This window comes from Mus musculus, chromosome X, assembly GCF_000001635.26.
Source record: "Mus musculus strain C57BL/6J chromosome X, GRCm38.p6 C57BL/6J".
Classification (NCBI taxonomy): Eukaryota; Metazoa; Chordata; class Mammalia; order Rodentia; family Muridae; genus Mus; species Mus musculus.
The window spans coordinates 149,446,787-149,518,875 of NC_000086.7; the positions used below are offsets into that span (position 1 = coordinate 149,446,787).

The 72,089-nt window shown below is 40.3% G+C and overlaps 1 protein-coding gene and 1 pseudogene across 1 annotated transcript; one reads left to right on the top strand and one right to left on the bottom strand.

Moving 5' to 3' along the window:
- Positions 1–830: 830 nt before the first annotated feature.
- Positions 831–40,998, top strand: Gm15085 (predicted gene 15085). Its single transcript, NM_001122734.1, has 7 exons — positions 831–922; positions 17,925–18,050; positions 18,770–18,849; positions 22,521–23,479; positions 32,668–32,749; positions 33,556–33,605; positions 40,360–40,998. Exons 1-7 carry the CDS (start codon positions 907–909, stop codon positions 40,394–40,396), a joined length of 1,350 nt encoding a protein of 449 aa, NP_001116206.1. The 5' UTR covers positions 831–906; the 3' UTR covers positions 40,397–40,998.
- Positions 59,218–60,965, bottom strand: Gm2346 (predicted gene 2346; annotated as a pseudogene).

The following is a 72,089-nucleotide window of genomic DNA, read 5'->3' on the forward strand; positions in this document are numbered from 1 at the left end:
AGGATTGTTTTAACTACGGGGCATACCTGGGTTTGGTTTTCTTTATCCTCAGCCCCAGGCAGCCTCTAGGTTGGCAAATAATGAGCAATTTCTGAGTTCGTTGTATGACTTACAGGTCTTGAAATTTCATCTTTCTTTCAGTCATGTTTTTTTCTCACCTCTGACACCACTTAAGTTTAACAATTCTTTCGGATTTGGTCTTAAGTACCCTTTCCAATTATAAAACCATAATCTGCATTCTATGCTCCTTTAGGGGCTCCTGAGTTGTATCCTATTTTTTTCTCACCTCTGACACCATATAGTTAAGAACATTTCCTCAAACAACAGGAATTGATTCCCAGCACATTGCTCACAGCCATCGATTCCAGGAGAATCGAGCCCTCTTCTGGACTGATAAGGCATCTGGCACACACTTGAGTCACAGGCAACTCAGAGGAAAATAACCAAAAAGATGTACTGAAAAATCAAAATGAAAAGAAATGAAACACATTGAGATTAGTGTGAACAGAATTATTTAGAGCCCGTTAATAATGATCAGGATTTCCCTAGTATACAACAGAGAATAGATTTAAGTAGCTGGTAGGAAAGCTTGTGGCATGATGAAGTTCTTCGAAGTTATCCAGGCCAGCTGTGGAACTCTGTGAAAATGCCCCTCAGGAGCAGAGTAGCAGGCATGTGAAGATAGCTGCTTTCCCCGCCCCTCACTTGGGATTGGAGGCGTGGTGTGTCCTGGCATAGGCTGAACTCTGGCCACTGAGCCTCTGCAACAGTGCAGGAAGGACAGTGATTGGAGGACGCCTTTAGGGAAGTGTTGAGAGCCTCAGGCTGGTCCGTGAAAGACACACCTCAGCAAGTGGATCTCTGTGCTTTGAGGTGGCTGGGACTCCCACAGGAGGTGGCAAAGTGATGGCGAACCATGAAGGTAACCAGTTCTCTCTAGTTTGAGAGTAGCAGCGCGACCCCTATCCCTGCTCAGGGTTCCCACTGGTCAGAAAAGGATGTTGACTGGGAGACCTCTGCATAATCCCGGTGGCTCAAAATGGCGCCTGGAGGTGTGGAGAATTCCCTAGAGGGCTCGGGCTCTGTCTCTCCTGACTTCCTCATTCGAGGAGGGGCTTTTAGACGTTTTGGCACAGTGCCCTCTACCCCATCAACCCCTCTATTCTAGAAGGGAAACTTTACACATCGTGGCGATTGATGCTTATTGGATGGGGCGACAGTAAAACGGCCCTTATTTTCAAGTGAGGACAGGGGGCTTGCAGAATTCCCACCTCCAGGATCACATACCTAGAGCCTAGGGATCGCCTTCTAGGAATCTGGGAATTAGAATGCCAGAAGAGTATAACAGAGGATTTCATTTAGGGGGATGTGGCTGGGATGGTGTGGGATGGGCTTCATTCATGGATGTAAGGCTAGCTTTCAAGGGATCCTCAAATTAAAACGCCAGAAAAAGTAGAGCATGAACATTTGTTGGATGGGTGTCCTTGATTGTTTGTATAAATCACTATTGTCCCATGCCTGGATATAGACTTCAATTATCCCACAAGCCACAGCTTAATAATGCAGCCCCTCCCTGCCCAGTCCTTTCCTTCTTTTACTCCCTGAACATTCTCACTAAGCAGCACTTTGTTATCATTAACAAGGGCTTCAAATTAACCGTGAAAATGTGTGTGTGTGTTTGTGTGTGTTTGTGTCTGTCTGTCTGTCTGTGTCAGTGTCTGTGTGTCTGAGGGTCTTTGTGTTCTGTGTGTGTGTGGGGGGACAGTCTCTGGGTGTGTTTCTGTCTGTGTGAGTCTGTCTATGAGAGTATGTATGCGAATATGGCATAAAATGTTTAAAAAGTTACATAGGCTGCAGGTTACAGGAATGTCTGCACACTGTTGAGAAGAGAGTAAGTGACTGGAAGCACAGAATTAAGAATACAGTCACATCCAGAGTTAGAAACAGGAAGACACAGAAGGAGTAAAAGAAGTGGGGAGAAGTTGCAGGGCATGGTAGCCCATGACTTCAGTCTTAGCAGTGGTGAGGCAGAGGCAAGTGCATATTTCTGGATGTGAGCCCAGACTGATCTGTCATACAGACAGACCCATTCTCCTAAAACAAAACAAGATTAAAAAAGAAATTATATAGCAGATTCAGAATAGAGAAATAAGAACCAGAACATTCATGAGAAAAGGTCTGACTAGGGTCTGACAAACAGCAGGTAATCTTGTCTCCAAAGCCATGTGCCTAATGTAAAATTTAAATTTTTTACTTACCAAGGTATTGTTTTTTAACAAGGTCTCACTGCAGGATATCTTCCATTGGGTCTTGAAGCATGGGATAACTTAAATTCAAGGCTGGTACAGTCTGTCTGAATCAGATGCTTCCCTGGGTATCAAATTCAGTGCTTTGGTGCAATCTAGTCAAGCACTCTATGAAAAAGTAACTTTCCCGTCTTCTGAACAAGTTAAGACCTAGAGTGGTTTTTATATATGTCGGCAGATTCTGGATACACAGCACAGGCTGGCCTTCTTTGTCTTACATTGCTGGGGTCTGCTGCCAGTGCAAGATTTTAGTGTCAGCCACCACACCTGGCTTGTTGTTCACTCTGCTTTTGGTTTGTCCTTCCAAAAAACCGATTGTATTCATTTCCTGAGCTACAGATAAAATCAGTTACGAAGTACCTTTGACTGGCTTCATGGAGAAACAGGAGCAAACGGTTTGAGGTCTAAAATGATCCCAGAGCAAGAGGTTAAGGAATAATTACATGCTCACTGCACACCTAACATAATATTTCCTTTCTTCTCTGCCAGAATCGCTTGTGTGTGTATGTAGGTAAAGGCGTTGTTACATATTTGTGTGCTTTTGTTGGTATGTGAACAGGTGCACATATTTGTGTATTTGTGCTATTAGGTGTGTCTACTTCCATGTGGAGGTTGTTACCTCTGACTCTTGTTCATCAGGAATACTCCTCCTGTCTTCTGACCAGACTCTCATAGGTATCTGGGGCTTAGGAGTCAGGCCAGGGTAGTTGTCCACTACAACATCCTAGGGATTCTCTGAGCTCGGCCTTTACACACTAGGGATTACTGTTATAAATCATGGTGCTCCACATATTATTTATGTATATTGTTTCTTTTGGTATGGAGTCAGGTGTCATGTGGCATGTTATGGTGCAAATATGTGTGGATTAGAGCATATGGTGCAGGAGTTTGTTCATTCTTTTCACAATGCCATTCCTAGGGATCCAACATATTTTGCCCAGAAAAAGAGCAACTACAGTGACTCACTGAGGCATTTCACTGGCCCTTGAGTGTGTGGTTCTTCAGGGAATCTGGGCATCTAATTCAGGTCCTAAGGAATCCATGGAAAGAGTTTACCAACTGCTATATGTCTCCAGTTTATTTAACAGACAAAAAAAAAAGACAAGATCTTTTAACAGAAAAAAAAGAAAGACAGAAAAATTATTCCCATTCCGATTTTCTAATCCAGCCATCAAGATATTAAGCTGCGTTCACAGAAAATCAAGGAACCAGTTGTGGGTGGGTGCGTGGGGGAAAAATTCTTACTTTCAAATAACATATGCATTTATCATCGGTACATTTAGAGTTTGGAAGCAAAGAAAACTTATCCTATTACGATTTTCTGACCTTTCAGTTGATATTATGCTGCATTTGTTTATGTGTTTGTGTATTCATAACTTCGTTTATTTACCTCTTGATTTTTTTTCTGTGAAACTTCATAGTGTAGGGGCAACCTGTCTTGAAACAATATTGTGGTCAATGGTCTGTCCTAAAATCCAGTGTTCACTGAACTGGCATTCCAATACAATCTTTCTGCTTCTGAAGTTTAAGACATGAAATTGTAGATATAATCTGTCAGGTAATGCTTCTTCAGGGATGTGATAATTTCATTTGTTTGGTTTGGTTTTTAAGAAAGTGTTTCCTTTAAAGCCTGCTGGCTGGAAACAACCATTGTCACTGAGGGTGACAGTAAATTCCCCATTCTTCTGCTTTTAACCGTGCTGGGATTTTGCATACACACAGTCCTACCTGGAGTATTCTTCAAAATAGACAAACTGTTTTTTTTAAAACTTCAATACCAGGCTCATGTAATACAATGTAACATTAAATGACTGCTGGCTAGACTGAGTTCTGGGACATAGTGCATGCTTGCAAGCATGAGAATCTGAGTTTGATGTCAAGAATAATGGACTAGAAACATAATAATATCTTAGAATGTTTGTAGGTAATCAAATGTAATGAGGCTAGGTCAGGAAGATAAGAGTTATTTACATGGACACTTCAGCTACAGCACAATTTCAGGACCAGAGAGGAATATATCAGAAATTTAGATAAAACATGTACTACAAATGTATAATTTCCTTCCAATTTGAATGGGAAGTACATTTAAGTTTAAAAATCCTTCAAGATTTGGTCTTAATTACCCTTTCCAATTAAAAAATCATAGTCTGCATTCTATACTCCTTTAGGAACCCTTGAGTCATATCCTGATAGAACCTAGTGGGGAAACCCTCACTCAATTCCCCATTCAGCATGCATCCAAAAAATCACGAAGGACCATCTTGATGTAATTAGACAAGGTAGTTTAATTACAGAGTTCTAGACCAACATGAATCCCCACACAGGAGATAAAGGATGTTGTCCACTAGGCTCAAAAGCTCGGGGTTTTCATGGGGTAAGGGGCTTAGGGGTATGGAATTCAAAATAGCGGCACATTATTGGCTTATTCAAACATCAGCAGAAAAATTACATGTACGTGCAGGGTGTCAGAGTTCTGTGACTTGTTGACTCAGTTTAGATAGCCCTGTTATGTCCTCACATTCCTCTATATTTAAGGTTGAGCTGTTCCCAAGAATGTTTTAACTAAGGGGAATATCCGGGTTGGTTTTTCTTTTTTTTCTCACCACCAGGCAGCCTCTAGACTCACAAACTACTAGCAATTTCTGAGTTCTTTGCATGACTTACAGGTCTTAAAATTTCATCTTTCTTTCTATCATATTTTTTCCTCACCTCTGACACCATATAGTTAAGAATATTGGGTGGGCTGTTTCTTCAAACAACACGGATTGATTCCCAGCACATTGCTCACAACCATGGATTCCAGGAGAACTGAGCCCTCTTATGGACTGCACAGGCATCATGCTCACACTTGAGTCACAGGCAACATGGAGGCAAAATAACCAAAAGGATGAACTGAGAAATCAAAATGAAAAGAAATAAAACCAGTTAAGAGCAGTGTGAACAAAACTATTTAGAACCCGCTAGTAATGATCTGGATTTCCCTAGTATACAACAGAGAATACATTTAAGGAGCTGGTAGAAAAGCTTGTGGCATGATGAAGTTCTTCCAGGTTTTCCATCACAGCAGTTGAACTTTGTGAAAATGCCCCTCGGGAGCAGAGTAGCACGCATGTGAAGATAGCTGCTTTCCCTGCCCCTCACTTGGGATTGGAGGCATGTTGTGGCCTGGCATAGGCTGAACACTGGCCCCTGAGCCTCTGTAACTGTGCAGGAAGGACAGTGATTGGAGAACATATTTACAGAAGTGTTGAGAGCCTTGGGTTGGTTCAGGGAAGACACACCTCAGGATGTGGATCTCTGTGCTATGAGGTGGCTGGGACTCCCACAGGATGTGTCAACCTGATGGAGAACAGTGAAGGTAACCAGTTCTCTCTAGTTTGAGAGTAGCAGTGTGACCCCTCTCCCTGCTTAGGGTTCCCACTGGTCAGAAAAGGATGTTGACTGGGAGACCTCTGCATAACCCCGGTGCCTCAAAATGGCATTTGGAGGTGTGGAGATTTCCTGAGAGTGCTAGGGCACTGTGTTCCTGTCTTCCTCATTCGAGGAGGGGCTTTTAGCCGTTCTGGCACAGTGCCCCTCTACCCCATCAATGTATCTATTCTAGAAGGGAAACTTTAATATCCTAGCTATTGATGGTTATTGGATGGGGCAACAGTAAAATGGGCCTTATTTTTGAGTAAGCACAAGGGCCTTGGTGAGTTCCCACCTACAGTATCACATAACTAAAGCCTAGTGTTAGTCTTCTAGGAAACTGGGAATTAGAATGCCAGAAGGGTATAGCACATGATTTTTTAGGGGGCATGGCTGTGAGCATGTGTGATGGGCTTCATTCATGGATGTAAGGCTAGCTTTCCAGGGATCCTCAAATTAAATGGAGCATGAACATTTGTTGGATGGGTTTCCTTGATTGTTTGTATAAATCACTATTGTCCCATGCCTGGATAGAGACTTCAATTATCCCACAAACCACAGATTAATCCTGCAGCCCCTCCCTGCCCAGTCCTTTCCTTCTTTCACTCCCTGAACATTCCCTGGCTATCCACTAAGCAGCAATTTGTTGGCATTAACAAGGGCTTCAAAGTAACAGAAAAATGTGTGTGTGTGTGTGTGTGTGTGTATGGGATGTGTGTGTCTGTGTGATTGCCTGTGTCTGTGTGTCTGAGGGTCTGTGTATTCTGTGTGTGTGTGTGTCTGTGAGTGTGTGCGACTGTCTCTGGGTGTGTTTGTGTCTATGTGAGTCTGTCTGTGAGAGTATGAATGTGAATATGGCATAAAATATTTAACAAGTTACATAGGGTGCAGGTTACAGGAGTGTCTGCACATTGGTGAGAAGAGAGTAATTGACTAGAAGCACAGAATTAAAAAAACAGTTAGACCCAGAGCTGGAAACAGGAAGACACAGAAGGAGTGAAAGAAAAGAGAGGTTGCAGGGCATGGTAGCACATGACTTGATTCTTAGCAGTGGTGAGGCAGAGGCAAGGGCATATTTGTGGATGTGAGCCCAGACTGAGCTTTCATACAGAAAGACACTTTCTCCTAAAACAAAACCAAAGATTAAAAAAAATGATATAGAGGATTCAGATTAGAGAAAACAGAACCAGGGCAGGCATGGGAAAGAAGGTCTGAAAAACTAGGGTCTGAAAAATATCAGGTAGTCTTGTCTCCAAAGCCATGTGCCTAAAGTAAAATTTTAATTTTTTTTATTTAACATGTTATATATTTTTAACATGGTTATCTTCCATTGAGTCATGAAGCAAGCAATAAACTGGATTCAAGACTGGTACAGTCTGTCTGGATCAGATGTTGCCCTGGGTATCAAATTCAGTGTTTGGTGCAATCTAGTCAAGCACTCTATGATAAAGTAATCCTCAGGACTTCTGAACAAGTTAAGACCTTGGGTGATTTTTATGTATATAGGTAGATTTTGGATACACAACACTGGCTGGCCCTCTCTGTCTTACATTGCTGTGGTCTTCCGCTAGAGCAAGATTTTAGTGTCAGCCACCACACAGGTTCGTTGTTCACTTTGCTTTAAGTTTGTCTTTCCATAAAGTGGATTGTATTATATTCTAGAGCTACAGAGAAAATCAGTTACTACGTACCTTTGACAGGCCTCTTGGAGAAACAGGAGCAAACATTTTGAGGTCTAAAATGATTCCTGAGCAAGAGGTTGAGGAATAATTACATGCTCACTGTGCAAATAATCTATTTTTTCTTTTCTTCTCTGCCAGAATCTCTTGTGTGCGTGTATGATGGTGAAGGTGTGGCTACATCTCTGTGTGCTTCTGTTAGTATGTGAACACGTACACATTTTTATGTACTGTATGTAACAGTAGTGCTGTTAGGTGTGTCTAATTCCATGTGGAGGCTAACTGGTACCTCTGACACTTGTTCATCAGGAATCCTCCTCATGTCTGCTGAGATCAGTCTCTCAGAGGGACCTGGGGCTTAACATTCAGGCCAAGGTAGTTGTCCACTATAACATCCTAGGGATTCTCTGAGTTCTGCCTTCACACAGGAGGGATTACTGTTTTAAATCATGGTGCTCTACATATTATTTCCATATATTGTTTCTTTTGGTATGGAGTCAGATGTCATGTGGCATGCTATGGTGCATATATGTGTGGATTAGAGCATAAGGTGCAGGAGTTGGTTCATTATTTTCACCATGCCATTCCCAGGGATCCAGCTTAGGTTGTTCCAAAGACAGCAACTACAGTGACTCACTGAGCCATTTCACTGGCCCTTGAGTGTGTGGTTTCTGCAGGGAATCTGGGCATCTAATTCATGTCTTAAGGCCTCCATGGAAAGAGTTTAACACCTGTTATATGTCTCCAGTTGTTTTAACAGAGAAAAAAAAGCAGGAAAATAATTCCCATTTTGATTTCTAATCCAGCCAGCAAGTCATCAAGCTGGGTACACAGAAAATCAAGGGACCAGCTGTTGGGGGGAAAAGCATTCTTACTTTCAGGTTATATATTTCAAGGAATTTTGCATAGGCTGAACACTGGCCACTGAGCCTCTGCCAGAGTGCAGGAAGCACAGTGATTGGAGGACGCCTTTAGGAAACTGTTGAGTCAGGGGAAGACAAACCTCAGCATGTGGATCTCTGGTCTTTGAGGTGGCTGGGACTCCCACAGGAGGTGGCAACCTGATGGAGAACCATGAAGGTAACCAGTTCTCTCTAGTTTGAGAGTAGCAGCGCGACCCCTCTCCTTGCTCAGGGTTCCCACTGGTCAGAAAAGGATGTTGACTGGGAGACCTCTGCATAACAGGGGCTGCTCAAAATGGCGCCTGCAGGTGTGGAGATTTCCCAAGAGGGCTCAGGCTCTGTCTCTCCTGACTTCCTCATTCGAGGAGGGGCTTTTAGACTTTCTTGCATAGTGCCCCTCTACCCCATCAAACCCTCTATTCTGGAAGGGAAACTATAAACAACCTGGTGATTGATGGTTTTTGGATAGGGTGACAGTAAATTGGCCCTTATTTTCGAGTGAGGACAGGGGACTTGCAGAGTTCCCACCTCCAGGATCACATACCTAGAGCCTAGGGATCGCCTTCTAGGAATCTGGGAATTAGAATGCCAGAAGGGCATAGCACATGATTTTTTTTTAGGAGGGCAAGTCTGGGAGAGTGTGGGATGGGCTTCATTCATGGATGTACGGCTAGCTTTCAAGGGATCCTCAAATTAAAACGCCAGAAAAAGTAGAGCATGAACATTTGTTGGATGGGTGTCCTTGACTGTTTGTATAAATCACTATTGTCCCATGCCTGGATATAGACTTCAATTATCCCACAAGCCACAGCTTAATACTGCAGCCCCTCCCTGCCCAGTCCTTTCCTTCTTTTACTCCCTGAACATTCTCACTAAGAGGCACTTTGTTATCATTAACAAGGGCTTCAAAGTAACAGAAAAATGTGTGTGTGTGTGTGTGTGTGTGTGTGTGTGTGTGTGTGTGTGTGTGTATGGGGTGTGTGTGTCTGTGTGAGTTTCTGTGTCTGTTTGCCTGAGTCTGTGTGTGTCTGTGAGTGTGTGCAACTGTGTTTCTGGGTGTTTTTGTGACTGTGAGAGTCTGTCTGTGAGAGTATATTTTTGAATATGGCATAAACTGTTTAACAAGCAACTTCGGCTGCAGGAACAAGTGGATCAGCACACTGTTGAGAAAGGAGTAACTGACTGGAAGCACAGAATAGAGAATATACTTATACCCAGAGTTGGAAACAGGAAGACACAGAAAGAGTGAAAGAAATGGGGAGAGGTTGCAGGGCCTGATAACCCATGACTTAAGTCTCATCACGTGTGAGGTAGAGACAATTAAATATTTATGTATTTGAGCCCAGACTGAGGTGTCACTCAGATAGATCCTGTCTCTGAAAACAAACAAACAAACAAACAAACAAAAAACCCAAAGTTTAAAAATATATGGTATAGAGGATTCAGATTACAGAAAACAGCACCAGACCAGAGATAGGAAAAGAAAGTCTGATAAGGGGTGACCAAAAGCAGATAATCTTGTCTCCAAAGCCATGTGCATAAAAGTAAAAATTTAAATATCTATATTTGAAGTGAGAGAAAGAGTGAGCATTAATTTCGTTGGTTTCCTTGATTGTTCTTAGAAATCATTATTAGAAGTTGTTTGAGGAGGAAGCGAATAAAGGCTCACTTTCTGGCCTGCAATATTAGTGTATTAATTTCCTTAACTAATGGCAGAGCTTTCAGTCTGATGTTCTTTGTGGTGTACCAAGCCAATATGAGAGTCTAAAGTTGGGCCTTGGGGATGGTATGGATAGATGAAGAGGTAGTAACTGAGTTGGGTGGTTTTTTGATTTTTCTGTTTTTTTGTTTTTTGGGTTTTTTTTTTTTTGTTGTTGTTGTTGTTGTTTAGAAAGGATCTTTCCTTTCAGACTGCCTATTGAGCACCCTTCAACCCCAGTTTCCCCCTTTTATTATGGTACTGGGTTCTGGGGCCAAGAGATCTAAAACATGACTAACTACAGGTCCCTGGTATCCAAGTCCATACTCTGCTTTCCAGAACACACATGCAAGTACATGGCCATATAGATAAGCACATACAAATAATTACAAAATAAATATATAAAAGGTCCAAGATGTCATTTTTATACTTGTCATTAATATTAATATCCCAAACTACATTATAAATCTTACTTAAGGTAAAAGGTGTTAAATATACCAGAATTGGATTTAAAAGCAAACACATGCCTAAAATTGTGGCTCTCTGTTCGCCATGTCTATCTTTTAGACAGTAAGACAAAAAAAAAAAAAAAAGGCCTAGTTCAGAGTTCTGTGATATTCTCTTGCACTTCCAAGACAGCCTAACAGATGTCCTCAACTATAGTCACACAAAGATGTATGGAGTGTACACTATTAATTTAACACTTGGCACTCTAATATGTGAGCAATGCTGTCTTCTTAAATTTACAATTATCTAGTTAAGAAAGACACTAAGGAAATCTGTAGAATCCCCATTTTAAAGGCTTCTGGAAGTAAGTATAGCTTGAATCTCAGAGAGTGAGAGGAACCTGTTACTTAACTTGTCTCCACCCATCACAGGTGATGACACCCAGGGTCTCCCATGCACTGGATCAAGACTCATGAATTTTCCCCCATCTCCTCTGTCACATTCTTTAGAGTGTCCACTGTATGAAGTACTTTCTCAGTTGTGATTCAGTGTGTAGAAAACTTGTCTTGTTTTAATATTTTGTAATTATTGAATAATGCTCTCACAAAATTAATGCTTTCAGATAAAAATATTAATACAATTTACAAGCCAACGAGGGTCCAAAGTCTAAAATTTCTTTGCTTGAGTTTTTAATAAATGTTGTATGGGATCATTCCTGTATAAAAATGGAGAGCACACACCTGGAGATGTAGTTAACCTTGTACTTTACATGCCTAACACAGATAAACCCCTGCATTCAATATAATGGCACATGCTTATAATCCCCTTCCAGTAATGGAACTTAGTGGGTGTAGGTCTGAATGTTGTATTCACAAGACCCTCAGTTTCAAACTCCAGGTCCACAGAGAGATTGTTTTCAGGCTCTTCATAAAAGACTGGACGTGGAGGCTCACCCTGTAGCCAGAAGACTGGGGCAGGTGAAACAGGTTTATATAATTTTGAGTAAAGTCTGAGCTGCAAAGTGATACCTGGTCTCAATGATGTACAAAACATACACTTTTAAAAACAGGGTTCTTTGGTTTTGCTTTTGCTTTTCTTTTTAAATGACCATAGTATGGCTTGTAAAACAACATCTTGCCAATCCAAATCTGTGCTCCTTTGGATGCTGTGGCTACGGTGATTTGGGCACAGCAGTTGTAGGATCCATGACACTAGGTACATATGTAGCAGAGGGTGGGCTTATCTGATATCAATGGGAAGGGAGGCCATTGGTCCTGTGGAGGTTTGGTGCCCCAGTGTAGGGGGAAGCTAGATCTGTGAGGTGGGAGTGGGTGAGTATGTGGAGGAGCACCCTCATCAAGTCAAAGGAGAGTGGGGAGAGGGGGGAGGTGGAGTTTGTGGAGGGGTAACAGGGAAGGGGGATGCATGAAAGGGACAATAAAAATGAAATAAAATGAAACAAAATAAAATAAAAACAGGAGAACTGTCAAAGGCCTGTATTTGTAAACTGTGTTTGTTAAGAAGTAGGGTCCAGCTTAGTTGGCAGAGTGCTTGACCAGCATGCACAAAGTACTGAGTTTGATCCTCAGCACAACCAACCACCATGAAAAGCAGCTTGCATCCAAGACAGCTTGGATGCTGGGAAGTGCTTGCTGATGTTAACTTGATATGGCTGTCTCCAGAAAGACTGTTCCTGAACCTGACTGATACAGAGGTAGATGCTCACAGCCAGCCATTGGACAAGTTTGGGGTTTTCTGATGGAGGAATTGGAGAAGTGATTCAAGGAGCTGAGGGGTTTTCAGCCCCATAGAGGGAATAACAGTGTGAACAGACCAGACTCCCCCCCCCACCCGCCCCTGAAGCTCCCCGGAAGTAGACCACCAAGCAAAGAATACACATGGAGGAACCCATGTTGCTGGTCACATATGAGGCAGAGAAGGATGAGAGGTCTTTGGGCCTGAGGCTGTTCATTGCCCTTGTGTAAGGAAATGCCAGATCAGGAAGAAAGGAGTGGTCAGGTGGGTGGGTGAGCACCCTCATAGATGCAGGGAGAGTGGAGATGGGATAGAGCATTTCAGAAGGGGAGACAGACCCAGAAAGGGGAAAATATTTGAAATGTAAATAAAGAAAATATCCAATAAAAAATGGGATACAGCTCTAAACAAGGAGTTTACAACTGAGGAATCTCAAATGGCTCTGAGAAACACCTAAAGAAAATCTCAACATTCTTAGATATCAGGGAAATGCAAATCAAAAAGACCATGACATTACACCTCACACCAGTCAGAATTGCTAAGATCAAAAACTCAGCTGACCTGCATGTGCAGCAGAGGATGGGCTAGTAGGATGTCCATCAATGGGAGGATAGGCCATTTGTCCTTTGAAGGCTCTATGCCCCAGTTTGGGGGAATGACAGGACCAGAAATTGGGAGTGGGTGGGTTGCTGAGTAGGGGGATGGTGTTTTTTGGAGGGGAAACCAGGAGAAGAGAAAACTTTTGAAATGTAAATGAAGAAAATATCCAATAATAAAAACTCTCAGCTAACAGCAGATGTGGGTGAGGATGTGGAGATAGAAGAACACTCCTTCATTGCTGGTGGGATTGCAAGCTAGTACAACCCATATGGAAATCAGTCTGGCGGGACCTCAGAAAATAGGACATAGTAATGAAGATCCAGCTATACCACTCCTGGCCATATACACAGAAGGTGCTGCCACATGTCATACGGACACATGCTCCACTATGTTCATTGCAGCTATATTTATAGTAGCCAGAAGCTGGAAACTGCCCAGATTTCCCTCAACAAAGAAATGAATACAGAAGATCTGTACCCCATTTTTTAATAAGGTTATTTGGTTCTCTAGAGTCTAACTTCTTGAATTCTTTGTATATTTTGGTTATTAGCACTCTATAGAATGTAGGGTTGGTGAAGATCTTTGGCCAATCTGTTGGTTCCCGTTTTCTCCTTTTAACAGTGTCCTTTGCCTTTCAGAAGCTTTTCAATTTTATAAAGTCACATTTTCAATTGTTGATCTTAGAGCCTGAGCCATCAGTGTTCTGTTCAGGAAATTTTCCCCTGTGCAGATGTGTTAGAGGCTCTTTCCTAACTTTTCTTCTATCAGTGTATCTGGTTTCATGTGAAGGTCCTTGATCTACTTGGACTTGATCTCTGATCCTGTATCTTCTCCTATTTTTAGTTAGACAGGATCTGTCTGCATAGCACCGGCTGCCCCTTGTTTTCCTTTTCTCGTTTCTGCCCTCTAATGTCAGAATTTGTTACTGTAAGCCACCAAACCAGGAAGTTGGTGCTTTGTGTTACCTTTATCTCCTATGAAATGAGTTGTGTGCTGTTCCTGGGTCACAAATAATATACCGTAATTTTCACAGGCCACATGGATACATTTGAGAAAAAAAGTTTTCTGTTAAAAAAAAACTATTTCAATTTCATACCAATTTCATTTACTGTAGTAATCAAATACAAACTGCATAATGTGAGAAATTTTCTTTTGCACTTTTCCTAACAAATTGGTGTATGTGTGTGTGTAGACAAGTTCATTTGCAGGTGTATATATACATGTGTGTAAGCATGTTTGTGTGTACACGGTAGCTGTTACATGTGTAGGAATTCTTGTACAAGATTGAAAATACCCTAGAGGTCAAATTTGAGTCTTATTCCCCAGGAGCCATCTTCCTGTGTGTTTTGTTTTTTGTTTTTGTTGTTGTTGTTGTTGTTGTTTTGAAAGAAGTCTCTCCCTGAGACTTGGAATTTATTGATTAGGCTAGATTGACTGTCCAGTAAGTCCCAGGGCTTCTCCTGTCTTTTTTCCTTCTAAAAGTTCATAATTTATATACCCTTTGGTTCAAACATTTTCAAGTTTTCTGTTAATTTGCTTTGTGTGTGTTCAGGGCTTGTGTGTCATGTTACAGTGTACCTGTGGTAGTCAGAGTTTGACTTAGAGTAGCTGCTCCTCTCCTTTCAACACGGAGGTCACAGGGTCAGGCATGGCAAGAACTGGATTTACACACTAAACCATCTCACAGGTCCTCAGAAAAGGGAAGCTTGTGAGGTTCCAGTTCAGGTCCTAAAACTTGCATGGCAAGTGTTTACCAACTGTGACATATGGATCCTGCCATCAAACAGAAGCTATAAGAAACAAAACAGAAGTATTTCTGTCCCCTTCTATTTTATTGTCTAGCTAGCAGGATCTAAAAAAATAAATAAACCATTTTATAAAAATTAAAGGGATGTCACTGTTAAAATACTTGATATATTTTCAAGAATCAATTTTAAATATTTCTTTTTAGTCATCAGACATTTCTAATATGGGAACGTAGATACCATTTTTAATAATCATTTTCCTTTCATTTCAATTGAAATATTGCTGAATTTATTTATTTTTCTTTCACATTTTTGAGATAATTTGATGTGTAGAAGCCCACCTGCCTTACCCTTCTAAGTGCTGAGATTGTGCTTATCACTGGTAATGCCAGGATCATCCATCAGTTTAGATTGTACATTTGTTTCCTTCAGATTAATATTTTCCATATATTTGAACAGTTTTCGATATTATAATTACACTATTTCTCCCTTCCCTTCCTACAAAACCTACCATATTACTCCTCTTTGCTGTTTCCAAGTATATTGTACTCTTTATTCATTAAATAGTTGTCACTAAACTCTTTCTTTCCCTACCCCATCACAGGTATGTATATGTGTTAATGTGTATTCCTAAAATATAAATGAAACATGAAAAGTCTATTTAATATATCTTCTATGTTTATGTTTTTAGGGCTGACCATTTGCTTTGTGGTAAACAATTGGTGTGCTCTTCCCTGGGGAGGAGACTTTGTCTTCCTCTCAGTGTTCTTCAGTTGCCTAAAGTTCTTTAGGTAGTGTTAAGCTCTCTTGAGTGTTCAATGTCCACATTAGCATGTCCATTGGCGACACTCTTGTTCAGGTCTCCTATAAGTCAGGTTGGTGAGACTATGAATTTCACTTCTGGCATTCCGGGGAGATACATTATGAGAGCAAACTCATTATACCTCTGGCTCTAAAAACCATTCATCCTTCTCTTGCCTGAAGTTGCATAATATTCAAGTAGGCACTTTGTTTTATTGGTGTATTAATGCATTAGACTGGGATCAAGAAATTCTTGGATTACTTCTAGTTTTCTGTAATTGTTTCAATCTGGTACAAAGAGAAGTTTTTGTCCTCTCTTTGCAACAGACTCTATTTCTCTGGGGGTATATAAAAAACGTTGAAAAAGAAATTATTTGTCTGGTTAAGTAATGTAGTATTTGTACATTCTTCTTCACAATCCATGGCTTCATTAGACCTGGGTACTTGGCTAGTTTAACGTACCAACCGTGATTTCCCACCTGTTGAATGAGTCTTTAAGTCCAGTTAAAGAGCAGTTGATTACTGCAAGGATTGGTGCTAAAACTATACTGCCAGTGCTATTATGCAATGCTGATTGGTCTGGAATTTAGGTATCATAAGTGGGTAGGAGTGTTGGTTGCTTCCATCCATTGGAAACCTGTATGTCCTTATGGTATCATGAGTGCAAGTTCTCAGGGAGGAGGCTTTCAGGTCAGTTCCAACTCAGAGGTCTCTGGGCCAGCATCTGATGTGCATGTTCACTTCTCCAATATGGACTTTCCTTACACTCCCAATCGCAATCAAGGGCAATAGAAACAGCTTGAAATATTTTGGGAGTTTCTTGAACAACCCTGACAAAGACCTCAAAAAAGGGGTTCTCTCAGTGGGAGTTAGTGAATTTGCTTGCTTGTCTTTGGCTCTTACAAGTAGCATTTTCAACTAGATGAAAATGTGTCATTTAAATTATATATATATATATATATATATATATATATATATATATATATGTATATATATATATACACACATATATATGTATGTCTGTGTATATATATATTTATATATGTATGTCTATATATATGTATATATGTATGTCTGTGTGTATATATATATATATATATATATATATATATATATATCAGAGAATTATATTGTCATAAGTGTTTCTTTACATAGTTTCAAGTTATTCCTCGTGCTTCTTCTAAACATCTCTAATGTTATTGTACCCCTTCTATATTTACCTCACTCATTTTCAGTAATTAGAGATCTGTTTTGAATTTCCCTGATCAGATCATTTCTATGATACTAACAGCCTCCTCTCTTTAGCTTCTCCATGCTCCTACTATTGGAGGGATGACTTTTGCCTTCCTAAGTCTCTGTAGTTACTCTAGGATATATATTCATATCTGCATATTTATAGTTAGGAACCTCAGAAGAGACAGAAAGTGAGAATATGAAACATTAATCTTTCTGAGTCTGTTACTTTACTCACAATGATCTCTTTTACCTTCATCTATTTGCCTGCAAAGTTTCCATGATATCATTTTTCTTTACAACTGAATAATATTGCATAATGTACATATAACACATATTTATTATCTGTATGTTTATTGATGGTATATAGAAAAGCTACTGAATTGCCCTAGTTGATTCAGTAACATGTAGAATTGCTGATTATTGCTAAATATGTTTGATGTTTCTCAAAGGTTTCTGTGTTGTAGGGATGCCTTTCACAGGATCATTGTCAATTGACCAAATAAAATATCAGCTCTTATTCAAATTTAAGATTAGTGTGGAAACTGATAAATACTTTGAAATAGCTTGTTGACTCTCATGGAGATGGAGAAATTGTAGTACTAGAACAACCAGTACCTCAAGTCAAACAAGCTCCTGGCATGTTGAGGAGAGCTGGGAAATTTCTCCTGGCAACTGTTAGCTGCTTAGATGGGGATAGTCTGTATTCTTTAACGTTGTGATGCTAGCATGTTACCCACACTCAAGTGGATAGCTGCATATCCAAGAGTATATAGGCAACATAGATTGGACTTAATGAGTTTTAAAAATAGGTGGATTCACAGTTGAATGGGTAAGGAAGAAGAGTTAGATCTGGGATGAGTAGGGTGATTATGATCAAAATAGATTGTATGAAATTCTCCAAGAATTAATTTTTAAAAAACATTTAACTTTTTTTTCAAGAGTATTTTTTCTTTCAGAGGATCAGAGTTCAATTCCTACATATAAGCTGGTTGCTTCATGCCTGCCTGCAACTCTAACTCTAGCTCCAGCTCCAGGAGAAGAGACGTAACATTTCTTTCTAACACACCTGCTAATGTGTGTGTGTGTGTGTGTGTGTGTGTGTGTGTGTGTGTGTGTGTGTGTGTGTGGTGTAAAGAGAAACAATAAAACCTCTTAATCTTGCTATCGTTGTGCAAGTTTGTTACAAATTATTCTTTCTTTTACTATAGTGTTAGGATTTTTAAAGGATTAACAGTTCTATATATTCCATAATATGATGAAATATAATGTCAATTTCTGGCTAAGAAGACGTTATTGTCATTTGACTTCTCATTTCTTTAATTTTTCTGTAATATCTTGTACAGACGAAATTAGACAGCTGAGATATCTAGAAGCTGCTAATTCTGAAGAAGAATACAATGAGGAGAATGACATACAGTCAGAAAGCTCCAGAGGGCAAGCATTTTTCCCTGGACATCCGCGAGGGAGAGGTAAAGTACACTGAACAGCACAGGTGGTAAAAACGAGCAGGCAGATTTTTGAACTTGCACTGTTCTAATGTTATATTATGTTACATGCTTCATATTTTTCAGACATGGACTTGTACAAGGTTGGTAAGAGTTTAATTCCAGTTCAGATGAAAAAAAATATGTTTCATTTATAAGAGCTGCTTTTCTAATGGAGAGCAGGGGTAGAAATTAACAATGGAGGTAATTGTTTTAAATTTGCCAGGTTGATCCACTACTGGGAGGCAATACAGGAGTGTTAAGTGCATGATCAATAGCCTAATCACCATAACAAAGACATTTTGTTAGAAAACAATGTCACTGAGTGAATGGAATAAGGTTGAATGGGAAGAATGTCTTCTTTAAACCTAACAGTATTGTTTGGAGTAGGGAACATATTGTAACAGAATTTTTATGTTGTCGTAGTCTTTATATTATTTCTAGATAGGTTTCCAGTTTGGTACCATATACAACCAAATGTTGAATTCCACATAAACTGAAGACTGCCACTTTGAAATGCTGAGTATAGATAGAATGGACAATCACTCTTGTATAGCATTCAGTGAGACAAGCAGACAACGTTAGAGTGTTGAAATACTAAGTCATTTTTCAAAACAAGGCCTATCTTTTAAAAACTGTTTCTAAAAGATACTGAATTCACTGCTGAAAATATGGAAAATAAATTTTCTCAAAATAATACACAGGACACAGACGTGACAGTAGGGGAAGAAATGGCCATTTTTTCAGACAAAGATTTTCAGCAAATCATCCTCTACTTCATCTGGTAAGTGAACACTAAGGGTTAACAGAAATCAAGAGTCTGAGATGTAACATAGTTCTTTTAGAGATGAGTGTGTTTGTTTCTTTGAAGACAAGGTCTTACAAGTTCAATAGTACAAGGTAGTATATTACTTACTATGTAGCCTAGGTTGGTAAAGAATTTCTGATGTTCATCCTGTCTCAATCTTCCAGTGATGAAACTAAGAGAAGGTGTTATATGTTAGGTATCATAATTACTTTTCTTTGTAAAAAAACACTATGATCAAGGCAGTGTACAAAAGGAAGAGGGTCAGAAACCTTGATCATCATGGGGTGGGCAGTGTATTGCAGCAGGAGGAAGGCCCCTTCAACTATTTCAGGAAACATTTTATTTTTTATTTTAATCATTGGGAATTTTGAATTTATAAGGTACAAAAATAGATAGTTTGTGATTGTCATTAATTGTAAATATTATTCTCATTTTGTCCTCTTATAAATTTTTATCTTAAGCTATAGTATAAAAATAGTTTACTACCCTCAAAAACTAATGGTATGAACCAGAAATCTGGAGTAGAGAGATACCCTAGTATTTAAAAGTGCTTGCTAGTGTTCCAGATGACCCAAGTTCAGCTCTCAACACCCACATCAGTGGTCCTATAACTTAAATGCAGTTTCAAGGGCTTTAACCCCTCCTCTGGTTTCTGTAAGCACCACACACATGGGGCATAATCTCACATAAAACACACACATAAACACACACACACACACACACACACACACACACACACACACACACACACACACAAACCTATACACATTAAAAAATCACGTGAAGATAGAAATTAAGTGAAATGGGATATGAAACACATTCTGGAACTTTCCAGAGGAAAAATTTATACTTCCCTGTACTTCTAAACTGGCATAGGTAACTGGGTCATGGGACAAGAATTTTGATATGTATCAGTAGTTCAGCTTAACAGTAAGAACTAGTTATTCTTAAACTGTTATATAAGCATCTGGTGTTAAACAGTGGTTGAACGGGAAAATTGTCTGCAGGGTAAGAGCACTTGCAAAGGAGAATGGGGACATGGAACCCACACAAAAAGCAGAACTTGGTCTTGGTCAAGGGTACACCTGTAATCCCAGTGTTGTTGGAATGGATATAGGATCTGACTAGCTGTGACTTAGCTCCAAGTACTGTAAGAGGCCCTATCTCAAGGTAGTAATTTGGAAAGTAAGAGCAGGACACCTGATGACAACTTCACTCAAGCTCCTTGAAGCTCAAAATTATGTGTACTCACACTTTCTCTCTCTCTCTCTCTCTCTCTCTCTCTCTCTCTCTCTCTCTCTCTCTCTCTCTCTCTCTCTCTGTCACACACACACACACACTCACACACACTCACACACACAGTGGCAATTCAGGGAACATTATTTTGTGAAGGAATAGGTTACATTTTTTAGCATAGTCTCCATTCTGTGTTGCAGAGATGAAATACTTCCTTCTGTTTTGAAGAATTGAATTTGACCGAAAGAGGTCTAGATCTTGCAGGATGATATTTGTGATACTACTTCTGGTTTGGTTTTATTTCGTTTAGGTTTAGGTTTTTCTTTGTTTGTTTTGTTTGTTTATTTTCATGGAATGCACCCAGTAGTTTGCACATGCTAAACAAGTATTCAACCAAAGGGCAATATCCTAGATTCCTTAAAGGGTTTTTGATTTTTGTCTTTGTTTGTTTGAAATGATATTTCATGAAAGCCAGGTTGCCTATATAGGGATGACATTAACTCAAGATTCTCTCCTTTCTATCTTCTGGAATTATAGACACTTCACCTAGTTTTATGGAATGTATAGGCTTAAGTCAAGGGAGATATGTATGATAGACAAGGACTCTACCAATTTAACTAGATCCCCTGTCCAAAGTTTGGGGTACAAGTGATAAATATAGAAAGAATGAAAAAATATGTTCCCTTTTGCTGTCGTCCAAGATACTCCCAACTGAAAATATTTTAAAGTATATTGAAATTGAAATCATCTATCCATTGCAAATAGTTTTGAACCATTCAAGAATTTCATACCAGAAATCACTGAGAAAAGTAAAGAAAACCAAAGTGGGGATAGTGGACCATTCATGCAAACCAATTTCTGATAGCATTGAGACAAGTACTGGGAATATAGGCAAGAGATATTACACCCTGACTATATAAAAATATTTTGAGAGATTCTTGTCACAAAAGCCTAGCCAATTAAGTTGGATCTCTGGGATGCTTGTAGAAGTGGATGGAGAAAGTAGGTTCATGCAAGGTTGCCTTCTGACTTCTGCATGCACACCACAGCATACACACCCACACATATCATGGACAAAATACACAATAGTTTTCACTATTAAAAGAAAATTAGTATTTCTTTCCTTAAGTTTACAAATCATGTAGTACCTAATTTCATGTAAATGATTTCTTATGAGAACCACAGCCCTGCTCATGCTGAGTATGTACTGGACAACTGAGCTACAATCCCAATACAGAAAATATTCCTTACACAAATGATTATTTTACAATAGTATGCAAGTTTGCATTTAAATAGTCCTTGTTGTAGCACCTTCTTCCTAATGTCAGTTACTTTGACCATTCAGAAGTGTTGTAGCAGGACATGGAAATACCAAATATAGGGGTCTTTTGCTTTCTAAGCAAAATATACTGGTGTAAAGCTACCTTTTTTAGTACTGTCTGTATAATATTGCTCACTTACTCTTAAGGATTATCATAGACACTGTCAAAGTTTTTACTGTCTCCTTTCGAGTGACTCACTATTATACCTCTTTGGTTAAAGAGATAAAAAGAATGAAAATAAAGCTAAGCTATTACCAGATCCATTTATTTGAATTGTACCAAGCCAACTCTTTGCTACCTTTATAGCATTTGTATTCCACTCACTTAGTTATTCTCCCTAGAATTAAATATTTGTTTACATTCAAATATAAATTTTTAATGACCACTGGGTAGAGAAATACTCAGTAGAATAATTTGGAATATTTTTCTTTGATCTTAAAGAGTTGTATTACAGAACATTCTTAAATGTAGATGTAACTCAGTTGGTAGGGTACTTAGCTAGCATGCATAAAACCCTGAGTTCAAACCTCATTGCCATATAGTACCATTTGTAGTGGCAAGTGTCTTTAATCCTAGTGTTGAAGAGGTTGATGGAGGAGTTTAGAAGTTCAAGATCACAGTTGTATATGTAGTAAGTTACTGGCTATCATGAAATTCTGCAAGTTCCCCCCAAAATATCTCTTTACTCTCAAGTACGATGTCAAATGGTTTAGTTGGTAAAATACACAAGACAGCTAATTTTCATTATTTTTATGATACATACAAGTAATTTTCCTTGTGAAAGTGACATGGTATATAGGATAGCTCCGTAAACTATTAAATAAAAGTATTGTCATTCATTCTAGGATAAAATCACTGATAGAAATAGTCTTGAGAAGCTGATGTGGTGGCACAAGCCTATAAATCCAAACTTCGTGAAAATCACGTGTTTCAGGCTAACCTAAACAATATAATTAGGACCTCTAAAAAAGCAAAGTAGGGGAGGAATAGAGGAAGGAAGAAAGAAAGGAGGGGCTTTAAAAATACACTTATGGCTTAATCTAATCATAGACTGTCTCATTTATATTATATAACTGGGATCTTTTGCAGACAAGACAAGTCAACCTAGAAAGTCTAACAAGGAGGAATGGAAACCAATCAGAAGAGAGACAGCTACAACAAGAAAGAATCCAATTGTTCTTCAGGAGTTTACATGGCCTCTCCCAATCTCATGACCACCACATTGGCAGATCTCATGGCCACGATTCCAGAAGATCATGTAATCGATTCAGGAGAGCTCCTGTTCAGTCAGAGAGATCTCATGTCTACTCAGGTAGAACTAATAACTATACAGATAGACCACACCATGACCTCTCAGATAGACCACACAATCAACTCTCAGTGAGACCACATCCTGACCTCTCAGGTAGACCACTTCATGACTACTCAGGTAGACCACATCAAAACCATGCAGTTAGGCTTCAACATGGCCACTCAGATAGATATCATCTTACCCATACAGAGAGAGTTCTTCCTAACAACTCAGGGATAGCTCATCCTGGCCACACAGAGAGAGATAATCAAGTCCAAAGAGGGAGAGCTCATGATAACCAATCAGGATTAGCTCATCACAACCATGATGGCAGATCTCATCATGACCACTCAGGGAGAGCTTATCACGGCCATGCAAGGAGAGCTCATAACAACCAGTCATGGAGATCTGATAACAACCAGTCATGGAGAGATCTTAACCAGTCATGGAGAGGTCAGAACAACCAGTCACAGAGAGGTCATGACAACCAGTCACGGAGAGGTCATGACAACCAGTCACGTAGAGGTCATGACAACCAGTCACAGAGAGGTCATGACAACCAGTCACAGAGAGGTCATAATGATCAGTCATGGAGAGCTCATAACATCCGGTCACGGAGAGATCGTTATCACACCTCATTGAGATCTAGTAGCATCCAGTCATGGATGCTTCATGAAAGAGAAAGATACCATGGTCCAAGAGGAAGAAATGGACCAAGGGATGCATCACCACCAGGATCTGAGCCAGAAATTGACAGGTAGAAACAAAATCAGTACTTTATCAATGTTAGTACAATGTTTGGAATGATATAGAAAAGTATAAGAATTTCTGTGTCTTAATAACTAAATTAGTATTTTCCCAATTCAGACACTGCTGCACACAGTAGGAGAAACTTGTCTGGTAACAAACTATAGAAATGATCCCTGAAAGGATAGTCTTTCAGACACTGGTACAATTCAGGAGTGTATGGGAACAATTTTGTGGCTCATGATATCAACTCACATGCATATGCGATGGCCTAAGATTGTTTCCCAGTTTCTGGCCTTTCTTACTAGGCCTATGCACGACTCAGAGTAGCTACTCCTTTTGCATCTTTCAAGCTAGTAAGCAAGAAAATATACCAACAAATTGTACGAAATTGATATGATAGGATATAACTAATGGTAATCAACCTGTTTCTTTCCTTTATTTCCTTCCTTAGGAGCCTTAAAGGCTTCATCAGACAAATTATCTCTCCTTCTTTGTGTGTTTTCATGTATGTGTGTGTATGTATCTGTGTGAGAGAGAGTGCATGTTTGTATGTGTGTGAGGTTGTATGTTGTTGTGCAAATTGTGATAGAGCCTGTACACATTAGTCAAGTGATTTATGTCTAAGCCCAACAAGTATATCTTACAGCAGTTTCTCCAAATCCACTCTCCAAAGTGTATGCTGTCTTTAGCTGTAGAAACTTGCCTTCAAATTATGTGAAGCAAACAGGGCAACAGCAGTAGCCAATATTATTTTGGGAGTCTCTTCTATTGCTGTGTCTAACACTTGAAGAGCAGGTTTCCTGTACCTAGCACAGGGTTTATGTTATGTAGTCTATAATCCTTGTGCTGAGAGCTGGCACTTAGAATTGTAAAACTTCATTTAAACTACATACATACATATGTTTAAATATGCACATATATGACATAAGTATTTTATTAATATTTTTAATTTCTTACTGGATATTTTCTTTATTTACATTTTAAATGTCCCCATTCTCAGTCACCCCCAGAACCCCCATCCTATCCACCCTCCCCTGCTTCTATGATAGTATTCCCCCACCCATCCACCCACTCCCACTTACCTGCCCTCCAATTACCCTACACTGGGGCATCGAGACTTCACAGGACCAAAGGACTACCACTGATGTCCAACAAGGCCATCCTTGGCTACATATGCAGCTAGAGCCATGCTTCCCACCATGTGTACTCTTTGTTTGGTGGTTTAGTCCCCGGGAACTCTGGAGGATCTGGTTGGTTCATATTGTTGTTCCTCCTATGGGGCTGCAACCCCATTCAACTCCTTCAGTACTTTATCTATCTCCTCCATTGGGGAACCTATGCTCAGTTCCATGGTAGGCTGTGAGCATCCCCCTCTGTATTTGTCAGGCATTGGCAGAGCCTCTCAGGAGACAGCTATATCTGGATCCTGTCAGCAAGCACTTCTTGGCATCCTGAAATAGTGTCTAGATTTGGTAACTGTATTTGGGATGGATCCCCAGGTGGGGCAGTCACTGGATAGCCTTTCCATCAGCTCCACACTTTGTGTATGTAACTCCTCCGATGGGTATTTTGTTCCACCTTCTAAGGAGCGAAGTATCCACACTTTTGTCTTCCTGCTTCTTGAGGTTCATGTAGTCTGTGAATTACATCTTGGGTAATAAGAACATGAATTATATCTTGGGTATTATCAGTAAGTGTATACCATATATGTTCTTTTAGTGGTTGTGTTATTAACTCACTCAGGATTATTTTTTTTTTCTAGTTCCAAACATTTGCCTAAGAATTTCATGAAGTCATTGCTTTTAATACCCTGAGTAGTATTGTGTAAATGTGCCACAATTTCTGTATTCATTCCTCTGTTGAAGGACATGTGGGTTCTTTTCAGCTTCTGGCTATTATAAATATGGCTTCTCAGAATATGGTGGAGCAAGTGTCCTTGTTATATGTTAGAACACCTTTTCGGTATATTCCCAGGAGTGGTATAGCTGGATCCTCAGGTAGTAACTACTATGTCCCATTTTTCTAAGGAACTGCCAGACTGGTTTTCACCGTGGTTGTCTCAGCTTGCAATCCCACCAAAAATGGAGGAGAGTTCCTCTTTCTCCACATCCTTTTAATGACTGCTTCTGTTTCTTAAGGGGTTATGGGGCTGTGTAGATGGGTTAGATTTGTCACATTGTATCTGCTTAGAATATTTTCCATTTCATCCAGATTTTCCAATTTAGTTGTATATAGGCTTTTGTAGTAGGATCTGATTATTTTTTCGATTTTTACAGTTTCTGTTGTTAAGTCTCTTTTTCTTTCTTTCTTTCTTTCTCTCTCTCTCTCTTTCCTTCCTTCCTTCCTTCCTTCCTTCCTTCCTTCCTTCCTTCCTTCTTTCTTTCTTTCTTTCTTTCTTTCTTCCTTCCTTTCTTTCTTTCTTTTTCACATGGTAATTTCACAGTTACCTCTAGAATAAGGACTCAAAACCTAATATACCATGACCCTAAGAAAGTACTATCAAATTTTACTAACATGGATATCAATCTATTTAAATAATGGTATCATGGAATACCAGCATTAAAATATCTTCAAAACATTTTGATAAGAGGATAGTGTCTGATACAAACAGCAAAATATTTTCATGGTTTGTTTACATAGAAGTCTAAATAGGAACTATCTACAATGACACAATGAATGAATTAGGGGCTGAGACAACTTCCTTATTGATTTTTCTCTCACCTCCTTAATGTTGCACATTTTTAAAGCTGACTGAGTAGTATACTTTCAATTGTTAGTTTCTAGTATTTACATACTTCTTCAAACTTTCAAAATATAAGGAATATTATGGCTATTGGCATGCACTGTGTAGAGTCATACTTTCACTTTTGGAATTTATTTTTTTCCAGCTCATCAGTATACATAATATTTTATTTTATTTATTTTTTATTATTGGGTATTTATTTCATTTACATTTCCAATGCTATCCCAAAAGTCCCCCACACCCTCCCACACACACACACTCCCGCATCTTGGCCCTGGCACTCCCCTGTACTGAGGCATATAAAGTCTGCAGGACCAATGGGCCTCTCTTTCCACGGATGGCCAACCAGGCCATCTTCTGATACATATGCAGCTAGAGACACGAGCTCTGAGGGGTTCTGGTTAGTTCATATGTTGTTCCACCTATAGTGTTGCAGATCCCCCAGCTTCCTGGGTACTTCCTCCAGCTCCTCCTTTGGGGGCCCTGTGATCCATCCAGTAGGTGACTGTGAGCATCCACTTCTGTGTTTTTATAGGCCCCAGAATATTCTCACAAGAGACAGCTATATCAGGGTCCTTTCAGCAAAATCTTGCTATTGTATGCAATGGTGTCAGCGTTTGGAGGCTGATTATGGGATGGATCCCCGGGTATGGCAGCCTCTAGATGGTGCATCCTTTCATCTCAGCTCCAAAATCTTTCTCTGTAGCTACTTCTATGGGTGCCTTGCTCCCAATTCCAAGAAGGGGCAAAGTATCCACACCTTGGTCTTCGTTCTCCCCAAGCTTCATGTGTTTTGCAAATTGTATCTTATATCTTGGGTATTCTAAGTTTCTGGGCTAATATCCACTTATCAGTGAGTATATATCATGTGAGTTCTTTTGCGATTGAGTTACCTCACTCACAATGATGCCCTCCAGGTCCATCCATGTCCCTAGGAATTTCATAAATTCGTTCTTTTTAATAGCTGAGTAGTACTCCATTGTGTTAATGTACCACATTTTCTGTATCCATTCCTCTGTTGAGGGGCATCTAGGTTCTTTCCAGCTTCTGTCTATTATAAGTAAGGCTGCTATGAACATAGTGGACCATGTGTCCTTCTTACCGGTTGGAACATCTTCTGCATATATGCCGAGGAGAGGTATTGTGGGAGAGCTATAAGTTTTCCTCTTAGAAATGCTTTCATTGTGTTCCATAAGTTTGGGTATGTTGTGACTTCATTTTCATTATACTCCAAAAAGTCCATAATTACTTTCTTTATTCCTTCCTTGACCAAGGTATCATTGAGAAGAGTGTTGTTCAGTTTCCACGTGAAAGTTGGCTTTCTATTATTTATTTTTTTATTGAAGATCAGCCTTAGTCCATGGTGATCTGATAGGATGCATGGGGCAATTTCAATGTTTTTGTACATGTTGAGACTTGTTTTGTGACCAATTGTGTGTTCAATTTTGGAGAAGGTCACATGAGGTGATGAGAAGAAGGTATATCCTTTTGTTTTACGATGAAATGTTCGGTAGATATTTGTCAGATCCATTTGTTTCATAACTTCTGTTAGTTTCACTGTGTCCCTGTTCAGTTTCTGTTTCCATGATCTGTCCATTGGTGAAAGTGGTGTGTTGAAATCTCCCACTATTACTGTGTGAGGTGCAATGTGTGCTTTGAGCTTTACTAAAGTTTCTTTAATAAATGTGGCTGCCCTTTTATTTGGAGCATAGATATGCAGAATTGATAGTTCCTCTTGGAGGATTTTTCCTTTGATGACAATGAAGTGCCCCTCCTTGTCTTTTTTGATGACTTTCTGTTGGAAGTCGATTTTATTAGATATTAGAATGACTACTCCAGCTTGTTTCTTCATACCTTTTGCTTGGAAAATTCTTTTCCAGCCTTTCGTTCTGAGGTAGTGTCTATCTTTTTCCCTGAGATGACTTTCCTCTAAGCACCAAAATGTTGGGTTTTGTTTGTGTAGCCAGTTTGTTAATCTATGTCTTTTTATTGGGGAGTTGAGTCCATTGATATTAAGAGATATTAAGGAAAAGTAATTGTTGCTTCCTATTATTTTTGTTGTTAAAGTTAGCATTCTGTTCTTGTGGCTGTCTTCTTTTAGGTTTGTTGACCTTCTTGCTTTTTCTAGGGCATGGTTTCCTTCCTTGTATTGTTTTTTTTTTCTGTTATTATCCAATGAAGGGATGGATTTGTGGAAAGGTAATGTGTGAATTTTGTTTTGTCGTGGAATACTTTGGTTTCTCCATCTATGGTAATTGAGAATTTGGATGGGCATAGTAGCCTGGGCTGGAATTTGTGTTCTCTTAGTGTCTGTATAACATCTGTCCAGGCTCTTCTGGCTTTCATAGTCTCTGGTGAAAAATCTGGTTTAATTTTGATAGGCCCATCTTTATATTTTACTTGACCTTTTCCCTTACTGCTTTTAGTATTCTATCTTTATTTAGTGCATTTGTTGTTCTGATTATTATGTGTCAGGAGGAATTTCTTTTCTGGTCCAGTCTATTTGTAGTTCTGCAAGCTTCATGTATGTTCATGGGCATCTATTTCTTTAAATTTGGGAAGTTTTCTTCTATAATTTTGTTGAAGATATTTGCCGGTCCTTTAAGTTGAAAATCTTCATTCTCATCCACTCCTATTATCTGTAGGTTTGGTCTTCTCATTGTGTCCTGGATTTCCTGGATGTTTTGAGTTAGGAGCTTTTTGCATTTTCCATTTTCTTTGATTGTTGTGACGATGTTCTCTATGGAATCTTCTGCACCTGAGATTCTCTCTTCCAACTTTTGTATTCTGTTGCTGATGCTCGCATCTTTGGTTCCAGATTTCTTTCCTAGGGTTTCTATCTCCAGTGTTACCTCACTTTGGGTTTTCTTTATTGTGTCTACTTCCCTTTTTAGGTCTTGGATGGTTTTATTCAATTCCATCACCTGTTTGGTTGTGTTTTCATGAAATTCTTTAAGGGATTTTTGTGCTTCTTCTTTTATGTCTTTCTACCTGTTTAGCAGTGTTCTTCTGTATTTCTTTAAGTGAGTTATTAAAGTCCTTCTTGATGTCCTCTACCATCATCATGAGATATGCTTTTAATCTCGGTCTAGCTTTTCTGGTGTGTTGGGGTGCCCTGGACTGGGCAAAGTGGGAGTGCTGGGTTCTGATGATGGTGAGTGGTCTTGGTTTCTTTTAGTAATATTCTTATGTTTACCTTTTGCCATTTAGAGATTGTTCCTCTGGTGATTCTGTTACCCTCTATCAGCAGACCTGGGAGACTAGCTCTCTCCTCTGAGTTTCAGTGGTCAGAGCAGTCTTTGCAGGGAAGCTCTCCTCTTACAGGGAAAGTCCACTGTTATCTGGTGTTTGGACCTCCTCTTGGCTGAAGATGAAGGCCCAAAACAGGACCTTTCCCAGAAGCTGTGTTGCTTTGGCCTGTCACAGAAGCTGTTAGTTTCAGTAGTCCACACTCTCACCTGTACAGACTACTTTCTTCAGAGTCCCGGAACCAAGATGGCTTCCACGGATCCTGAGGGAAAGGCCTCCCAGGCCTGGCGGACACCTGTCCTCTGGCCAGGAATTGGCCGGATGTCTGGAGCCTGAAAATGGTGCTGCCTCAGAAGCTCTGTGGCTCTCATCTGTCTCAGAAGCTGTTAGCTTCTGTATTCCACACTCTAACCTGTGCAGACTACTTTCTGTGGAATCCCATAACCAAGATCCTAAAATTTCTTAATGAATGTGGAAGCCCTTGAATTTGAAGCATAGATGTTCAGAATTGAGAGTTCATCTTGGTAGATTTTTCCTTTGATGAGTATGAAGTGTCCTTATCTTTTTTGATAACTTTTTGTTGAAAGTCAATTGTATTCAGTATTAGAATGGCTACTCCAGCTTTTTTCTTGGGACCATTTAGTTGGAAATTTCTTTTCAGCCTTTAACTCTGAGTAGAGTTTTTCTTTGTCACTGAGTTGTGATTTCTTTATGAAGCAAAATGGTGGGACCTATTTACTTATGGAGTCTCTTAGTCTATGTTTTTAATGAGGAATTAGGTACATTGATGTAAGGAGTTAGTAAGGAAAAGTGATTGTTGCTTCCTGTCATTTTAGTAGTTAGAATTGGAATTATGCTTATGTGGCTAAGAGTGTAGTTTCCCTCCTTGTGTTGGAGTTTTCCATATATTATCCTTTGTAAGGCTAGATTTGTGGAAAGATACTGTGTAAATTTGTTTTTGCCATTTAAATAATTTGATTTCCTCATCTATGGTAATTGAGAGTTTTGCAGGGTATAGTAGCCTGGACTGACATTGTGATCTCTTAGGTTCTATATGACATCTGCCCAGGATCTTCTGGCTTTCATAGTCTCTGGCGAGAAGTCTGGTGTAATTCTTATTACATCTGCCTTTTATGTTACTTGATATTTTCCCTTACTGCTTGTAATATTCTTTCTTTGTTTTGTGCATTTGGTATTTTGATTATTATGTGACCAGAGGAATTTCTTTTCTGGTCCAATCTATTTGGAGTTCTGTAGGCAACTTTTATGTTCATGGCCATCTCTTTCTTTAGGTTAGGGTAGTTTTCTTCTATAGTTTTGTAGAAGGTATTTACAATGATGGGAATCTTTGCTCTCTTCTATACCTATTATCCTTAGGTTTGGTCTTCTCATTGTGTTCTGGATTTCCTGTATGTTTGGAGTTAGGAGATTTTTGCATTTTGCATTTTCTTTGACAGTGTTAATGTTTTCTATGGTATTTAATGCAACTGACATTCTCTCTTCTATCTCTTGCTGACACTTGTGTTTATGACTCCTAATGTCTTTCCTAGGTGTTCTATCTCCAGCATTTCCTCCCTTTGTGTTTTCTTTATTGTTTCTGTTTTCATTTTTAGATCCTGGATGGCCTTGTTCAATTCCTTCTCCTGTTTGGTTGTGTTTTCCTGTAATTCTGTATGGGATTTTTGTCTTTCCTCTTTAAGGGCTTCTACCTGATTACCTGTGTTCTCCTGTGTTTCTTTAAGGCTGTTAATTTATATCCTTCTTAAAGTCCTCTTTCATCATGATGAGAAGTGATTTTTAGATCTGAATCTTGCTTTTCTGGTATGATAGTGTTTCCAGGACTTGCTGTGTTGGGAGATTTGGGTTCTGATGATGTCAAGTAACCTTGGTTTCTATTGCTTATGATCTTATGCTTGCCTCTGGTTATCTCTAGTGCTACCTGCCCTAGTTTTCTCTGGGACATGAGCCTGTCCCTTCTGTGTTCCTGGTTGTGTCAGAACTCCTCAGATTCTTGCTGTCTCTAGTATCCTGGTATCCTTGTATCCTGAGAACCTGAGACCCTGAGACCCTGAGACCCTGAGACCCTGAGATCCTGAGATCCTGAGATCCTGAGATCCTGAGATCCTGAGACCCTGAGATCCTGAGATCCTGGGGATGTCATAGATCCTAGGAATCAAGGTGCTTCAGGGATCCTGAAATCCTGGCGTGACCAAGCTCCTGAGTTCCTTTGATTGTGCGTGTGTTAGAGCTCCTGGGAGTCAAGCTGCCTTTGGGATCCTGAAATCCTGGTGTGACCTAGCTCCTGAATTCCTATGATCCTATGTGTGTTAAAACACCTGGGAATTGACCTTCTTTTGGATGTTGTGTGACTCGGTATGGAGTTAGTGTCCATGTTCTGCTCAGAGCACAGGTTCAGACACAACATATGTATGTGAAGTAAACAAAATAGATGTTTTTATTAACCATTCTTGGTGTTATTTAGGGTTCCTTTCTTCTTGATCTGTGTTTCCTTCCTCCTTTTCAGTTAAATCTCAACCCTGTTTTCTTATTATCCCTTCATAGCACCCTTGTCCTATTTCACTGCTCTCTAGAGTTCCTACTCCCACTATGTTCCCTTGTACTTTCATGGTTTCTGAGGTTATACAATCACATCTACAGATTCAGATAATCCACAAACTAATATTTCTTAGTGTATTCATCCATTTGCTGGCACAATTCATAAATGTAGCATACAGCTCTAACTGATTACATATTAATACTCTAAAGATAAATAATTTGTAATGCAGAAGTTTTAAATAGGGGTCTAGAGAGGCAACTTAGGAGTTAGAGCACTTGATGTACTAGCATGGAGACTAGAGTTCAAGTCCCATCATCCACACCATGAATCAGTGATGCTACACAAACCTCTAGCCCAATTGCTGAAATGGGGAAGACAGGATAGTCACTGGGCCTTCCTAGCTTCCGAACTAGCCAAGAAAATGCAAGGTATACTGTCAAGGAGAAACCCACCTACAAGTTGGAAAGTGATAATGGAGGAAACATGCTGCCCTCTTCTTGACTCTGCATGTATCTAGAGGAATATCCATCAGCACAGATATGATGTATACATGAAATTAAATAAATCATTTGCATATGTGAAATCTGTTAGTAATAGGCGTTTTTAATTTTTTTTCTAATTTTTCACCCTTTATGACATATACCAGATCGTCTGCAATAAGAGAAAGGACTGACTATTTATGGGTACAGGAACATCGAAGAAATGAGACAGTTGAACTGAATGTAGCGGTAAGTACAATACTTTCTATTTTCTACCTCGAAATTCTATGAGGTTCCATGTATTATTTTCTTTCAACTAGGCTCTTCTTTTGGATCTTCTTTCCTTCTTCAAAATTTTAGTATTTATTTGTATTCATGATTGTGACTTGGGGATGTCACCTTCTGGGCTACAGTTTTCTGACATGTTAAGCAGTCTTAGACTGATTTATCTCTAAGGGCACACTGCCTTGGATGTTCTTGCATGTGTGTACAATATCAGAAATTGAATGTTACACTTGTAAGATCAGTAAGAATAAAAGTGAAATACAGGAGCAAGGGACTCTATAATAGCACAGGCTTTGTTTGGGAAAGGATGTGTTGTGAGGAGATTTCTAGTTCAAGACATTAGAGAGCCAGAAGCCCTCTTAGACACAAGAGTAGTTAGAGGGTGGGAAAGGGAGAAGGGGACAGAAAATTTTCCCTTTTGATGGGATCTTGGCCATTGCAAGACTAGCCAGTCAATGTTAAGTTACAGAATGCCAGAGGATCATTATGACTTGACTAGCCATTACTGGGGAGTAGAAATAATAAGAGAGACAGGAATATAGAAAAGCAACTTACTTTAGTTATAGGGGTGAAATTTGGGTATTGTTGTGGTTAACCAAGATACAGAAGCTTTACAAAATGGCCAAGCCCATAGTTAAGAATATTAAGAACCAAGGAAAGAAGGGAATATTGTTTAAATGCTAAGACTTGCTATTGAGAATTTTTTAAAAATCACCTCGTACTGAGTAAGGATGTATTTTCAATCGTTTATCTCAATGTTTTCTATTTAGCTAGAAGACGGCTACAGCAGTGCTGAAGAGAGTGATGAAAGTTTTGACAGGTAACTTTACACAGACTTTGTATAGTGCTTAGAGGAAAAAATATTTAAAAAGGGCCTTGAATATTAAATCAGCACATGGCCTTTGTGGGTAGATACTACCATTTCCATATTACAGAAGGATACATTGAAACTGAGGAACTAGTGCTGGTTGTTGCTTGTTTCTGGCACTACTGGGAACGAATTGTAGCATCACGTGCACACACTGAGTGAAAAGATATATCACGGAACTGTGCATGAACTCTACTCCAGCCGAGGAAGGGGGTGTTTTCTTTTGTGTTGTTTTGGCTTTTAACTTCACCCAAATCATACAATCAATAAAAGCTTGAAGATATATTCAAACACAGTTTGTGTTTCTACAAATATATATGGGTATTTTACTGTCCATATTGCCTTTCCACACCTACAATTACAGAGAAGGTATGATTCTTACAGTACTAGAATGCTCAGTATATTTTGTTGCTTAAACAGTTTCTATAGCTGTAGACAGTGGATTTAGTCTTGGTGAGTAGGAAAAGGATAATCACAACCAGGGAGCAAGAGTGGAAAGGGGTTGATTTTTCAGACAGGTAAGTTATAGAGGAAATGTTTGTCGTGTCTTTGGGAGTGCAGCCTTTCTCAGTTCTTGGTGAACTCAGCTTTAGACAGGTAAGAAAACTCAGTATCCTCCAAAGACAGGTGATTTCTAGATCTTGTCTTGCAGATTTGAAAAATGAAATTCCTGGGCCTTGGGGTGGCAGGGGAGGGTTAGAATGAAGCATTTTATTGTGGCCAGCTTAGAAGAATGCATGGTTCCTATAGAGGAAGGGTGTGCATCCAGCGACACAGGACCATTGAAATGGTAGTCTGGGGACTAGTTTAAGAACTTAGGACAAAAGATGGTGTGAGGCATAAGTAGGGAAATACAACTGTAAGTCCAGTAGGGCACCCAATATGAGGTGTCTGGCACATCCTCACAGTCTCAAGTCACTTCTTCCTGCAGAGCTTCTAGGCAGGACTAAGAGATACTAAGAAACCAGGAAATATAAATCTCTTCTGATGTTCTTGGTCTCCAGAAAAAACATTCTCAGACCTGCGGTTTTAAGAGCCTAGCATATTAGAAAACATGCTCAATCAAAGATCATGATGTATCATATGTTAAAACACAAAATGAAAATGCTGTCAAAATGTCGCTAGGTGGAGAATTTAGTACAATATAAAAAAAAATGTTCCCAGGGTCAACTGAAGTAAATGAGTCACAGACTAAAAATTTCTCTAAAGGCTTAAGCTCAACCAGTAGCTCAACAACCAGATTTGAAAGCTCGAGTTATTTAACGAGATAAAACATTAGTAGCCCTCTCACCACCCCCACACATGAGGAGTATGCCGCAAAACATGCCTGCCTGGCATCTACCATTACCTCACTTAACACTTTAGTACAGGACCCATCCATCATCTCCCAGCTTGGTAGGTTGCATGTCCAGGTTTGTTGGCTGCTGTCTGCTAGAGACACACATGCCTGAAATTGTAGTTTTGCCCTGAGTTCCCTCTTGCTAGAAGGTTATGGGGAAGTATCTACTTCCTAGATCATTCTAGCTCTTGGCAGAATCTTGCTGCTTGTCAGAGTCCATTCTTTTAAAACCAAAACCTGAACTACCTCTCTCTCCCTCCTGTAAGAGACCAGTTCTGTCTTCAACAAAACTAAGACATATTTCTTCTGAAATTGCAACCTTCTTACTGTCCTTCCTGGCTTCCACTTCTATCTTTGTCCTATAGATTGCATTAGGCTAACCCAGGAATATATTGTTGTATTGTTTTCCTTTGGCTTTTGATTTGGGGGAAGGGTTCGGTGGGTTTTTTCTTTGGTTTGTTGTTTTGTTTTCTTTTATTTAGTTTTGAGGCAGGGTTTCTCTATGTAGGCTTGACTGTCCTAGAATTCACTCTGTAGGCCAGCCTGGCTATGAATTCAAAGATATGCCTGTCTCTACCTCCCATGTGCTTGGGTTAAAGGCATGTACTACCACTACAGCTTGGTGGTATATTGAGGAAGGAAGGAAGGAAGGAAGGAGGGAGGGAGGGAGGGAGGGAGGGAGGGAGGGAGGGAAATTTTTTATAAGGAAACTAATATGAAAGTAGTCAGTAGAGTGCCTGTGTAGAATCTTTTAGTGCTGAGTTCCATGACTAGCACTGCAAAAGGAAGGGAGGGAGGCAAGGATGGAGGGAGAGGTAAAGGAAGGGGAGGAAGGAATGTAATATTGATCTAATTTATAAATATTACTAACATTGAACTAACATCGAACTTTCATCCTCTCCTCAAACACTGTTTAGTCCACTCAAGGCCTAAAAGTAACAGTATTTATAACAATACAGAAAGTAACTTGGTCATGCAGAACTACTGACTATAACAACTAAAATAACTATCCCAAAGGCAACACAGCCTTTGGACATTTGTTGTTTCATGGCAAAGTGAGACTGTATATGATAAAACTTTTCCCCGGGATTAATTTACCTCCCCAGTAAAATCTTCCTTCTTAGACTGGGAAATAGTCCAGTTTTTTAATGTCTAACATGTATGTTTCCCTTGGTTCGTTACCCAGAAATGCATAATAGCAGGTTTACTGGTCTATGTCTGCAACCACAAGACTCAGGAGGTAGAGGCAATAGTATCCAAAGTTCAAAGCCATCTTCATGTATATAGTGATATTAATTCCAGCCTTGGATACATGAGACAATGTCTCAATTTTTTTCTATACTGATTACTGACATGAAGCCCTATTACAACAAAGCATAAACCAGACCCACTAGCAGCCATACCTGAGGCCTTTTGCAACAAATATCAAAGGAAGCCGGACTGGCTTTTGTACTAATTCCTGTATAACCAGGCTACCTTTAAAGTCAAGATCCTCCTGCCCCAAATCTTGGTTTGAGGGATTCTTGGTATGTGCTACCACATTTTTTTCCATTGTCTTTTTATTGGGTGAGAGACCTCAAGGTCGTGATATTATAGGATGGCTTCAACCTTCTATCTAATCAGACTGCCCTTAAATGCAAATCCTTCTGCATCAATCTCCAGGTTTAGGGGATTCTAGATATGTGATCCTACTTTCAATTTTTGGTCCCATGTTCATTGGAGTATTTATGATGCTAAGAATGGGACTCCGGTTTCACTCAAGCTAGCAAGTGCTCTACCACTTCTCTGCACTCTCAACACTCCAGCTAACATTTTTGTAATTTTCTTCCTTTTTGCTTAACTTTGAGAATCATTTTATGAGTTAGAAAAATGACATAGAGACAGGGCAGATGAGTTGCAAAAATCAGCAGCTGCCAGGAGGAGGGAGATGGAGAAGCAAAAGAAAGGAAGTCCTCCTGACTTTTAACATAGGGTCCAAGAAAGCCTACATACTCATCAGCTGTGTGGGGAAGTATGCGGAGAAAGAATAAGAGTGGCCAGACTGTCTGAACAGGCTTAGGAGTTTAAGCACTATTTAAAAAGTAATATAAATGAGGAAAGGAAACGTTAACAGTTTTGAAGTTAGGACTCAGAAAAGTAGTTAGGTATAGTTGTACATAACAGCAAGCAACTGCTTTGTTGTTTGGTTTGTTTGTTTGTTTGTTTGTTTGTTTGGTTGGTTGGTTGGTTGGTGTTTTGTTGTTGTTGTTGTTGTTGTTATTTTTGTTCTTTTTTTTGAGAGGGTTTCATAGACAAGGCTGTCCTCAAACACTGTTTCCAAGGATATTCATGAGCTCCTGATCAATCTGACTGTACTGGCTAGTGTTGTGTTAAGTTGACACAGCTGGAGTTATCACAGAGAAAGGAGCTTCAGTTGAGGAAATGCCTCCATGAGATCCAACTGTAAGGCATTTTCTCAATTAGTGATCAAGGGGGAAAGGCCCATTTTGGGTGGGACAATTTATGGGCTGGTAGTCTTGGGTTCTATAAGAGAGCAGCCTGAGCAAGCCAGAGGAGGCAAGCCAGTAAAGAATATTTCTCCATGGCCTCTGCATCAGATTCTGCTTCCTGACCTGCTTGAGATCCAGTCCTGACTTCCTTGGTGATGAACAGCAGTATGGAAGTGTAAGCCAAATAAACCTTTTTCACCCCAGCTTGCTTCTTGTTCATGATGTTTATGCAGGAATAGAAACTCTGACTAAGACACTGCCTCTACCTACCAAGAAGTAAAATTATAAGGCACAGCTTTGATGAATTTTACTAAGCTACAATTTTTATATTATGTAGTTAGACTACACAATTCTGTGGCTTTTAGTAGATTATGAGGTGTGCAGTCTTCATCCTGATGTAATTTTTGAACATTTTCACTGTTTGCCTCCAAATTGCCATGCTCCTACTGAGACACTCTTCATGCAGACCTTTCTTGCCCCATGTTCTCTGCATCCTAGTCCAAGACACTCACAAATCCATTTTCATCCTATGGAAGTTTAGATTACTTTTGTTCCAAAATATACTACACTTAAAAAGGAGTAGAACTGGATTCCTGTCTAACAGGTGAAAACTCACCTAAAGATGTAAAGTAAATTGATTACAATACCTAGCGATAGGAGTATAATTCAGTGGTAAAGCACACAATGCATTAGAGGCCTGAGTTTTCTCAACAGCAGGGAAAAGCCTGCAGACATACTCCATGACTCAGAATATGGGTTCTACAGGGAGCATAGATATTAATTGACTGCACCTTCTCCTTTTAGACCTCTTTGTGTCTGAGACCTTCAGACACAAAGTTGAAGGCCCCAAAGTTGCTTATCTGATAGGAGGCCACTATAGCGACTTACTAATTATTGTGCCTTAATTGACAGTTGCTGGAGACCTGAAGTTGATGCTGAATTTGTTGATGGTACATACACCACAATTAAGACTCTAACATGTCACCCAAAAAGAGTGAGACTAAACTTCGATGTTGTAGTGCAGACTGACCGGGTACTTATGATGAAATGGCAGAATTGCTTGCTCATTAGATATTAAAGAAGCCATGTTCATTTTAGGTCAACTTGAAATCAATAATGTTATCTTTTACATATAGGAAACATGAGACCCCCTTAATACACATGGAATCTTTTCCCATTCTCTGCCTTTGTGAGGGACAAAAATGTTAGGAAAATAAGCCAACCTCTTTTACGTGTGTTTATAATTATCTTTGTCTGCCTCTCTGTCTTTGTGCATCTGTCTCTGAGTCTGTTTCTGTTTCTTTCTCAGTCAGTCAGTATGTCTGTCTATATATCCAGCTACCTGTCTATCCATCTGTCTACACTATCATCCTCCCTCTCACACTGTGAGCATGGATGTGTGCATGTGCATGTCCACATGTCTTCCTGATCCCTGGAACTGCAGCTGCAGCCACATGTGAGCTACCTAATGTAAGCGCCTGGAAATAACCTCAGGTAACTACCTGCTGAGCCCCCTCTCCAGACTGATTTTCAAACAAACCTCTGTTGAAACACAAATTTAGCCCATAATCCTTTATACTTAAATGCTCAGCCGCATACAGGCTTAGAGTGATTCTCACAAAAGAAAGCAAGCATGTTTAGTAGACTATGTACTAGAGCAAAGAAGCAAATTAATACATGGCAAAAGACTTTTAAAAGGGATTGAAATTAAAAGAACTTTCTAACATTCTTCATTGAGCAATGAGCTGACATAAGAAAAGTATACTAATCCATCAGGATTCTGATTATATTAGGGGAAGACGTACGTAACACATAAGTAAGGCAGACTAGTGCAGAGAATCATGAGACCAAGGACATCTTAAACTCTTATATAAATGCTCTTTCTTATTAAAACAGAAAAAAATAAAGTGTGTGTACGTGTGTGTGTGTGTGTGTGTGTGTGTGTGTGTGTGTTTCATAAGTGGAAAACAGAAAACATACAAACTACCTCAATCTCACAACAATGCTAACCCTTTCTAACTTGGGTTTTAAGATGAAAAGGGAATGTCTGAATGATGAGGAAAAACCTTGGCTTTGTGGTCATGTATATAAGATGAAGCTGGAATGAAGTATGACTAAAGGCAGCCTTAGAGGTACTCTCCTCAGCTGTACAGTAAGACCAATAGGAAGACATTGGTATCTAGGATTGCTCTCACATAATAGATTGTAAATCCTGAATATAGGGCAGTCATTTTAATTTGAGCATGTAGAATTAAGCCTGCCATTTGTTCTACAGTGAAAGATACCACTGCTTGGTCTTTGTAGTAATATGTTCTTCCATTAAAGGTCTAGGATTTTGCTGTTTATTGTGGGTGAAGTACATAGTGACCTCAGGGGTAGACCAAGGACCAGGCAAACCACCGGTGATTCTGGAGTCTCAAGGAGAGCTGGTGTACATTCTCCAAACTTAAACAGGCATCAGCCCCGCTCAGAATCTTCTCAAACCATCTCAGTATGCTCCTTTTGTCTTTTTCTGGTACCTTGAACACCCTTTTTAGCCCAATCAGATTTCAAACTTCCATTACCTGCATTTATAGGTGAATAACAACAGGCCTGCCTGCCTCCTTGCCTGCTCAATTGCTTCCTTTGTTCATTGTTCTTTTTTCTTTTCTTTTCTTTTTTAGAATTTTGAGTCACAGGTAGCCCAGGCTGACCTCTATCTAATTCAGTATTGTAGCAAGGATGACTGAATACCTGGCCCTCCTGCCTCCAACTCCAAGTACTGGATTTCATTGTGGGCTACACTGTGCTCTCTAGTCTATATTTAATAATCAAATTTCAGGAGTTTTTGCTAAATTGTTAAGCTCCCCAACTTAAAGAATTTTTCTCTCTTTCACAGACTAACCTGTCGCTCCATGCTAGATACACTATACTAAGGAATCTTCGAGAAGCCAGGATGAGCAATAATAGAATGAGAAGACCTGAAGACTAAACTGCCTTTTCCTTCGGGCGTTGGCAGCTAGCTAATTGCACTGAACCACACTTGAGAGCATACGTACATTCATATAATGTTCGAGTTTGGACTGTTCTTGTTAATGTACTTTCTTAGGATTAAATGTCAGGATTCTGTTCATACTAAGCTATTTGAAGAAAAAGTGTTTAGTACTGTTTGCATAAAAGAACAAGGAGATGAGCAAGATGAATGCTGGTTTCAATGGGGTTGTTTTAAGAAATCAGCTATTTTCAGAATACATGGGATTTTTTTTTTCAATGTTAGAGAAACTGTGTAATTTACCATAATCCTTAAGCTCTGGAACCCATACAAGTGATAAGAAGGTTTTATGCACAAAAGCAATCCATGTGAATGACTTCAACTGTATGAGTATTACACTAGTAAGCTTTTTTTTTCTTTTCCATTTTACTGTAACATGAAAGGCAACTTAATTTTTTCTTACTTTTGTCAGAATTCTACATGTAACTTTTTTATTGTTGGATTTGCAAACACATGAAATTCAATAAAGAGTTGTGAACATTGTTATTTCTTTTTTGTGTTTGTTTGTTTGTTTGTTTGTTTGTTTGTTTGTTTGTTTGTTTGTTTCAGTTCTATGACTGGAGCCCAGGCAGGCCTTAGGGTCAGTGAGATAACACTGCTGACACCAAGCCTGCCCAAATCTTAGAACTCTTTCCTACAAATTTTCCTCTAACATCCTTCATGTACACACACACACACACACACAGACACACACACACACACACACACACACACACACACACACACATATGTGCACACAACATAAACACTAAAGAAAATGTAATTTACCTTTTTTGGGGGATCTTTTTGTTATTTTGTCTTTTTTTCCCCAGAGCTGAGGACTGAACCCAGGACCTTGCTCTTGCTAGAAAAGCACTCTACCAATGAGCTAATAGCATTTGAAATGTAAATGAAGAAAATATATAATTAAAAAATTAAAAAAAAAATAAATAAAATTTATAAAGAACCAGGGCCTTAAGCATGGCAGGTAATTCTTTACTATTGTGCTCTCTCTCCAGCTCAAATAACATTTAAATACAAATGCCATTTTTTTCCTGACTATGAATATTTGGAGTAAGTAATAATAATCTTGCCATGGATGAATCATCAAAATAAGTTTTGGACCTCAGCTCCCAGCTATACATTCCAAATAGTGACACTGTAATTTTATTTCTTTTGAAGGTGTGTATGATGGTTCATTTCAGTTATTGATGAGCTCTAGAGTAAATTAGGAGAGCATATGTGCTTCTCGAGGATGGTCTTGTGTATGTCCATTAAGGTAGGAAGAGCCACTCAGTATGGGTGACATCATTCCCTGGGCTGTGATTTTACTGTGTGAAAAGGATAAAGTGCATGAATACAAGCTTTCATGCCTGTCCCAAGTTCCCATTGCTCTGATTTCATAACCCTGACACTCTGTAACCTTAAAAGTGAACTACAATACCCCTTTCTTTCTTCCATAAGTTGCTTTTATCCGGTTGTTTGTTTGTTTGTTTTTGTTTGTTTGTTTGTTTGTTTGTTTCGAGACAGAGTTTCTCTGAATGGCTGTGGCTGTCCTGAAACTCACTCTATAGACCAGGCTGGTCTTGAACTCAGAAATCCACCTGCCTCTGCCTCCCAAGTGCTGGGATTAAGGGCATGCAGCACCAAGTGCAGCTTTTTCTGTTTTTTTTTTTCTTTTTCTTTTTCTTTTTTTTTTTAGCACAGTGACATGAATATAAATAAGGATCCAGTACTTTTAAGAATAACAAAGGAAGTCTTGTCCTCACATTGAGTGGCTTCTCTGAGGATAATTAGATACAGTGTAGTGACATGAGAACAATTCAAGTCTATACTTTCGCACTGTTTCCTTAACAAAATTAACAATGGCTTAAAATTATTTATATTATTGGACTGAAAAATGTAGCGATCATTGAGGCAGTCCTCAAGTTTTTGGTTATCCTGCCTCAGCCTCCAAGATCCACGGAATGTAGATGTGCTTGGCTCTGGCTTGCCCTGCCCTGCCCTAATATCATTTATATGGCCAATTACTTTGAGAGCAAATGTGTATTCTCCCTTTAAAAAATATTATGAATTGTGAAAGATTTGTATGTATTTTCTAATTTTTTTTTTGCTGTCATTGTGTTCCCTTTTATTTGTTCAGCTCTTGAAAAAGGGAGTAACATAGGGTTATTGCCTTTCTTTCCTTCTTTCTTTCTTTCTTTCTTTCTTTCTTTCTTTCTTTCTTTCTTTCTTTCTTTCTTTCTTTCTTCCTTCCTTCCTTCCTTCCTTCCTTCCTTCCTTCTTTCTTTCTTTCTTTCTTTCTTTCTTTCTTTCTTTCTTTCTTTCTGTTTTGTTTATTTTATTAAATATTTTCTTTATTTACATTTCAAATGCTATCCAGACAGTTCCCTACACCCTCCCCCACCCTGCTTCCCTACCCACCAACTCCCACATCTTGACCCTGGTGTTCCCCTGTACTGGGGTATATAAAGTTTCCAAGACCTAGGGGCCTCTCTTCCCAATGATGGCCTACTAGGCCATCTGCTACATATGCAGCTAGAGACACGAGCTCTGGGGTACTGTTAAGTTCATACTGTTCTTACACCTATATGTTTGCAGACCCCTTCAGTTCAATGTGTACCTTCTCTATCTCCTCCTTTGGGGACCCTGTGTTCCATCCTATAGATGACTGTGAGCATCCACTTCTGTATATTTGCCAGGCAATTGCATAGCCTCATAGGAGACAGCTATATCAGGGACCCTTCAGCAAAATCTTGCTGGCATATGTAATAGTGTCTGGGTCTGGTGGCTGATTATGAGATGGATACCCGGGTGGGGCACTCTCTGGATAGTCCATCCTTTCGTGGGGCTCATGTATTCCAGGCTGGCCTCCTGCTTGCTATGACACCAAGGATAACTTTGAACTTTTGGGCTTCCTGCCTCCATCTTCCAAGTGCTGAGGTTATAGGTGCTACAGTCTTTGTGTATGCCAAATAAGCCCTCTTCCAAATGAGCTGCATCTTCAGCCCAAAAATATTTCTTCTGGTACAAAATTAATACATCGTCATTGGAGAAATTTGAAAAGGCATAAAATGGAAAAATATACATACCCACATATGGCCATTGCATTGTTGAACCTCATGATAGAAAAAGTACAAATTTGTTCCTATTAAAAAAAATCTTAAGATAATTCTGCACAGTGCTACAACAACTGTAGTGAGACGTTCCACTCATAGTGTGACTTATTGGCAAACTTCACTTACCAATACATTCCTAAGAGTTGAAAAATGTTCTCACTCTCTAAGATTAATTGAAACTTCTATGCTAAGTGAAAGTGGCAAAGAAACCAGCTGCCTTTACTGTTTATGTCGATATTAATATTAATTAGAAAATTAATAATAAATTAATAAATCAAAAACTCGCTAGACCACAATAAGAAAGCTACCAAAAGGCAATATATAAATCATAGCAGTCCAATATTGATATTGCACCTTGTTCTAATTTGGTATATGATGTTGTGCTTAAAATATGACTGTAGAGCTGATACTAAAACATGATTGAGTGCAGGAGAATCTTTCATGACAAGGAATTATCTGGGAAAAAATGTTGATAGTGCCTTCATATTCAAGAGGAACAAGAAAAAGAAATAAAATGCAGAGTATGGCATCTATCTTACATTTATAGTGGCCCTTTTTTAAATAATGGAAACTATTCTTCATGTGCCTGCTAAATTATGAATAATAGAAATAAGGTACTTTTCTGTATTAATACTGATAATTGAATAATGCATGTAGTCCTTCGGACATTCTCCTGCAAAATACAAAGATTTCAAACTGAAGGGTTTTTTTTCAATTATAAAATTGTTAAAATTGTATTATTTGTGTGTGTGATTACATATTCTCAAGAGTATAAATGCCACTGGGACTCACATGTGGAAATCAAAAGACAGCTTGGCTGACCCAGTTAATCTACCACCATAGTTGGTATCTGAAGATTGAGTTTTTTTAAAGGTTATTTACTTTATGTATATGAGTACACTATTGTCTTCAGACACAACAGAAGAGTGCATTGGATTCCATTACAGATGGTTGTGAGCCACCATGTGTTTGCTGGGAATTGAACTCTGGGAATTGAGCACAGGACCTCTGGAAGACTGATTTCAAGTCTTCAGGTTTGCATGGCAAGTTCTTTTAAGTCCGAGCCATCTCACTGGCACCGTCTCACTGTTCAAAAATACTGTCATACTTTTGTATGTTGTAGATGATGAGTGTGAGTGAGGGTGCATGGGCATGCCTGGCTCAGGTTCTCTCCTTTCAATGTAGGCTCTTGGGGATCAAATACAGCTTCTCAGAATGTCAGTTTGTACTGCCAATTACTTTTACCCACCGAGCCTTCTGATGCTCTTGCATCTACCTCCCACTCGAGTTGTGATTACAGGTCCACAAGATCACACCCAGTTTTGCAACTCTGGGGATCCAACCAGGGTTTATGTGTGATAGGAAAACAATCTACCAAGTGCCTCAAATCTCCATCCTCTCTCACCTTGAGTATCATATCTGGGAAACATCAAAATTTTAGACCAGGATTCAGACAAGATAGTATCTTTGGGATGCAGGCAAAGAGTCCTTTCTGGGCAATTTCTGGCTTACAGATGGAGGAGCTATGGCTCAAGCTTGTTGACCTGCATCATGACATCCAACAGCCATCCACAAAACACATCTTCAAAAGCTGTCCTTTACCATTCTGACTTATAAAACAAAAATGTTTGCTCTGTTATGAAAGGGAGGGGATTAACATATTTGGAATTTAAACCATAATTCAAAGATAATAAAACTAAGTGTTTAAGCAAACCCAGAAGTAATGGGAACTTTTCCTTAACTATGTCATAGCTATTGCCCTATGTCTATGTTCCAGCAGTTTGGCAGACACCAGCCTGGTACTGACTCCATTTTCTCTAGTAAGGTTATAGTTGGTATCTGCAATCTGTACAGCTCTTCCAGTTTTGTGGCATAATGTTCTCTTATATTTTGGTCCCTAGAGTACTTGGATCCACATTACAATGCATCTATTTCCCACAAATAAAATCTGTTCCTGGGGCAAGAGAGCATCAAACATGAGTGGCATCACTGAGCAAGAAAATGGGTGCCACAAATTTACAATCTGTTCCCAATGACACGCCCATGTACAGTGCACAACTTGTGAGCCTTGTGGCCTCACAGGATGTGGAAGCAGTGAGGAAGGATGAGAAGAACAATACCTCTTACTTGATGTCTCTACTTTCACCCTTCTTTTCTGGTCACAATCAATTTCTCCATTGTATGTATGCACTTTCCCATTGCTGGACTGCTAAGCAGTTTCCAGAGAGATTTTGCTAAATTATGTTCATAGAGAAGTTCCATGTAGTATATATTTACAATATATGCTTAGCTCATTCTATATGGTAATTTTCTAGAAGAGAACTAGACCAAATGGTACACCTGTAGAATGCTATATAGTATAATAAATTGCAGCACTGGAAGACTGAACTGTTTAACAAACTGCTCTACTTCTAAAAAGTGTATATTTTCTCATATGTAAACAGACTGAGAATGCAGAATTGCTTGCCATGAGTGATTAAACCTCAGCCACATCACTCACAAGTCACTCCTTATTTGCCTTGAATAACAGAAGCAAGGGAATATAAATTATAGTGTTAAGCACTTCAAAGAGCCAAGCTTTCTTCCATATGTTAGAATGTGAACAAAGAAACAGTGACTTGATTCACTATGCTTCTCTCACCTGGACCTAATGTTTCAAGGTTGATCCTCAGAGCAGCATCAACTGGGAACTTGCAAAATCCCAGGCATCACTTAATAACTCTTGAATAAGAGACTCCAATTACAGGACCCAGAAACCCACATTTAAAAAAAAAAAACCCCTAATCTCTCAGGTGATACACTGTAATGATTATGATTAGCAACTGAGATTTCTGACTGAGATGGTTGAAGTTATAGTCTATGTGGGGCTCTGTGTCCTTCCTCTCTCTCAATGCTTTGAATTCCTATGAAAAAGAATGGTTTTATTTGGAATTATGTTTGTGCATGTGGATATGAGAATGTGGGTACAGAAAGCCACAGAGGCCACGGAGGAGTGTTGAGTTCCTTCGAGCTGGAGTTGCAGGAAGTTGTGAGCTAAGGTGTCAAGTGCTCTTCTGCTCATTTCTACATTCACAGTGGAGTTTGCTTTTGCTTTGATAGGCATTTTTTCCCTATGTGTGTCTGCTGGGCTTCAAACGTGCTATGAGATCAGAAACTTGGGGCAATCCACCTTCCTCTACCTCATGAGTGCTTACAGCTATGTGATACCATGATCAGCAAGAAAAGTTAGGGGTTTGGTCCTAAAATCTAGAAAAAATGCTGGGCTTAAGAATGAAGTACCTTGTAAGCATCTACTGAGATGATCATGCGATTTTTTAAGTTTGTTTATATAGTGGGTTACTTTGATAAATTTTCCTCTGTTGAACCATCCCTGCATCCTTATTTTTGATTTTTATGGTTGGAAATCTAATAAGGGGTCCAGTGCCCTCTAGGCAAAGGGCTCTAACATCACCAAATGAGTCACATCTCCAGCCTTCCATTGTTTTATACCTGTTGCATAATAAAATGCTTAGCATATAGAAAATTTTCAATAACTGTTTGTTAAATGCAACTAATGCTCGCATAAAAACAGAGTTTGGAATACAAATCCAAATATTGTATGATAGAAACAAGAGAGAGAGGCTGGAGCTCAATGGCAAGGTGCTTGCTCAGCATGCTGTGCCACTGAATTTCATGCACAGCACCTCAAAATGGGAGTAACAGGTAAAGTTTGGAGATTCAAATTTGAGTTAAATTGCTTGGATGCCCACATGGGTGAGCCTGGGTAAACTGGATATGGTGGCACACCCCTGAAATCCCAGCATTCTCAAAGTAGAACCTCTAGGGTCAGAAGTTCAAGGCTAACTAGAAAGGTCTAAGGCAGCCTTGGATAAAGGAAAACATGTTTCAATCCAATACATGAATCAATATACACATTACAGACTGGGTGGCTGGTAGTGGTAATGTCCCCCTGTTAACCCAGTACTCTGAAGCAGAGACAGGGAAAGGTCAGTTTCAAGGTCAGCCTCAGCTATATACAAAGCTCTAAATCAAAATAAACAAATAAGCTAACAATACATACACACACACACTCACACACACACACACACACACACACACACACACACACACACACAGGGGAAAAGGGAACATGAAAGAGGGGAATGGGCAAACACAAAAATCACCAAAGTGTTGGGCTAAGGTGATAGGAAATTTATACTTTTCCATATTCACTTTTTCTATATTTTACACATTTTAAAAGAATCATATTTTACTTACATTGTAAAAGGAGCAATCATTTTTATGGGTAAAATTATGTTGAATCTGGCTTTCACCTCTGAGGCTGTGTGGGTGTTTGGTTTCGTTGTGTCTGAAAGGTTGCCCTCCTCCATGACAGCCAGCAGAAGGCAGCATTCAACGTCCAAAAAAAAAAAAAAAATTAGCCTGGCCCTAACTTAGATGAACTGCTTTTTAAGATAATTATAATAGAGTCTGGGGGCGGTGCATGTTGCTTGATTTTTGTTGTTACTAATATTGTAAGATGGCAGAGTGCTTGCTACCCATCAGTGAGGTCTTCGATTCGGTCCCAGCTCTGAAGAAAAACACATGTACTTGAAAACTTGTTTTTGAACCTCAATATTGTTTATCTGAGCCCACTTTGCTCTTCCAAAGACTACATTGCCTTTACTGAAGGCAAGCTACATCAAATGACATACCAGGTGAATATTATAAGTCGTCCTGTGAAGGAGCAGTGTCATCTGCAATACAACTGTATTTGGAAACGTCATCTTCTTACTGAGCTTAGCTGTCTGCTCCCTGTGGAGTGGAAACTCCACAAACATTTTAAAGCTACACCTGTGTGTCCCACCAAAGGTGCTGGTGACTGAACACATGACTCACACATCATACATAGGTAAGTTCTCCCATCTACCACCAAGCTTCAGATTTGTCAGCCATCTCTCCACACACACATTAAGCATTTGAAATTAGACACTACTGATATTAGATGATAGCAACGTTCAGAAGAACGTCCAGAGGATTTTGAGGATCTTCTGTCCTCAAGTAATCGATTACAGACTTCAAATTGCAGAAAAAGCTAGAATGGCTGATCAAGAAAAAACAAAAACAAACAAACAAACAAACAAACAAACAAACAAACAAAAAAAACATATTTCCAAGGCAGGAGTTGGGGTGGAGGAAAAAGATAAGATGGAAAACCCCTCTGCCATAAAGGACCTGGGCTCTTCAGGCTTACAGCCACACATCATGGCTTATCTTAATGGGGCCCTGGGTGCAACTTGGATCCTTACACTTACTGGCAAGTACTTGGCCAATTGAGCCATTTCCCCAAATCTTGTTGTCTTTTCTATACACCCTAAAGGTGCTAGAGACAAAAGAAAATTGAGATAATCTTTACTCCCTAAATTTGAGCCAAACTATGAAGATACTGTTTTTTCCAGTGTCAGTCTCAGTCTGTGGTAGGCGTCAAGAGTGGACCTGCCTGACTTCCCATTTAGAGCAATAGAGAGTAGCTTCAATGACAAGTGGTACCATGTACATCAATAAGTTTCTCCACTGCTCACACTCTACAGCTCAGTTGGACACTGCTCAACTGAGCTGCACATATATTCTCCCTCTACAACCCATGATGAAGGAGTGGATGTTCTCTGGAACATTCCAACTCCACTGCAGAGACCCAGAACAGAGTAACAATCACTAGTCTGTACAATTCCTGAGTGCATATCAAGTGACCTCTTTTGTGAAGCTGGACTCCAGAAAATCACATAACCCCATTTAAAAATGGGGTACAGAGCTAAACAAAGAATTCTCAACTGAGGAATACCGAAGGACTGAGAGCACCTGAAAAAATGGTCAACATAATTAAGCATCAGGGAAATGCAAATCAAAAGAAACAAGATTTCATTGAGCTCTTCGCTAAAGTCTTATAGAATTCTCTACTAAAACCATCTGGCCCTGGGCTTTTATTGGTTGGGAGGTTATTAATGACTGCTTCTATTTCCTTGGGGAATTATGGAACTGTTTAGATGGTTTAACTAACCCTTTTTATTATAGAATATTTTCTTTATTTACATTTCAAATGTTATCCCCTTTCAGTGCCCCCCCTTTCCGGAAACCCCCTATCCCATCCTCCCTGTCCCTACTTCTATGAGGGTGTTCCTACACCCACTCCTAACTCCCTGACCTAAAATTACCCTATAATGGAGGATCTATTCACAGGACCAAGGTCCTCTCCTCCCACTGGTGCCTGAGAAGGCCATCCTCTGCTACATATGCAGCTGGAGCTATGGGTCCCTCCATGTGTTTCTGTGTTTGGTAGCTTAGTCGGGTTACCTAATCTTGAATCTTGATTTAACTTTGGTACATGGTATCTGTCTAGAAAACCAGCCATTTCATTCAGATTTTCCAGTTTTGTCAAGTACATGCTTTTGAATGAATTTTTAATTTCCTCATTTTCTGTTGTTATGCCTCCCATTTCATTTCTGATTTTGTTAATTTGGATACTGCTTCAGTGCCTTTTAGTGAGTTTGATTAAGGATTTATCTATCATGTTGATTTTATAAAAAAATAAATTAATTACAAACAAAAAACAAATAACCCAGCTCTTGATTTTCCTGAGTTTTTGTTTTGTTCTCTTTGTGTCTGATTGATTATTTCAACCCTGAGTTTGACTATTTTTTGCCATCTAAACCTATTGCATGTTTTTGCTTCTTTTTATTCTAGAGCTTTCAGGAAAAGTCTCTCTTTTTTTATTTTTTTTTATTTTTTGATTTTTATTTATTTATTTTTTATTAGATATTTTCTTTTTTTAATATTTTTATTGGGTATTTTAATCATTTACATTTCCAATGCAGTCCCAAAAGTCCCCCATACCCTCCCCGCCCCCCCCCCCACTACCCTTCTCACCCACTCCCACTTTTTGGCCCTGGCCTTCCCCTGTACTGGGGCATATAAAGTTTGCAAGTCCAATAAGCCTCTCTTTCCGGTGATGGCTAACTAGGCCATCTTTTGATACATATGCAGCTAGAGTCAAGAGTTCCAGGGTACTGGTTAGTTCATAATGTTGTTCCACCTAGAGGGTTGCAGATCCCTTTAGCTTCTTGGGTACTTTCTCTAGCTCCACCATTGTGGGCCCTGTGATCCATCCAATAGCTGACTGTGAGCATCCACTTTTGTGTTTGCTAGGCCGCGGCATAGTCTCACAAGAGACAGCTATATCTGGGTCCTTTCGGCAAAATCTTGCTACTGTATGCAGTGGTGTCAGCGTTTGGAGGCTGATTATGTGGTGGATACCCAGATGTGGCAGTGTCTAGATGGTCTTTCCTTTCATCACAGCTCCAAACTTTGTCTCTGTAACTCCTATCATGGGTGTTTTGTTCCCAATTCTAAGAAGGGGCAAAGTGAGAGTTTGAGAGCAAAGAAAACTTATCCTATTACAATGTAATGACCTTTCAGTTGAAATTGTGCTGCATTTGTTCATGTGTTTGTGTATTCATTACTTTGTTTATTCACCTCTTGATTTTTTATGTGAAACTTCATAGTGTAGGGCCAACCTGTCCTGAAACAATACTGTAGTCAAAAGGCTGTCCTAAAATCCAGTATTTACTGAGCCTGGCCTCCAATGCAATCCTTCTGTTTCTGCAGTTTTAGACATGAAATTGTAGATATAATCTGCAGGTGATGCTCATTCATGGATGTGATATTTTCATTTGTTTGGATTGGTTTTTAGGAACATGTTTCCTTTAAAGCCTGCTGGCTGGAAACACCCATTGTGGTTGAGGATGACAGGAAATGCCCCCTACTTCTGCTTTTAACAGTGCTGGGATTTTACATATACACAGTCCTACCTGGAGTACTCTTCAAAATAGACAATCTGATTTTTTAAAACTACAATACCAGGCTCATGTAATCCACTGGAACATTAAATGTCTGCTGGCTAGGCTGAGTTCTGGGACATAGTGCATGCGTGCAAGCATGAGAATCTGAGTTTGATGCCCGGGATAATGTACTGGAAACCTAATAATATCCTCGAATATGTGTAGGTAAGAAAATGTAATGAGGGTAGGTCAAGATGATAAGAGTTATTTACATGGCCTCTTAAGCTACAGCATAAGTTCATGACCAGACAGGAATACTTCAAAAATGTAGATACAACATGTACTTCAAATGTATAATTTCCTTCCAATTTGAATGGGAAGTACATACGTTTAAAAATTCTTTCGGATTTGGGCTTAGTTGCCCTTTCCAATTATAAAACCATAGTCTGCATTCTATCCTCCTCTAGGAACCCCTGAGTCATATTCTGATAGAAGCTTGTGGGGAAATCCCACAATTCCCGATTAGGCGTGCACCCAAAGAATCATGAATAGACTGACCTGATGTAATTACATGAGGTAGTTTAATTACGGAGCTCTGGACCAACATGAATCCCACACAGGAGATAATGGATGTCGGCCATGAGGCTCGAAACCTAGGGGTTTTTATGGGGTAAGGTGCTTAGGGGTGTGGAATTCAGCATAGGACACACTATTGCCTTATTCAAACATCAGCAAAAAAATTACATGTATGGTTTGTTTTTCTTTTTCTTTTTCTCAGCCCCAGGCTCACAAACAACCAGCAATTTCTGAGTACTTTATATGACTTACAGGTCTTGAAATTTCATCTTTCTTTCATTCCCCTCTTCTTCTAGTAAGTAATTCTAATCTTAGAATTTCAGAAGTCTATTTCTCTATGTGGAGAATAGAAATCATATTCTTTTTCTATCTTAACTATAGCTTGGTACTGATGCTGGAGGACCATAAGTTGTAACAAAAATAGAATATGAAGGAATAGTAAAGAGGACTTGGCAGGGGCCCTTCTAGCGAGGCTTGAGGGTCTGTGCATGATGTAGATATACATAGATCAGATCTCTGGCTAGAACTAGTGAGATGTCTTTGGGGAACCCTGCTCACATGCTGTAGCCAGTTGTGACCAGACTACTTTCTGCACCACCTTTTAAGTTATCATACAGATAATTATTATAACAACATGGGTTTAAACACATCATTTAAGACAGTGATGGGCATGGAAGTCCCATAAAGGATCTCAAAAAGAGTAAGGCTGAATCAAGATGGAGTATTTCGAGTTCCAAATAGGGCAAGGGGAAGGAGCACCATGTCTGTGCCAGTCTCCATGATTAATTTTGTCAAGAACTCTTTTAGAGTTCTATTTATTCTTTCTATCTGTCCTGAGCTCTGAGGTCTGCACACACAATGTAATTTTTATTTGACCTCTAAATACTTGGCCACATCCTGACTTACCTGGGCAACAAAGACAGGGCCATTATCTGACACTATTGCTTTTGGCACTCCGAACCTTGGAAAATTTTTCTTTAATAATCTTCTTGATGACTATCTGAACAGTCTCATTTTTACAGGGAAAATCTTCTTTCCATCTTGAGAATGTTCACAAAACCAGAAGGTATTCATACACATATTTTTCTCAGTAAAGTCTACCTCTCAGTAGATGTCGGGTCTGTCTTCCCATGGTAGGACTAGTTTTCTTTCTCCAGTTTCTACTATTCTATACAGGGTTTCTTTTACCAGTCTTAATTTGTCTATAACTTGATAGTCTTCAGACTGCCAGGATCATTGCTCTTTGGCATACCTGTTTGGTGGTTTGATCTGCCATCTGATTTCTTTTAGCCACAGCAACTTAGGCCTTTCTCTGCAGATGTCAACAGCCCTCTTTGTCTGTATATTGCTCTGTACAGTGGCAAAAGCATACCTGCTGTCAGTGTAGACTCCTCCTTTACCATTTATAGAGCTTGTATCAAAGCCACAAGTTCAGCTTTCTGTCTACCACTGAGCTGTTGTCCCCGCCTTCTGCTTACCTTCAACCTCGAGGCTACTGCCATCCATGTACCAGCTCAAACTCTCAGGCCAAGGCTGATCTGATCCTTCAGATCATTTCGAGTATCAGTTTCTTTTGCCAGAATGTCATCACAGTGATGAGTAGGTGAAGTCTCAGCCAGTAGGGTAGTGAAGGTCACTCGTTCAGTCAACAAAAAGCACTGATAATGTGTCCGTCATTCAGGAGAACGGTTGGATAATGTTTTCAAGAAGTCAGCCATCAGTCAGGGGGGCTGAACCACACTTTCTAGGGCATGTGCCAAGTTTTGTCTCAGAGTCAATTTATCTGCGTCTTTGACCAGAAGCCACTATGTGCAGACAAGCAGGTCATTCTACAGCCACCGGGTCTAATTTCTTACAAGTATGCCACAGGTCTTTTCCAGTGTCCCAATCTCTGAGTAAGAACCTCTTTAGCAATAGCTTTGTTCTCAGTCACATCTGAGATGTCCCAAAGCTGGGAACAACTTTAAGTCAGTCTTAATGGCATCCAAGGCCTGTTGTTCCTTATTTCTCTATATGAAGGGCTGTTTATCTCTTTAATTCAGCAAAACCTGAAATCCACAATCTGCAAAAGCCTGCAGTGCCCAGGAACTTTTCTAACTTGTTTTGCACTGGTCGGTGGGGGAATAGGAAACACAGTCTGTATTCTAGCTGCTTCCACAGGTAGGCCACCGGCCTCTTCTAAGGACTCAGCTTCTGTGTTAGCACCCCTTTTGCTATCTCTTTACTTTTAGCCACGAACAGGTGAAGGGTTTGGTCATGAAGGGGGCTCCTCTTCTTTTTGTTGGGGCAGTCTCTCACCCAGTGCCATTTTCTTTACAGTAAACACATTGATCTTTAGCCAAAAGCTTTCTTTTGTTGCCAGGTACTATCTAAGTTTTCTATTTTCCCTGACTTTTGTGGCCAGAATTTCATTTCTCTTTTCTCTTTTTAATTCTCTGGCTTCCTGTTTCTTACAGATCATTTCTAAGTGCTAGCATTATTAGCATGTGCCACTTTGCTAGGTTCTAGTCTTTGTCATTTACCTCTCTTTGCTCCTGTTTCCTAACTGTAACGGAGATCTCATGTAATGTTTTCTCTCTCTCTCTCTCTCTCTCTCTCTCTATATATATATATATATATATATATATATATCTTTTGTTCCTCCTCTTTGTCTTTGTTTCCTTTGGATGTTATCTAATTATCACATCTTTATCCTGTCACTTATCTTCTTTCATAGTTCTCTTCTACCCTGGTTAATCTTTCTGTCTCACAGCACATCTCTGATTCTGTCTCTGGTCTCTGTCTTTGTCAGCCTCATGTTTCCTTAACTCTTCTTCCTGTCTGACTCTTATTTACTGGTTCTTCCTCTAAATATTTATTCATTTAGAGTATCTCTCTCTCTCTCATCTCAGACTTCTCTAATCTCCTTCATCTCTATTTTTACTTTTCTTCACTGTTAAGATCTCTATTTACCACTGTCATCCATCTCTCCTGAGTATGCTGAAGCTTTGCTCTTAGCTCACTTCTTTGCAGACCTCTATCCTTCCTTTGTTTCTCCTCCTCTGCACTTTCTTATCGACTTACCCTGTCCTTCTCTTAACTTCTGTAACTTCCTATTAGCTTGGTCAGATTGTTGGGTCACGTTTTAGTCCTATAGAGATGAGACCCCCATCAGAGCCTGGCAGTTAGATTCGCAGGTGCTCCTTACCTTGAACAGAAACCCCAAGTGGGCAAATTCCTCCCTCACTGGAGCTTGGAACAGACTCACTGCCAGCAGCTCAGGGCTTCCCTAGAAGAGAAAACATGTAGGGCAGGGAAGGGAGCACAGCTCTCACAGCTGGCTGTACCGGGCCACCAATATCTCAAAGTGAAAGCACTTTTTCTTTTAACAAGAGACTGGATACAGGGGACAGGGGAATGAGAAGCAGCCAGGGAACCCGTGGCGCACTTGGCCGGCCACTCCCACAGCCTCCTCTATCTCCCCTTCAGAAGCCACAATATCCAGGGCCACAGACTTCTCAGAGACCACCCCTCTTTTTCTCTGAGTTTCCTGATCTTATTTCTCCCTAGGCTCCAGGTCCATGGGCAGGACCACAGTGACCTGCTGGCTGCTCCCTGGAGTTGGAGTGGGAGGTAGGGCACCTGAGGATCTGAAAGGAAGTGGTCAGCATAGGTATCTGACAGGATTCTTAGGCTTATTTCAGAGGGCATAACTCAAAAACAGTCGTCAGTTGTTAGTCCAAGTCCGAACACAAAGAGACACACAAGACACACACAGAAACCGTTTTCAAGCAACCACCATAGAATCACAGTACCACAGAAATGACAAACACAAGCAAGACCAATACAGGGCGTCTCACACTCAGTTTCCAGAGATAGCCTGACACTATCTGTTCCAGGCATATACTGAACCCTAGCTGCTGCTGGGTTGAGAAGGACTGTTTCAGATCCAACTTCCCAGCTTGACACCAGAGCATCCACCAGCGTTTTGGCATGTCTCACTGTCACTGCAACCAACCCAAATGGGCCTCTCTCCATGGGAAGGCCCCCAGAACCTGAGACTGGCCTAAAAGAAAACCAAGATAATTAGTCAACCCCTTGGGACCAAAACCAGACTTGAAACCAGACAAAACAAAAGCAAAACAGAATCAGAAGGTGGTATAATGGAGGACACACAAGTGAACAAATCAGACAGACATACAAACACAAACATACAAACAGACCAGCAGGAAGGGATTCCACTTTACCTCCTATGTACAGTGTCCATGTCCCATGACAAAAACCACAAACAAAAACAAAACAGCAACAAAGAAAAAACACCAATATATCTAAGCACACTTGTCCATGCCTGGACTTGTACAACCAGCCAAACCTGACTTCCTGACGGGGGTCAGATTCCACATCGACTCCATTTCTGGCAGAAAAAGCACCTTATTTTTCTTACTCTGCCAGATGACAGTCAGACCTTTCTAACTGTCCCTCACCCTGGGCACTTCCTCCAGGGTCACCCTTGGAATGTCTTCCAAGGATGCAGCCTAAGGAGCCTTAGAATGTCTTCCTCCTGCAGCCACTAGGCCCTCACAGTCCACAGTGGCAGCTGCCAGAATACAGAATACCAGAACTGAAAAACCAAGACACAAGGTGGGACTCAAACCCACAATCTCAGAACTGATAAACCAAGACACAAATTCAGTGGTGCCACACTTAGACACTTAGACAACAGACAACATACAAGACGCACACAAACAAACGTACCTCCAAGGGGTCTTTCAGGGTTCCTTGGTGTCACGCAGATCTCGGTGGGACCTTCAAATGATAGAACATAGTGGGGAATCCCCTACTCAATACCCTATATGGTGTGCACCCAAAAAATCACGAAGGGCCATCTTGATGTAATTAGACGAGGTAGTTTAATTATGGAGCTCCAAACTCACATGCATCCCACACAGGAGATAAGGATGTCAGCCACGAGGCTCGAAAGCTAGGAGTTTTTATGGGGTAAGGGGCTTAGGGGTGTGGAATTGAGCATAGTGACACACTATTGTCTTATTCAAACATCAGCAGAAAAATTACATGTATGTGCAGGGTGTCAGAGTTCTGTGAGTTGTTGACTCAGTTTAGATAGATCTGTATGTCCTCACATTCCTCTTTATCTTTAAGGTTAAGCTATTCCCAGTAATGTTTTAACTACAGGGCATACCTGGGTTTGTTTTTCCTTTTTCTCAGCCCCAGGCAGCCTCTAGGCTCACAAACAACCAACAATTTCTGAGTACATTTTATGACTTACAGGTCTTGAAATTTCATCTTTCTTTCAATCCTATTTTTTTCTCACCTCTGACACCATATAGTTAAGAACATTGGGTGGACTGTTTCCTCAAACAACTTGGATTGATTCCCCTCATATGGCCGTCTTCTGGACTGCACAGGCATCAGGTACACACTTGTGTCACAGGCAAAATGGAGGCAAAATAACCAAAAAGATGAACTGAGAGCATCTACTACTGGTCTCCTAATGAGCCATTTCTAATTTTTCGATGGAAGGCCTTCATGTGCTCGAGTCAAAATTCGCTGTGCTAACTCTCATGGGTGTGAGAACCTCTCTTCCCTCATCCCTCTCTCCCATAACCCCGAGGCTTTAGGAAAGTAGCCCAGGGGCTCCTAGGTTGAGCTGCCCCTTGACCACCTCCCGAAAATGGGTCAGAGGCTTGTATGCCCACCAGGGGCTGAGTGGAAATAGTCAGGCAGCCTTCCCACACATGTCTGTCCAGAGCATAGGTGGAACTCTGGCGGATAGTGGGCCTTCCCCCCTTCCTCCTCTTCCCCAGGGCCCCCTTTTTTAGTTCCCACAATTGGATATTTTTTTAACTTACATTTCAAATGTTATCTGCTTTCCTGCTTTCCCCTTCAGACCCCCCCCCATCCCATCCTCCTTCCCCCTATCCTACCTCAATACCCTGGCATTCAGAGAAGGCCCAGGTTCCATTGCATTTGCACAAGTGGGGACAGCATTGCCATCTTGATCAAGCACCATCTACTAGAGATATGTTTGTAGAGGACTATTACTGTCAGCTCAAAAGACCAGCAGGCCCCTTCCCTCCTTCATATGAGACATATTTTTTTCTACACAGGTCAGATTTGAATGTATAGAAATCCTGTTGGGGTAAATGAACCCCTCTTCAAATTCAGCCCTTGTGTTCTCTGATAGACCTAGGGTTTCAGACAAATGTGGCTCCTCTGTCAGCTACTCACCACCAGCTCTCTCCATTTCATTGTGGACTTAACCATTAACCCAAAGACAAGCCACTGTTTGCCATGTGTTCACTTACCCACCCATCCACCCACCTACCCATCTATCCACCCACCCATCCACACACCCACCCACCCATCCATCCATCCATCCACCCATCCAAAAAATATGTACTAAATGCTTTGCATGTGTCTATGGCTGTACTGACCACTTCGCCTACATCAATCAACAAAATAAAGATCTTGGCTCCACAGAATATGTGTTCCAGCATGGAGGAAAGAACAAACATATTAAATCTGTAAATAATATCCTGCCATACATTATGTATTATAACTAAGTAGTATATCAAATACTGTTTTAAAAAAAGCGAGAGTGAAAAGAAAGGTAACACATTAACTTGGACTCACATTGGGCTGAAGATGTAGCTTATCTGGAATGCATTAAGGGGCTGAGAATGAATGTTGATAACATATGCAAAATATGTCCATCATAGCTCTCCAGATGTAGCTCCCCTATAGAGACAGCTCCTACCTACCTTAGCTAAGCCTATCTCCTTGAACCTATAAATCCTGTCTTCTTGTTTATCTGTATATAATATTTCTGCCTCCTTGTTCAAATCTATATAATAAACATGTTTTGTTTTGTTTTAAAATAGAACTTATTTTATTAAAGTACTTAATTACAGAAAAGCAACTTCGAATAAAAAAGCCACCCAAACCAAAAAACAAACAAACAACCCAGGCTGTTTTAAAGATAAAAGGGGGTACTGAAGCGAATCAAAGTCTAATAAGTGCTAGATAGTTGGGGTGAGAATAACAGGGGACTTCAAAACTGCTCAGACTACTGGTGAATAGGTAGAAACTCTAGAAACCTCCCAGATAATTGCACAGCCAATAGTGGGTAAGTGCCAATTCCTTTTACGAGACTGTGTGAACCCTCACAATGAATTACAGCCAGGGCGGAGTATGGGAATAAGGGGCATCCTCTACATGTCCTCCTCTGTAAGAGAGTGAGGAACATCCTATATTTCTTCCTCTGACTCTCCAGAAGAGGAAGAATCAAGGTAATCCAGGTCAGGTATCAAGGCCTGCCAAAGGGTGTTAGGACTAGGACCCAAGACAGAGCTTAATGCAGGTGAGGATCCTCGATCTTGTGACTTATTTGGGAATGAATAGGAACTTGAAACACAGGAGAACTGTGAGGAGGAAGAACTGGCACCTTTATAATACTGCCCAGGGAAGGGATCTAGACTACAAGAAGGGAAAGAGGAAGAGGCTCCCATATGAACTGGGCGCCTTGGAGGAGGAGAGACTGGTTGCTCAGGAGGCTCTCCTTGGAACTGCAGGCCTATTGCAGGAGGACTGGCTCACTCGGATCAGGCTGGACCTGATCTGGAAACTGGACCTCGTGCTTCGGCCTCGGCTCGGGGTGATACGGCTGCTGCCTCTTTGAGAACTGGAGCTCGTGTTTCGGCCTCGGCTCAGGGTGGCATGGCTGCTACCTCTCTGGGAACTGGACCTTGTGCTTCGGCCTCGGCTCGGGGTGGCATGGCTGCTGCCTCTCTGGGAACTGGACCTTGTGCTTCGGCCTCGGCTCGGGGTGGCATGGCTGCTGCCTCTCTGGGAACTGGACCTTGTGCTTCGGCCTCGGCTCGGGGTGGCAGGGCTGCTGCCTCTCTGAGAACTGGAGCTCGTGCTTCGGCCTCGGCTCAGGGTGGCACTGCTGCTGCCTCTCTGGGAACTGGACCTTGTGCTTCGGCCTTGGCTCGGGGTGGCATGGCTGCTGCCTCTCTGGGACCTGGACCTTGTGCTACTGCTGTGAGCAACAGGAACCCGTGCAGTGGGCCTAGGATGTAAATTCCAGCTAGCACGCTGGGTTTCAGGGCAAGCTTCGAGGAAGACCACCTCTGCTGCACTGCTTGGATGAGGGACGACTCAGGAGCGGAGAACCAGGCCTTCGGTGCTGCTGCTACCTCTGGGGTCTTCACTGTCATCGCCATCACTGTCATCGTCTTCTTCGTGTGCCCTGGCCTGTGGCCATTCTTGGCCAGCAGGGGTGGACGGGTCCCTCCCAGCATGGCTGGACCCGGGGACATGGCTGCGAGGACCAGCGCCAGTGCGAAGGGCTTGGTGGAAAGCCACAAAGCCCAGCGAGGTGGCGGCAGCAGTGGCGGTGGTGCTAATGAGGGTGCTCTCCGGGGCTTCTAGGTTCCCCACAGATCGTTCAAAATGGTGGCTGCTGCTCAGCCCAGAGCTCCGAGAGGACGATGGCTGGGGCTGAGACCGAGTAGGCGCTGCTCGGGCTCCTGGAAGCGGGGGCCCGCCTGCATGCTCTGCCCTTAGGTTTTGGCTGGGCTGCTTCCCCTTGCTACTGCTCTGGGTTTGAGGAGGCGGGGGCCCGCTGTGGCCTTTGTTGCCTTTCCCGCCTTGGCCACCTTGGCCCCCTTTCCGGCCTTTCGGGGTCTGGCTGACTCCTCTCTGGCTTCTCGTCATGGGTCTACCATGTCCAAGTTCTATGTCTGGGCCCCTGCTACCCTCAGGGTCGAAAGGCACAGCCAAGTCCTCACCAGCCACAGACTTGACGCCTCCACCTGCCGCCGCCATTTCACCTTCAAGGCTCAGGATACGAGTGATGCCACCTGCCAGTGATGGGCCTTTAAGTACTGTGGGGACCGGAAGCAGCGGAAGTGTGACCTGTGAACTCTACACTGTCTCTAGGTGCCTCCAGCTACTTCTAGGGGAACATGTGGCCACTGTGTACTGTGGGGACCGGAAGCACCGGGAAGCGTGACCTTTGGACTTGACAGTGTCTCTAGGTGCCTCCAGCTACTTGGGGGGGGGGGGGGCAAGGATATGCGGCCACTTTGTACTATGGGGACCGGAAGCACCGGAAGCATGACCTTTGAACTCCACAGTGTCTCTCTAGGTGCCTCCAGCTACTTCTCTGGGGGGTAAATGTGGCCATATAGGCTTCACAGCATCTGATGGATTTGGGAGAAATGGCTTCTCTGTGGCTTTGACAGGGAAATGGCTTCTGGAGACCATATAATAAACGTGTTGCGCTCGCAGGGAACTGTGGTTTCCCAGGTAGAGAGGCAGACTGTTCCATTGCAGCTTTCTGTTGCCGTTTTTCTTGACTTCATTCCCTCACTGCCCTGAGCCAGTCCGTCCCTGGAGTCAGCATAAAACATTTGGTTTTGACAATAGTTTTAAGTTCTCAGCTACCAACATTTCCCATAAAGCCCAATGTTCCATATGCAGTCTTCCCCACTCTCCAAATCTGAGACCAGACACTGACAGACCATCGTCACCCAAAACTTTGAATCAAAAATAGGGGTGCTTCTCATTATACATTCTATGGCTTTTGATAAAAGTGTTATGAGATGTAACCACCATTATAAATTCATCTAAAACAATTATACTGTTCTAAAATTCCTCTGAGCTCTACACCTCTCTCTTCCTGAACACTGACAACCATTGTTCTTTGATTCATAGTTGTTTTTTGTTTTGTTTTGTTTTTTTTAAAGATGACATTTTATTTTATTGTGAAACCTATCACCTAAAGGACAAAATGCATTGAAAATCTTAGAAAACTTCAAGATCATCCAGTATGTCAACTACATGGCATCCTGGTTCATATAGGTAAATCAATGTGGCAGATTTCTACCACAACTCTAAGTTTCCCCTTCTCTGCTATTGTATTTCCTAAACACTAAGGTCTGACGTTTTAGGACATGGGCAACCTTATCTTACTTTCATCTTACAAAGCCAAGAGATTTCAAAACTGCCCTTATTTTAGGACTATGTGTACAGGGTACACTAAAAATACATGCTTGTATTTGTACTCAGAAAATTATTCTATAGAGACATAAGAAAGGCTGAATGTACTGCTTGGTGAGAGTGTATTAAAGAAAGTATAAAGGAAAGAGATTCTTTTTAAATTTAACTTTTATTGATTTGTAACGAGAAAACATACATAATTTCAATTCATCTGAATTTGTTAACATTTAAAAACATAGTTTGAGTAAATAGGCTTATATCACATTCTTTTTTCCCTTTTGGACCCCAACTCCTCCCAGGGACTGCCCATTCAATACCTGCTATACCTTTCATTTTTTATCATATTCTTTAAATTTTATAAAGTATTAGGACAATAAAAATGAGTATTATAAAATTTATTTCATATAAAACAATCAATTGAACAGTCTTTTGTAGATGCTTGTCTACAAAAATACTTAAAATACATATTTTCTCAATATAAATTTTAAATAATGTCAAATATATTAACTGTATGATATTTTAAAATAATACATCACAATTTTTAATGAACATACATAGATAAAGTTTTTTTGTTTGTTTTATTTTGTTTTTAGTAGAGCTTAAAATCTTTGCTCTTATTGTGGTTCAAACCCAAAATAAGAACAATTTTTGGACATTGGAGTTCATTGTAATAGGCTGTACCTGAATGTCCCTCATATCACCAAAGGATTTTACCTCCATAGCAGCTAAGCTAAGAGCTGAGACTTCTGCTGTGCCGAGGAATGAATTGTAGGCTGATTTTGGGATAGATTTTCTGCTATGGTCAAGGCTATTTGACTTGAATGATTTTTGTTATTCTCAGCCCACAGAGAATAGGTTACATTCATTTAAGAAATGGCATGTGTATTAAGATGGTCTATGTATGAAGTCATCCATTAACTGTTTCAATGAACAATGTTCTGCTTGGAGAGTGACACACAGGTTAGGTGAGGGTAAGATTCTGGTTCATTGGCTGTGATGATTTTGAAAAGCATTCATTTCAGAATAAGAGTAACTTATAAAGTCCTCTTCTTCAAAATTGATACAATAATTATAAATATCAAGCAAATCATGTCTCACTCTTTGCTTTTCTCTTACAAGCCCCCTTCCAAATTAATTGTCTGTTTCTTTTGGCTGTGTGAATAAGTTTGAAATAAGTAATCTGTTCTGAAAACCATAGTATAGTGGGAAAACCTCAAATAAAAATGCTACTAATAAAGAGGCTGAGATAGGAGAAGCATGATTTCAAGACCATTATGTAGCACACAGCAAGATACTGTCACTTACAAACAAGCAGAAAGTGTATGGATTGTACAGTATTGGACCTATTTCTCCATTTACCAAATTAGAGAAACCACTGGGTGATATCCAACTAATTTCTAATTCCACATATTTTTGAATTTCAATTGATTAGGATATGTTGGTAATATTAATTTTCATATTAAGAGATATTAAGGAAAAGTGATTGTTACTTCCTATTATGTTTGTTGTTAGAGGTGGCACTATGTCTGTGTGAGTTTGTTGAAAGATTATTTTCTTACTTATTCTAGGGTGTACATTCACTCCTTGTGTTGGTGTTTTCCATCTATTATCCTTTGTAGGGCTGGAATTGTGGAAAGATATTGTGTAAATTTGGTTTTGTCATGGAATATCTTGTTTTCTCCTTCTATGATATTTAAGAGTTTTTCTGGGTATAGTTGTCTGGGCTGGTACTTGTGGTCTCTTAGGGTCTATATGACATCTGCCCAGGATCTTCTGGCTTTCATAGTCTCGGGTGAGAAGTCTGGTGTAATTCTGATAGGTCTGCCTTTATATGTTACTTGACCTTTTTCCCTTACTGCTTTTAAAATTCTTTTGTTGTTTAGTGCATTTGGTGTTTTGATTATAATGTAATGGCAGGAATTTCTTTTCTGGTCCAGTCTATTTGGAATTCTGTAAACTTCTTATATGTACATGGGCATCTCTTTCTTTAGGTTAGGGAAGTTTTCTTCTATAATTTTGTGGAAGATATTTACCGGCCCTTTAAGTTGGAATCTTTGCTGTCTTGTATACCTATTATACTTAGCTTTCGTCTTCTCCTTGTATCATGGATTTCCTGGGTGTTTTGCGTTAGGAGCCTTTTGCTTCTTGCGTTTTCTTTGACTGTTGTGTCAATGGATTTTGTGGTATCTTCTGCACCTGTGATTCTTTCTTCTATCTTTTGTATTCTGTTGATGATGCTTGCATCTATGACTCATGATCTCTTTCCTAGGTTTTCTAACTCCAAGATTGTCTCCCTTTGTGATTTCTTTATTGTTTCTTGTTCTGTTTTTACATCCTGGATTGTTTTGGTCATTTTCTTCACCTGTTTGATTGTATTTTCCTGTAACTCTTTAAAAGATTTTTGTGATTCCTCTTTAAGTGTTTCTAGCTGTTTACCTGTATTCTCTTGTATTTCTTTAAGGGAGTTATTTATGTCCTTCTTATAGTCCTCTATCATCATCATGAGAAGTGATTTTAGATGTGACTCTTGCTTTTCCGGTGTAGTGGGGTATCCAGGACTTGCTATGGTGGAAGAATTGGGTTCTGATTATGGCAAGTAATCTTGTTTTCTATTGCTTATGGTTTTACTATTGCCTGCCACCATCTGGTTATCTCTAGTGCTACCTTACCTGGCTATGTCTGAGTCGAGCCTATCCTTCCTGTGATCCTGGTTGTGTAAGAACTCCTCATAGTCAAGCTGTTTCTGGGATCCTGTGATCCTGAGACCCTGGGTGTATCTAAGTTTCTGGGACTCAATCTGCCTATTGGACCCTGAAGTCCTGGTGGTGACCAAGGTCCTGGGATACTGGAATCCTTTGATTCTGGGTGTGTTAGAGCCCCTTCAAGTGGAGCTGCCTTTGGGTGTTAGGCTGGCTTTGGAGTTTGTACCCAAGGTCTGCTTAGGGCACCGGTCCAGACAGACTAGAAGGAACCTGTGCTGCTGGTCTGGTGGAGTTCCTGAATTCCTGAGTCCCACTGGTCCCAGTTATTCCCAGTGTTGGGGCTGATGTTGTGTTCTCCTCAGTTCTGATCCTATATTGATCCATAGTTTTATCTTTTCCAGTATACTCCATGACTGAAATCATTTTATGTAGCTTTCTCAGATCAGCTTTTAAAATCTGTCATAAGCATGTGATGTCCACTTACATTTTCTTCATGTTGTCTGATGATGGGGGCTTTTGTTGGTTTTGCTGTTATTCAGTTGTTTTTGCTTTGTTTTATTTATTTATTTTTTGTTGTTGTATGGAAGATTAAACCAAGGACATGAAACATGCTAATCAAATATTCTACCACTAAATGACAACCCCAGCCATTAAAAATGTTCAGTTCTATTAGAACTATGGCAAATACTGCATTGTCTCTATATGCTGCTTTTTCATGCCTTGTATTGTTTTTCTTGGAGGCACACATCATTTCCTGGATAAAATATTGTGTCTATATACTGATTTTCTGTGCCTTGTAATTTTTTTTTTGAGATAAACATTGCTTACTGAATTAAAACCAATACAAAAACAAACAACAGCAAAAAAACAAAACAAAGCAAAACTTCTGAGACAAAACCTTTTCTAAAGCAGTGGCAATATGCTCGAGGAAGGAATGCTCTTTTTTAGGCTTTAGCTCTAGCTGTGCTTCCTAACTCACCTGAACCTCCTCTAGAAGTGGGTGCTGAGGATGGCTACAGGGACATGGTGTTGTATATGTCCCTTGTCTCAGGTCAACCAGGCTCTGATAAAGCTCCAGAAGATTGTACTGGTTGTGGAGTTAAATGAAGGGTCATGCTGTTTCTTTTGTTTTTCCTCCCTTAGAATTTCAAGGGAACTTCCTCCCACCCCCACCCTACCCTCAACCCCATAGTCACTACAAAGAAACAGATGAAGCTCCTATAGGAAAAATTCACATAACTGTGCCCTCTCCGAAGGTAGGTCCCCACCAGGAGAATTTGTTTTGAGGCAATGAGGTTTTGCTTTGTTCTTTAGCCAGGTATCCAATTCCTGGGCTCAAGGGTTCCACCTACTTAACCTTCCCCAAGTTCTAGGATGCCCAGCTTGGGACAATGCCCAAATCATGTGAGAGTGTTCAACTCTCAGATTCCGACATCCTGATCCTTCCCTCAGTACCCGACACCCTGATTCCTCCCTCAGTACATCAATGAGAGTGGACAGGTACTTCTAAACCCATACATTTTCCCACAGAGGTTCCTAGTTATTGGTTTCTGCTCTGGCAAGTGGAGATTCTCTATACAGTCTGTACCTTTCAGAAGTAGCCATTTGCCTGGTGCGTTCTACTCTTTGGGATCTAAAGATAATAGCAGGCATTTCATTTTAATCAGCTTTGTACTCATTAAGATAAAATGTCAACTCCCAAGTCACTTATTTCTGGAAACCAGAGTCTCATTCAGAGCATTTATACCAGGATTAGGTTCTGAGTTGGTAAGCAAGCACGAACCACCTGAAGTTAGTTTTGTACTAACAGGCCCATAACACTGAAGCAGGACTCCCAGTCTCACGTCAAAAGGGATCCATTTCCTCAAGTAAATTCCATCTCTTCTCCCTGATCATTTCTCACCACTTTCAGTTTTTTTTCAATTTTTCCAGTTTGTTTTTACTTTTTTTTCTTTTTTTTTTCTGACAGGGTCATACGATCTATCTGCAACTGACCTGGAATTTGCTATGTGACCTTGAACTCAGGTGTCCCCTTTCCTCTGCCACCTTAGTGCTGCTGGCATTAAAGACGAATGTTCCCATGCCTTTTTTTCTCACTGTAATTTTCATCTTGTAAAACTGGCAATGTTTTCATTACATTCATACAGATGCCGAAGGTGAATCAGAGCCATCTCATATAGCAGATATATTTAGATTTAAATGTAGATTTCACATCAACAAATTTTTGTCTCAGACAATATATAGGATATATTTGTACTAAAATTATTCACCATTTACATGTACTTCAAATTTAATGAGCACTTATATTTTATTAGACAAGCCTATGTGGTATCCAATTCAGTTCATGGGGATTGGTTGGATACCCACTGTGAGTGGGCAGCCTGCGCAAAGCAGTGCTCCTTAAATGGGAATACTAGGGCTAGCAGCAGCAGCAGCAGAACCTGAAACTTGGGGCCAATATAGATTCTCATACATCACAGCAGAAGAGCCAAAGGAATACTAAACTAACATTCCCTCCCTCCCTCCCTCCCTCCCTCCCTCCCTCCCTCCCTCCCTCCTTCCCTCCTTCCCTCCCTCCTTCCCTCTTTCTCTAGACTCTGAGAGCCAAAGGAATCCTAAACTAACAATCCCCCTCTCTCCCTCCCTCCCTCCCCCCTCTCCCTCCCTCCCTCCCTTCCTCCTTCTCTAGACTCTGAAATCTGTTTAGCAGACTTTCTGGGTGGCACTGAAAAGGTCTGATAAAGACAGCTCCATTAGTATTCCATGCACATCTCAGCAGAGTGTCCATCTTACAGCTGCTAGGCAGTTGGCTTCTAAAGCATTCCAGCTGTCCCCCTTTTGGCTGAAGAACTGCCCTCAGCTGTCAAAACCACATCTACCAGGAAGTTCACTTCCAATGTGGAGTAGCCCATAACAAGAACTCAAATCTCCCCTCTCCTCCCTTTCCTTCTCCCTCTCCATCTCCCCCACTCCTCCAACTCTCCATTAGGTTTTGTTTTGTTTGTTGTTGCTGTTATTATTGTTCATTGAAATTGTGTCGCATATACTATAGACTGACTACATAGATGAAAATAACCTTGATCTCCTGACAAACCAGCCTCACAATTGCCTAGATAGTACAATGTAACAAGTTCTCTTCTAGTCAATGCTACAAAGTAAGACCCTGCTCCACCTTTAGGAGGAGAATGTGATGGTTTGAGTGAAAATGACCCCCATAGAAGTATATACTTGATCCGGGCATTGGTGGTGCATGCCTTTAATCGCAGCACTTGGGAAGCAGAGGCAGGCAGATTTCTGAGTTTGAGGCCAACCTGGTCTACAGAGTGATTTCCAGGACAGCCAGGGCTACACAGAGAAACCCTGTCTCAAAAAACAAACAAACAAAAAAAACCAAAAACAAACAAACAAAAAGAAGTATAGACTTGAATGTTTCCTCCCCAGTTGGTGTTCTGTTTAAAAAGAAGTAGAAGCACGGCCTTGGAGGGGGTGTGCTGGCGGTGGTCTTTGAGATTTCAGAACCTACAGCAGACCCAGCACCGCCTTTCTTCTCTCTCCTTATTTTATGCTGTCAAGATGTAAGCTCTCAGCTACTGCTCCAGTGCCACATCTGCCTGCCTCCCTCCCTGCCTGCCTGCTACCACTCTCCAGTGGAATGGCCTTGGACTAACTCTCTAAACCTGTAAGCTAGCCCCAATTGAGTGATTTCTAAGTTTCACTGGTTATATTGTCTTTTCACAGCAATACAACAGTAACTTAACAGAGGAAGGGGGAACAGGAAGAGTAGGAGCATAACTGATTTCTTTCCCCAGTGGGGAGAATTCTACCTTGTGCTTTGTTCTCTACAACTGTCCCTCCATGAATCAGAGAAGCCTAGATGTTCCTAAATGGCACATTTTCCTTATTCTTTTGATTTCTATTTCTCTTACCTCCATAGGCAACCAAATACCTGTCTCTGACTCTACTTCTATAGAATGTGATACAAGATAACAAATATGCTTCTCAGTATCAACTAACCTGGACCCCCAGCATCTCTCAGACAATGAGCCACCAACCAGGAAGCATACACAGGCTGGTCCAAGGCCCCTGACACACATACAGAAGAGGACTGCCCCATCTGTACTCAGTGAGAAAAGATGCATCTGACCCTCAAGAGACTGGAGGCCCCAGAAAGTGGGGAGGTCTGGTGGAATAGTGGTGGGGGACTGGGGACATCCTCTTGTAGACAGGGAGAAGTGGGGAGGGGGAGGAGGAATGGGATGTGGGATAGTCAGAGGGTGGACCAGAAGGGGGATAATGACTGAACTGTAAAAAAATAAAAAGAATAATAATTTTTTAAAAAACAAAGATGCTTCTGTGTAGCAAACAATTGTGACAGAATGTTATTCTTATCAGGCAGTATCTCAGAGAATACTGAAAGTGTCAAGATAAGATTGACATTTGTATTTACCTCATAACTTGGGAGACTGTGTTTCCATTACTCTGTGGTTTACTCATATTTTTGGCTACTTAAATTCTCCAAAAGACATTGAAAGTGATAATTTATCAATAAACTGTGTCTATATATTTCACTTAGGAATAAAATTTTCACAGACTATGGGAGCTTTTGATTCCAACACTCTAAAGGCTGAGGCAGCAAGATTGTCATAATTTCAAATCCATCCAGGGCTATAAAAATAAAGCAGATATATCTTTAAAAACTATCAAACAAGATAAAATAAAGATCTTGGTTCATCGCTTGACAGTTTATTACTTTAATATTCATTTAAACAGTACGTCAAAAAACAAGCATTTGGGTGGGTCATGTTGGCCCATGCCTTTATTCCCAGGCTGAGGCAGAGGCAGAGGCAAGTGAATTTCAGTGAGTTCAATGCCAATCTGGTCTACAAAGGGAGTTCCATGACAATGAGGTACACACACTGACACCATGTCTCAAAAAACAAGGAGCAAACAATCAAACAACAACAAAAAGAAAAGGAATTTCAGCCAATGAAACAGCACAGGAGATAAAGATGCTTGCCAATACCAAGCCTGACTTATTGATTTTAATCCACTGGACCAACATATTGAAATCATACTGATGATTGCAAGTTGTCCTCTGACCTCTCAAAGCATACCACTCACCATGGAATGCACATGCCTTCCCAACAAACAAATAAATAAATAAATAAATAAATAAATAAATAAATAAATAAATAAAAATTCAGCATTTTAAGTTTATTTGTAGCAAAATAAAATTTTCAAGAAACAAAAATGATCATATTGAATTTGGACATGGCAACTCAACAGGAGGAAATGAGTCCTAAAAAAAGACACTTGTTCTCACACTCAGAAGTCTCATAAACTTCTAAAGCTAAAAGCTATAATATATATTCCAAGGACCTGGTGCAGAGCTGTGCAAGCCCTTTTCTTACTACTTCCTTCACTGTGAGTGTGTAAGAGCTTAGACCCATTGTTTTACACGGCCTTGTTCTCATGTCCTCCAGTACTCTGGCTTACCCACATCTTCTCCCTCCTCTTCTAAGGGGTTTCTTGAGCAATGAAGGGAGGGATTTGATAGAGAACTTTCATTTAAGGTTGAGAATTCCAGTGTCGCTCTCTGTATAACGTCTGGCTATGGGTCTTTTCATTTATTCCCGTCTGCTGCAGGAGGACATGGTTGAAGTACTCCTGTAAGTTATCCTATGACCTCCCTCAGCATACCACAGAAGATAAGGGCCCTTGCAATAAATAAACAAATATGTAAATAAGTATACCTAAACTTTTATGGATGATAGTCACTCTAATAGCACCTTTTCTCTTTTTAGGGTTTTAAAGCAGGCATAGCAGCCTCAGACACTTGAAGTTTGTTTCTTTTATGCCCCAGTTACAATATACAGTACAATGCAATGACTCTTGCCTCTCCAAAACAGTCTTCATTGTCTGTATAGCTTCATTGTATTATAAGAAATGTCTTATGTTACACATGTAGAGGAAGAGTGCCTTGTAACTGAAGCTGTGCTCTAATTCCATATCAGAAGATGACCTTGAACTTCTGGTCTTCCCAATTCTACCCAAGTGCTAGGATTACAGGCATGTACTACTACATCCAGTTTTATGCAGTTCTAGACTTCAAACCCAGGACTTTGTCGATGCTAGTGAGGCACCTACCAAATGAACAATGACCCCAATCCACTGTTCTATGAAATGCAATTTTGTGTTATATTGAAAATGCAAGAAAAAAACTCAGAGAACCTGATGGGGGAGCTGGCAGAAGGACTGGAGAAGAAGAGGAAGATTGCAACCAAATTAGAAGAACAACCGAGGCTGGCCTGACTACCCAGTTATCCCAGATTCTAGACCACCAACCAAGAAGGGTACCAGGAAGAATCCATGGTTCCAGATACATATGTAGCAGAGAATGACCTTGCCAGAAATGGGAGGGGAAGCCCTTGGACCCAGGGAGGCTGGATGCTCCAGAATAGGGGGATGTTGGAGCTGAGGAGCGGGAAAGTGTGGGTAGATGAAGGGAGAACTCTAATACAGACAAAAGGTAGGTGGAGGGCAGATGTAGGATGGGGGGATTGGTGGAGTGGGTAACTGGGAAGCAGGATATCATTTGAGATGTAAACGAATAGAATGACTCATAAAAACAAACAAACAAACAAACAAATAAATAAATAAATTTTAGCTCTAGCTAGAAGTCTCAGCAATTAAGAAGACTCAGGTTTGGTTCCCAAAACTCAAGTTGTAGAGTTCACAAGCACCTATAACTCATCTATGGGCATCATAACTAGTCAAACCAACACAGTCCTTTCACTTACCAGCAGCCACATCACACAGCACACACATGCCTAAAACACCAGTTCTGAGTGATTTGATGCCCTCTTCGGCATTCTGTAGGTACCTGCATGCATCTGATACCAATAAACCCATGCAGGTATACACATGTATACATAACTTAAAATAATGTTTTTTAAAAAATACTGGCTCACGGGAGATGAAATACAACGAAGAGATAATACACAATGGGAGATGATTCTAAGTCCAGTGTAAATCATGAGAAGATGTGGAAAGAGAAAATGACTGAAATGACAGGAAGAATGATAAAAACAAGATTCCAGACTAGCTTATGTAAGCTTATGTAGGTCAAGGGTCCGGATAAAGAGCAGTTTCGAAGAATTTGCAACAAGGCAATCAGTTAGGATGGCAGAGAATTTTGTGTATTATAATTAACTGCTTTAGAGTTCTAGGCTAATTCCTATTTACCAGCATTCTAACAGTTGTCCCACCTGGATTGTGGGTACAGGAGGCTGAGGGAAGAAGACAGGGCTAAGGGCAAGGCAAAGAAGTAGAAGATGTTTCTGTACGACCATGGCTACCTTCCCAGCACTTTTTTGAAAAAG

Excerpts from the sequence above, each read along its gene's own strand:
- Gm15085 (NM_001122734.1), top strand. Across the intron at positions 18,850-22,520 it reads ATCATCCTCTACTTCATCTG|ACAAGACAAGTCAACCTAGA; the intron begins GTAAGTGAACAC and ends GATCTTTTGCAG. Across the intron at positions 32,750-33,555 it reads CAGTTGAACTGAATGTAGCG|CTAGAAGACGGCTACAGCAG; the intron begins GTAAGTACAATA and ends TTTTCTATTTAG.